Source organism: Pinus tabuliformis, chromosome 2_2 (assembly GCF_031772625.1).
Source record: "Pinus tabuliformis cultivar Carrire ecotype Pingquan chromosome 2_2, CPIR1, whole genome shotgun sequence".
NCBI lineage: Eukaryota > Viridiplantae > Streptophyta > Pinopsida > Pinales > Pinaceae > Pinus > Pinus tabuliformis.
The window spans coordinates 79,598,678-79,670,766 of NC_142300.1; positions in this window are offsets into that span (position 1 = coordinate 79,598,678).

Here is a 72,089-nt window from a genome sequence, read left to right on the forward strand (position 1 = left end):
ACCTTGAAAATGGCATTGGGGGTACTCATGAAGGTGTAGGGTCTCCAAAGAGACAACGGTTACCTCAAACCCAAATGCACGCACCGAGACAGGGTACCAATGATGAGCCTAGTGGAACATGAAATGTAGTGATCCTTACCATAATGCCACATAATGTCGATGAGGATGCACCCCTTTAGCCATATGTGTCCGGTTAAAGCATGAGGGGAAACTCTTATTTTGACAATCTATGGTTTCTCCCAAACCCTAATATGGTCAACATCAGGGGGAACCAAATGAAATCTTGCTCGCCCACACAAAATGCCTCTACTTATTACGATGCATATAATGCAATGATAAGTTTCAAAGTCACGGGAGACTCTTAACACATCAATGAAATAAAAAACATTTGAAACCCTAATGCAATCATAAGGTCAGTGTCTGAGACAACACATGATATGTGGGTGCAACATGTAACACGTGAATGAGTACAACATCAAGATTTTATAATAAGGGTCACGGGTAGAGTAACTAGTTGAAGACCTTATCAAAACCCTAATAGCCTAGGGTTAGGAGAGGGGGGACCCAAAATTTTGAATATGCTCGAAATTTTGGGTGTTGTTGTAGTGGCTACAACATTTCCCATAAGACAAACTTGATTTTTGTGTGCCAATCCTTTTTGTTATCTTCTAACAACTTTTTAATAATTCAGACCAAAATTTTATTGGAGGACTCTGCTAGTCCATTACCTTGAGGGTAATAGGCTATGGAATGGATAAGCTTGATATGGTAGTCTTCACAGAATTTTACTAATCTCTTAGACTTAAAACATTATGAATTATCAGTCATAATTCTCTTTAGACAACCAAATCTAGAAATAATATTTTCTAAGAATTGAATAACCACAAGATCAATAACTTGCTTGCTCAAAAGTACCTCAATCCCCTTTTTGAAATAATATGTCCCTGTCAAAATCCATCTATGTTGTGTTGACGATGCCGGATGAATTTCACCTATAAAGTCAAGGCCCCACTATTGGAAAGGTGCCTCCACAGAGATATGTTTCAAAGGAAAAGACATTATTTTTGAATTACCCTCAAACAAGTGACATTTGTGACAAGCTACTACTTCCTTTCTAATATCAGAAAATAGAGTAGGCCAGTAAAATCTAGCTCTCAAGATTTTATCTGTTGTGGCCTTCCACTAATGATGTCCCCCACATGCTCCTTCATGAAAGTATTTACTCATTTTCTTGGCTTCGTCTTCTAGTAGGAAGTTCAATAAAATACCTTGAGGATCCTTCCAATACAAATAACCATTTAAAAGACAATACTTAACAGATTTCAATCTCAAAAATCTAGCCCGTGTCTTATCTATTCCTAGTGGTGCTTGTAAATTCTTCATAATGTAAACAACATCAGCATACCACGAACATTGTTTAAAGCAATCTCCAGCTTTAACAATCGATTCTTCACCTCACATATCTGATAATTCAAAAATAGAATTTATACCAACAACATCAAGATTTGTTTCAGTCATTAGTATAGCCAGAACCTATCCTTTAATTAACTTGTTAGGCTTGATTTCCATGTCAAACTCCAACATTTAGCAATCCACGTCCCTCTTCTTGCATCATTTTCTGGTTGTACTAGAATACTCTTTATTGTAGCATCTGACACATACATAGTCACATAAGAATCTAGAATAAAAACTCTAAAATATTTTAGTGCTTTGATTAACACATATGCCTATTTGTCTAGGATGTTGTACTTCAGTTCAACATCCCTCAATTCCCTACTAAAAAATGATATGGATTGTTCTTGACCTACCCCATTCTTTTGAAGCAACACGATGAAGATAGTGTGTTCAGAGGTTAAAGAGAAAATCATGAAATACTTTGAAAAATATGGACTAATGAGTAAAGGTGCTTGGCCTAAAGCTCTTGATATCATTAAAAGAATTCCTTTCTTTCTCATTCCACTTAATTTCGCTCCCTTTCTTAAGAATACCTATTATTACTTTTAAAATTTATGCAAAACTTGTAATAAAACGTCGTAGACAATTTACTTTACCTAGGAAAGATTACAAATCCTTCTTTCTTCTTGGCTGCTCAATATTTTGGATTGTTGTCACTCTACTGGGGTCTATCTTGATGCCAACCTTCGATACTATGTGTCCCAACAACTAGTTTCCTTCCTTCATGGCGAAATGGGTCTTTTTTGGATTAAGGGAAACTCCAAATTTCTTACACTTGCTAAAGACTGTCCTCAAATGTTTCAGATGGGCAGCTTCATATCTTGGGAAAGCAATAATTTCATCTAGATATATTACCACAAACTTATCTCTTTCATCAGAAAAATTGATGTCCATTGTGTTATCACAAAATCAAGCACTGAAAGGCTGCTGATCAGGTAGACTCTGTGTAACTGTTTCAGACCAATCTTTTGACTAAGGCTTAGCCTCCTTAGCCTGAGAGGGCTCTCTCAAAAAGTTATTGATTTTGACTATTGATAAGATGGCTAACTCTTGTAAAGTGAATTTAACAAACAAGTTGGCTGGACAGACATTACAAAGACTTCCATTGGGCTTATGGAGTTAATCATACTTCAGTAAACTATAACACTACTCATACATAGAAGTCAGGGCATGTGATGTTTAAATACTCAAAACACATCTCATAGAAAACCTCAGCTTACAAATACACACAGGAAATCAGAGCAGCATAAGTGAATTCTGAGTGATTGTGTATTTATACAACTGTAAAAACATTAAGAATAAAGCAAAACCACATATCTTGAGCATTGAAACACTGTATGAATCCTGAGAAGAAAAGCAGCAAATTGTATTACTGAAACTGAGTTTTTACACAAGCCAAAATAATACTCTGTTTTCTCAAATATCCAACCCTCATTACATAGATGATTCAGCTATATATAGAAACATAATTCTAACTACTTGGAGCTTCCTCCTCTAGCATGAGGGGAGCTCGATGACTGCCACTAATGACCCCTATCTGCTTTGTAACAAACTATTAAATACAATAACTGATAATTGAAATTCTAAAGAGTTCTAATCTGATTATGACTCTAACTCTATCTCCTTCGTAGAATGATTCCTCCTTGCAGCTTTGACACCTGGTTTCCTTTTCGTTTGGCTGAGGTGGCTGAGATGAGCAGTTAATGCTCCATGTTGGCTTTGGATACTGAAGGCTTTAACTGCTCAGCGATGTTAGGGAATATCCCTTGCTTTCCGGTTCTGGTCCCCCATCACTTCGAATATGCAGCAGCATGTCTTTTTAGTCCCTTTAATAACCCAAAAATATAGAACACCGCCATGTTTCCAGATGAGTCGGATGCTCCATCAATAGCCAAGTGTGCAAGCCAAAATTCCATGTATGCAATTCATTCAATACCCTATGACCGGTAATAAAGTGGCTTTATAACCGAAAATTTTTAAACCTGAGTTAAACATTTCACCTTTTTGAAGGCACACCTGTCTTGATCAGAATGGCTGGGATGTCTTCATTTGATCTTTACATATCCTTTAGGTGTTCCCTTTTGGAAAAAATCCCGCACATATTACCAAACTGTTTGTTTGCTTTAAAAACACCACCTACAGCAGTTTCGTAGCGCGCTACGAAACTGCTGAATTTGTTAAAACAGCTTGTATTTGCCCTGAGGTATTTACTACTTAGATCTTTGGTTTCCAAAACTCCTTTTGATCTTTGATACATATAGCAGGGATATACATGTCCTCAAAACAACAAAACTAAGCAAAATTTGCCAAAATTTGGAACAAAACCTTTCTTTGAACAACAACTTCATTTATTAGCTAATTGGTCTAGCTGGGCCTTTAAGTCTTCAACCTTCTTCCACTGACCTAGCTGTGATTCCAAGTCTTCAATCCTCTTCTTCATAGCTTTGTTTTCGGCTCTTAAATGCATATTTATCTTTCTGATGAATTTAGCCTCCTTAATTGCGGGAACTGTCCATGTATAAACATCAGCTACTGAATCCACCTGGTTTACTAGGTTTTCACTTCCTTTCAATACAGCTTTACGATAATTTGCATACCTGACTGCAGACTCCCTAGTGGTATTCTTCAGCTTAGTAATCTCATGTTTGGTTGTTTCTAACAGGTTCCTTACAGCTATAGTATTACCTCCTTGGGATATGATGACTGTTCTATTGGTGTCTTTTTGCTTGATTTTCTCTGCCTCCTCTGTTCTGGACAATTCCTCAGCTACCTCTGTTCTAGGCAGGTTCTCAGCTTCCCTTACTTGCCTTCTTGTAATAGATCTTCTTGGTTTGAAGATGAATTCATCACCTGGTTCATCAAACCTCAGTCTTTTTGAAGCTCTAGACTTCTTGGTGCTTTCTGGTGATGACTGTGTCAAATCAACGTGCATTGGTTCAATGTGCACCGGTTCAATTTGCTCAAACTCAATGGCCTCCAACAAATCACTCAGGCTTGCCTTAGATACCGGGCTTTCTTCAACAGCTAATGCTTTGCCCTTTTCTTTACTTATTTGGCTCCTTGTCCTAACTCTTGACACTGTTTCGGATCCACTTGGTCCGGGTACAGTCTTCTTATGTTGAGCTTCTTCTTTTGCTGATGGCTGAGGTTGTTCTTTAATGATCAGTGGCTTCACTGACTTTCTCAATTGTGACTTGGCTTGCTTTTTATCCTTTGCCTCCTTTTGAAGCTCAGCTATCGTGAGTTCTTTGACTGATTGTTCTTTTTCTTTAACTGGTTGTGGAGTAAGACCTATTTTACTTTGGAAACCCGCCATGAAAATGAACGAGTTCCAGTCTTTACCTATTTTCTGGAGACCATCCAAAACTAACAATTTAACGAAACCATGGTGAAACAAAGATGTTTCACAATCTTCCTTTCTTAATTGCACTTTGTCACACATTTTGCTCAGACTGCGAAACAAGTAAAAGGGAATGTCTATGGATGCTTTACCAGTAAAATGTAACAGCAACTTGAAGTGATAAGAGTAGACCTTATTGTATCTTCCCTCACAGGTCAAGTACTTCTGAATACAGGTGAGAAGAAGGGCATAATGCTCCTTGACGTAGTTTCTAGGCACTGCTTTTGTTAAGTCTTCATTCACATATGCCTCTTTTAAAAACTCTTTGCATGGATTCATATCAAACTTAAAATTCTTAAACCATTCTTGCCCCCCTCTTGGGATCCCAGTTACAGCAGCTATTGCCTCCGGAGACACTTGAACTTCCAACATAGCTATTTTAGAATTTAAACCGATGAAGTTTAAAGCAAAATCTTTTGTTACCTGAGCATGGCCACCTTGCAGCTTCTTACAGAAATTCCAACACCCAGCATCTTTGAATGCTTTCTTCACGCCTTCGTCTCTTAATGCGAGGTCTAAACCTTCAGGTTCTGTTCTCTGACATCTTCCAGATCTATGTTCTTTCCTCTCCATTTTGCTTTTGAAATCTTCGCACAGACAATGACCAACAACTTCAGTTAAAATGGTGATTCAATTCTCTCTGACTCGGCCTCGCTTGTAATCAGGCTCGCTTGGAAACAGGCTCGGTTGAAAACTCAAATATATCATCACACAAGCTGGTCACTTATGCATCGTTTACGATCATCATAAAGATCCATGCACGGTAAAATCCATTTGAATGATATTTTTGTGCATGTCTACAAATCTATTGGTGGAATTATGGTTAATGACTGACATGAGAGGACGGAATTGATGACTCATCAACAGACTTGACACTTTGGGAAAAATTTGCTGCCAAACGCACGAATCTGCGATTTCGCAGCGCGGTTAGTTTTGAATTCTCATAACGCGCTGTGAAACGGCTTAATGATGACGCTGCGGAATGGCTGAACAATGATTACGCTGCGAAACTGACCAATAAGAGACTGCGCTGCGAAATCACAGAACGAGCCGGTGACTAGGATATGACAAGACATAGCTTATGAAACCATGATGGTGGAGGACGACCAATAGGATTAGAGTATAATTCAAATCAAACACCTTTAAAGCTCCAACCCTAAGTAAGAAACATAAAACAAAAACAATTTGACACCAACTTTTGACATTGAACTTAGAACAAAGGATTACATGCAAATTTTTATAGTTCTAAGTGATAACACATTGCACGTTGAAAAGTAGCTCTGATGTTCATGAGTCTGAATGGCATCTTAGAATACATGAACGTACCCCACAACATGGTGAAGGGTCAACCAGGATCTGATTGTATCCTGAAAACCCATCCAGCATGGAAATCCTTTCTACACCAACCACCTTCTGCAAAATGTGATCCATTTTTGGTAAAGGATAATTATCCTTCAGTGAGACTTTTTTTAAATTTCTGAAATCCACACACAAGTGAATTTCCCAACTTTTCTTCCTCACTGACACCAATTTTTCTACCCAATTGGAAAATTTGAGTGGAATGATGAGTTTTGCAGCTAGCAGTCTCTTTACTTCTTTCTTAATCAGTGGTAGTAGCTTCATTTTAATCCTTCTTAAATTTTGTTTAAATGGTTTTCATATTCCTTAAGTGGTATAGTATGTTGGATGATGGACTGATCATAAATATTCAAATCTTCATACCTCCAAGCGAATATATAAGAAAAATCTTTCAATAATTCTACATATTTTGGTTTCTACTCCTTTTTCAAAGTTTTAGAAACTTTAACTATCTTTGGGTCATTTTTAGTCCCCAAATTTCAATCCTCCATCTCACCATCGCTTGGAAAAAATATTGGATTAAATTCTACATCATTAGAATCAAACAATCTTTCTAAAGGAACCAAGCCTCTAGGAATTAGATTGTTACTTAACTGAATAATTTCTTGTCTAGCCACAACATTCAAAAACACTGTTGTCTCATAATTCTTATCTGTAGTTTCATCTTCATGATTTTCTATTGAAGTGTTGAGAAATTCATCAGTTCTTTCCATAAATATTTTGATTTGTTGACCGTCTTCAAACACCTTCCAGTGCTTTGTATCATCTAGAATTGAAGGCATATGTCTAAAATTTATCTCATACTTTTCATTTGGATAAATCAAAACTCTAAATGCATTAGTAGTTGTTGCTAAGGAATTTGCAATTCCATTGTCCTCTCTTGATACCGGTGAGATCTCATGTTCAGAAAAGAAGTTAGAAAATAAGTCCCAAACTTCATTCATGTAGGCTCTCATTCTCGGATAATTAGTCTGATATGTATCTTTGACGTGGTTCACAATCATCTTCGAGTCTCCAAAAATATGAATCTTCTACACCTTTTGCTCTCTTAACAAATTTAAGCCAATAATGAGAGCTTCATATTCTGTCACTTTATTTGTACAATCAAAATGCAGTTTAAATGAATATGATTGACTTGTGCAATCTGGTGGAACAATCCATACTCTTTCTCCAGAACCTTTCTCACAAGTGGATCCATCAAAATGTAATTTCCAGACTTCATTTGAAGTTTTTTGAACATGTTCTTGCTGAATATTAATTTCATTTTATGCTAATGTTTCTCCCTCAAAACAACAATCATTGAAGAAAATTTGTGATCCTAGCTCTGTGTCTACTGCATAGGTTGGATGATTACCCGGATGGATTTTGATTCTCACCATATAGGCCATTTGAACCTCCCGATTTAACACAGGACATGTCCATCTGTAAAGTTCCTCCCAATATTTCTCGCCAAGATCAGGATAAAAACATGCCAAATCTGGCTGGAATGGCTGCTACTACTATATCCATCAATACACTCTTAGCAGCAATATTAGCTAAGGTGACAACTAAATCCTTTATCAACCCTAGGCATTTTACCTTTCTGGAATCAAAAGAGAACAAATCTTTGTAGGACCTAGTAATTTGGAGTCCTAGATGGTCCATCACTGACTTAGGCATGAGGTTATGTGAAGCTCTAGTGTCTAACATGGCATTTTGAAGAATCATATCATGTACATTTATACTTACATAAAATGGGGTTACATCATAATTTGAACTAGTGACGTGTGGCCCAAATATTTTTTAGGAGCACTGTCATCTAGGTTTAAAGAATCTTGTGAATTTATGTTGACTTAATCAATTTCTAAATTTTTAATCATAGTATAAATTCTTTTCCTATATTGCTCATTTCTCAAAATTTCAGCAAAAGGAATGGATACTTTCAACTTACTAATTTCATACTCCAGATTAAACACTGACTGTGATTTTTCTGCATCTTTGGTTTCCTTTCTTGCTTCTTCTATCTTTTTCGGATTGTCCTTCTTTGGCTCCTCTGGTTTCTTCAAAATCTCTTTTCTAGGATCAACTTGTTGCTCAACCATTTTCTTTTGAGGTGGAGTTTCAATAGGGAAATTCCAATTTATAAGGTTGTACTACCTTTGAAAATATTCCACCACATTATTATACCCTTACTGATAAACAACTGAATCAAAGTGATGAACACTATCTTTTTCTCTTGAGCATCCAACAACAATGCCATGTTATTATTTTTTGGAAAACACTTGGGTCTCTTTTTCACCGAAACACCCAATATGACGATATTCATAGTATCCTCATCAACAAAATATTGTGGAAAAGGAGATTGAACAATAGGTTGTTGTTCTTCAGGACCTTTCTGATCTCTAGGATGATTTTGAGCAGCCTAGGATCCCTTAAAATTCAGATTTCTGACTTGAGGTTTATTTTCACTTCAGGGAGGCATCAATTTATCTACCAACTTCTCCATAGTGTTCAGCATCACATCAAATTTAAATTCAGGAGATGAAGATGAATCATATTTGAAACCTACTGTCCTTTCAACCTTATTTTTTGCTCTCTTTGCCAATAAATTGGCCTCCTCTCTAATTGAATTAATCTGCATTTTCTCTAAAGTAGCAAGATTCCTTTCACAGAGCTGATAATCCAACTCAGCATAAATATATATATATTCAGGATAGTGTAATAAAGCTAAATTGGAAGGAGGTTTGATCTCATATGGAATAGAATTATAAATATTATTGAACCTAACCATGAATTCTTCAACAGATTCTCCTATCTTCCTTTTAAGGGCATCATACTCAACTAAAATATGCAATGGGTTCTTATTCACTTCCCATCTAGCGAGAAAAAACTGTTCAAATTGTTGGAAGGTATTTATACTAGTTTTAGGTAAAGAAATGAACCATTTATTTATCTCACTCGACAAACTTTGTGCAAAAATTCTCAGTTTGACATCCTCATGGTCAAATTCTTATAGATCTATAAAATTTTTAAGTTTGTCTAGATGTTGTTGAGTTGTATAATATCCAGTACCATTAAAATGAATCAGATGTTTTCAATAATTATGTGGGGTTTCATGGATTTGACCCCCAATATCCAAAGGTTTATATCGGGAAGCCATAGGGTTGATATGTGAAATTATGTTAGCAGTAGGAGTAAGGACAATGGAAGTCACAGGTACTAATATTGTTGGAATGGAAGTTGATACAATAGGCTCTTAAAAGCCTCCAAAGGAACACTTTGTATTTGCGGTAAAAAAGGATGGGATGAAATAAGGAAAAAATTGGACATTTAACAGCAACTTCTTGAAGTTCTTGGACTTTTTGTTCCAATTTCGGAAAATGAGACCAAATCTCATAATCTTGGGGTAAAATCTCTACTTTCAGGATAGAGGACCCAAGACTGAAAGTCTTAAGATTTGTTGGATCAAGAAAATATCTGATAGGCTCATCTTGGACTTAGATCTGAGAATGTTACTTTAAAATTTAATATCTAGCACCAAGTCTTCAAAAACTTCAAGATTTTCAGGTAGAGAAAAGGATCTTTCTAAATCAATCATCCCTGTTTCCTTAGGAGTCTTTTTCCTGAACTTCTTTTCTAGGCTTGAAAAAATGTAAGGTGGATTTGGATCAGGGTTCCTTCGAGTATAAATGCTTGTATGAGCAAGAACTACGTTAATAATAACCCTTCAAATCATAATATGGAGTCGCCAGTGCAAACATCTTGCAGCCAAATTGATATACAAATATTTGTTTGCCCTTAGAGATATCTTCAACAATCAAATCATTTGGGGAAAAAATATGCTTCTCTTTCCCCGACAATGATTCCAAAATGTTATCTCTTAGGGAAAACTGTGGTTGCGGGAAAAATGCTAAGCCAACCTTAAACCTCTTTTAGGTTGAAAGTTGGCCCTTCAATCCAGAGAGGGATCTCTCCGTAAAAATCAACTACTCTATGGTCACTATAGTAGTAGGTTTTCACAATTGAGTTTGGTGTCTATATTTAGTTCATACGATGAAATTGGTTGGGTTGTTTAAAAAACAAACCATTGGGCATGGAGTCTATTTCTAACAAGTAATGCTACAGATCTAATGAGAAAGATATAAAAACATGATAGCAAAAAATCCTTTGACTGTTTGAGAAATTGGAAGAAAAGAACTAAAATGAAACAAATTTTATAACTGACTGAGGCAACCAATACTAACGGCTAATAAATATAAGAAAGTCAATGAATCCCTATCTTAGATACTAACATTTTCAGACATGAAGGAAAGATTTTATAATAAAGAGGAAACTGATAGGGAACTACAACACATGATTTTCCTATAAAATGCTCATTAAAAGATGTAATATATTCAATACTGCTCAAATATACCAGAATGCAAATGTTTTCCAATAAAATCCAACCCTTCTTCATTCTTCATAAACTGTTTTAAAGAAATTACATCAATTGTTCACAAAATAATAGTCTCCATATTAATTACACTAATCTGATATATCTAAATATCTTCAAGTTCATCCATGTAAATATAAAACTTAGACACAATAAGTTTTTCCTAAAATAACTATAGGAAAATGTGTTGATATATAGATCAATTAAAATATCTTGTCAAACTATCTCCCTTGGAAATAGAAACAAGTCCCTAACTTATAACACAACATCCTAGTTGGAAAAATAGGTCCCTCTGCAAAACAAGTCCAAGTTTCCTCTAAAACTACTTTTTTTTTTTCATCTTTTATTTCATTCAGACCTCTTAGCAAAAAAACGTTGATGTTGTTGTTGTCAGCTTCACTAGTTTTCTATTTTGTAGCTTTCACTGACAGGCTGATTGTCAACATTTTCTTTTTCTGCCTGTTTCAAAATCACTAAAAATAGGGAGGTCAACAATTTCACCTGTCTGAATATCACTAACAATGGAGATGTCATCACTCCCTGTTTGCTCCAAAATTGTTGACAGGTTGACTGTCGGCTTTCATCCCTATATCATTTTTTATCAATAAGCACACAGTTTCATCCTAAAATAGCTGACAATGGATCGGTCAACAATGATGACAATGGGAATGTCAACTTTCCCGACTATTTCACTACATGTAAAAACTATAAGGCTAACTGTCAGCGATAAAAATGAAAACCCTATTTCATGAAATAGATAGGTAAAATTCCAAGTTTAATCCCCCAAGCATCTTAACTGAAGATACTAGTTTCCCTGAGAAGTACATCCATCTTCTCCAGTATTTGTCTTTTGCTTTTCCTTGTCTTTATAGGACCCCCCTTCATAGTTCCTTTGTCTTTGGTCTTCTTAGAACCTGTAGCCTTCTTCCTTCTAACGATGAGGTCATTCAGTGGCATATTGTCAACATCAATTACTTCTTTTGCCAACTTTGGGTTATTTCTTAGTTTGATTTTGTATCTTAACTTGTTATTTGGACTTCTATGGGGTCTCTTTCCACCCTTGAAAACTTCAAACAATGTCTCCTCCTCTTTGCTTTCAACCTCTATTTCTTTGCCTTTAGGAACCTCTTCTTTAGCAATGTTTGCAAGGGAGGATTCGAAAGGTGGAGTCACAACTTTAGAAGAGCCGATATCAACAAGTAGGTTTATAGGGGATCCAATGTCTGGTTTATGGATATTGGCACTTTTTCTCTGGTAGAATTTGGGAATATTAGGGCCAGAGGATGTAGATGGAATTTCTAGGATGTCTTGGCTGGGAGGTGGCTCAATAGGAGCTTGAAATTTAGTTTTATTCTCTTTTTTGGCATTCTTTGGTCTACCTCTTTATCTTTTAATGGGTTGAGGTTAAAAACCTCCCCAAAAAAGGAAATGGCTCCAAGTAATTTCTGCCCTATCTAGCTAGTTTTTGATCAACAATTTTATCAAGGCTTTGTGGTATACAAAATGGGAGAGGGATCTGTGCAAGCCCTGAACCTAGCTGCCATATGTTTAAGGATTTATAGAAAATAAAAACATGGATTAATTCAAATTTGACCAACAAGATGTACGAGGAAATAAAAGTGGAAGAGGTTTACCCAATTAAATTATCCTTCGCAAGTAAAATATTGCTGACAGAGGCATAAAGGGACATGCCATTTGTCCTTCAACCACTCCTTTCAAACTTTAGTCCTCCAATTTTTCCCCTTGAATTCTTCTTTGAAAAATAAAGGGACATCAATCCTTGCCAATACATGACTGTGGAAAATATTCTCTCCATCTGCTGGTAAGGCCATGGCCTCAGTGATTGACTGTTTTGTAATTGAAAATGACAGGCCTCCAACCTCCACGTGATTTCCATCAAACTCCTGAGAAAAATATTGAGCCACTGCATCGTGGTAGTCGGTACAACGATGGAAGAATTCACTCCAACCAGCTTGCTGAAACAATTGATGAATTTTGGGGTATATGTTCGGAAAATCTGACACTTTAGGATCAAACCGATTTGCTTTGCCCCATTTCCCCATCGCACTGTGTGGTCTTCCTGGGATTCGATCCTGGATCCCTATGATAAAAATGGTTTTCAATGCCAAGTGTGACTAACTCCAAACTTAAAAAAACCAAACTACTGATGGGACATGGTAAAACAACTTGACATGCAAATGGATATTACAGTTGGCGAGTGAACAATCACAGAGTTTTATGTTATGATTACGAATGGAATTCATATCATACAGTAACATGATTTAAATGAAATTCACTCATAGCAACAGAGAAAAATCATTAATCGGTACTTTTTACCCCTTCAAAATAGATAGAGGCACATTTCATTAAATTCACTGATGCTGACGTGGTCAGTATAGTCATGATTTTTTAAATTTAAAATCTAGTTTTGGCACTGACAGTGGACCTATAATATAATATTGAATTTTTTAATAAGTATTTTGTCAATGAATTTCTTCACAAGACCATATTGGATCACTAAAACACTGATAGCCTCGCTACTAATAATTTCACTGTTTTATTACAACTAAAATGCAGACACTGAAACTGTCAGCATTTTTTTACTTTTTTAAAACAAAGTTTATTGTGATAAGATATTCTTAGAGGGGTTCATCCGAAGGATTAAATTACAGATCAAGCATATGTTATCCTCCTTAATCTTGTTAAAAAATAAAGAGGTACTAACTAATATGGTTGGGGAAATTGGGAAAAAAGGGTACTCCATTTTTCTAATGGCAGCAAGTCACTCTTGAACATGACACTCTTCCACTTCATCTCTGTGGCTATCAGGTTGGGAAATATGATTGTCTTTTGGTTTATCCTACCATTTCAAAGCCTCCGCTTTTGGTTTTCGGTCAATGTTGCCCACTCCATTCAGTGTCGCCACTGTGTTCAAGAGAATTCATTCAGCTAATACCTGCTACAATACTCTTAATCCTTCATTCCATTTTTTCCTTTCCTGATCCAATTCCGTATAAGCATCATTCTAACCATTATTTCTCAAATCATCATACCCATTTCATGTCATTGATGTGGGATACATCAAGGCCCTCCGGTGATGGGTCGCTTCTTGTCGATATTAACTCGTTATCCAGAAAATTGAATTAGAAACACCCCTTGGTACCTTGGTGCTTGCATACATTAATGGCAAGTTTCCTCGCTCTCGGCTACAATTTTACATCATTGGACTTTGACCGAAATATTATGTGTGGTGTTCGACATCAACTCATTTATTCAAACCATACAAATTATACTAGAGTACCTTACGATCCATTAACATCATCGGTGGTTTCTTCGACGTATGTTAACAACTTACATCATTAGCCGATAATTAGATGGTGTCTACCATGTTCGACTTGAGCTCATTTATTCACATGGTTAGAATCGTATGTTGGTTGGTCTTGTGAACGAGATAAAAGAACCCAAATCTAGTTTCATCCATCCGGCCTGCGATTTCAGGAGTAATACAATATTACAATATATGATGGCTATGATCATACATGCATTCATCTAGTCATGGGTCCACCATCAGTCGTCCATGGGCGTGTCTTTTTATCATTGTACATGTAATGTTAGCCTATGTGCTCAGCATGGCTATGCCTCCCTGAGCAAATATATCATGATGTAAATGTATTGTAACAGATGATGATCTTGTTGGTTGTTCTTGATCCCGACTTGTCACAAGGTAAATCACTTCAGTGATTAGCTATCATTTATGACTTTTTGCTTTAGGGGGGAATCTATTATAGGTCATTTTGTCACATCTGGTCAGTAGGCCTTCAATTGGATCAATCAACATCCTTTGACCTCCTTTTCATCATCCTTTCATAAATCCCTAAGCAATAATCATTCTAATCCCTGAGTTTTTGCCTGAAAGAACCTTGTTTCAGTCATTTTAAGGACCAATGCTCCTTGGCCTCCTACTAGACAATGTTGACAACCAGGCTGATCTAGTGTGGACTGCGTTGATCACTTATAGGTTTCTCCAATATGCGCCTCGATTGGTTCTATAAATTCAGGAAAAAAAAGAGAACCATGAAGCCTCTTCTTCCAAAAGCTTCCAAGATATTTTTTAACCATTTACCTCAAAATCATATCCTCCCATCAAGAGTGGATCTCAAGCCCTAATTGGTAAAAGGATAAAAATTCATGAACTACCTCCTTCACCTATATATTTATTATCATTCATAGGCAAGGGGTTGGATTTTGGAGAGTGATTCTACCCTTATGCTACAAATGTGACATATATATTTCCATGCATTAGGGTGATTAGAGGTGCACTTTGTGACAAGGAAAGGACAAATCAAATTGGAGGAGCTCTTTTATAGGATCAACACCTATTTTTGGTTGTAAATTACTCCATTTCTATTAATGCAAAGAGTTCTTTGTTTTCATATATATGATGTTATGGTTTCATATATTTCAATACCATGTTGATCTATTGAATAAATTGATTACATGATGCTACATAGCTTTTATGGATCATTGGCTTATGTTTTCTAACTATGTAGGTTCTAATAATAGTGATTGGAGATAGGATTGGAGCATTCAAGCCAAGGAAAGAGTGAAGCATATGACTAATTCTAGGTAGGATTTATCCCATTATCTATTTACTTTAAGGAAATCAATATTTCCTTTGTCTTTCTATTATTCTAGGTTAGTCCACCAGGCCTAGGGAAGATACTTTTATCCACAATCCTAGATTTTGCATAATAGGTTTCATGCTCAAGTCAATTTGTTAAAGAGGTCAAGCATGTTCTTCATTCTTCTAGATTTTTTTGAGTCAAAATAATATTTGTCATGAATCAAATTATTGTACTAGAGTCAAGTCCCAATTTTTCTTTGAAAATAAAGTGGAAAAATATCTTTATTTGAGTCAAAAATGTCAATTTTGTCACCACGAGACCAAGTTATCCCTTCCTGAACAAGTTGGCCTTGAAAGGGACCCATTCGACCTCCTCGATGTGTATAAAGAGAAAATTTCCTCATTTGAAGACATACAATCAAGTTTGATTTTTGTGCCAAGAAGAGAGAAATACCAATGAAGAAACCTAGAAGGAAAAGCAAGGGTTTAGGGAAGAGAAGAGAGAGAAAGAGCGAAGGTCTAAAGATTAGTTTTCTGCCTGAAATTTATCACATGTATGAATTTGCAGTGTAATTGTAGGGGTCGAAGTTCGAGACCTAATAGCAAGGGTTGAAAATATGTTGCAGGGGCCAAAAATCTGAAGTTTGAGCAACTTTGGAGAGATTTGACTATTCTCGACTTGTGTTGACTTTGACTTGTTGGAAGAGCTTGAAAGGAGGGAAAACTTGGGCCTTGTGAGAGGTCTTGGTCTTGGTTTTTAGGTTTCGTATTTCTCACTTTGAATTGATTCTATAAGAAGAGAATATTTGATTGGGTTTTCCCCTTGGAGGGGTTTTTACCTCGCTTGGAGCCTACATCTTGTGTTCATTGTCTCTTGTGATCTTCATGGTTTATGGTTTTGGTAATTGTTTGATGAAAAAAACATCATAAAAGTAATAATAGGCTAACATAACTTCACGAGAAATTATCAAGTAAACAAAAAACACCCTAATTGCTACCCTATTGATTTCTCAACATGGTATCATAGCTAAGCTGAGGAGAAGGCAACTCAAAGATCACTCTTGTTTTCACAAGAGGATGACATTCATCCAATCTACTTTGAAAAGACATCTTTTGTAGAGAAAAGGAACGACACAAGGAAGAAGACTCAATTTTCATCGTTCATCTTGAAGGAAGGCTGCTACATCAAGCTATCATCTCTCTCTCTCTCTCTCTCTCTCTCTCTCTCTCTCTCTCTCTCTCTCACACACACACACACACATTGAAGGCTATTTGTTACTCATCACCATTTTGAAGAAGAATATCTCTTGGAAGCTATTTTATAATCACTCATTTTAGAAGACAATTATATATAAGTCATCATCTAATAAACATAAAGAACCCTTGGAACATCATCTACACTTTTGAAGACATCATCATCAAGCAAGACACTCTCTTGACAAGTAAGTACTACATTATTCCTTATGTCTTAGTCTTCAAATAAAATGACTTCATGTAAGGAATGAAATAAACTCAATGGGTCTTCAAATTTTCAAGCACGGAAGAATAGAATTGATTTGGTGCTTATAGAAAATTAAGTTATGGACTACGTTCTAGGAAATTTTACAGAACATAAGGATAAGACTCAATAATGGGCCAAGTACACTAAAAGAGAAGTTAAGGCTCAAAGGATTCTCATTGAATCTGTTAGCGCTTGAAATTTCACCTCAGCTGAGAAAGGTAAACCTCAAGGCAACATCAAACCACTTAGCCTCGTAGCTAGCCCTACGGGGCTGGAGAGGGCTCTCTCCGGTCTATCTCGGTGAAATCTTCAATGGATGAGATGACCAATAGGGTAACACTGATTTTAGACTAGTAAACTGATAAAAAAGGTTGATTTGGGGTTTTTAAGGTTTTTGGTGGCAAATTGAGGGGATGACAATTTTGGGTGCAGGGATTGGACACAGTTTCTGCAGGGGGTTCTTTGGGGCGAGGTAGGAGACAGTATTGATGCCTTTGATTGAGGTGAATGGTCAGGAATGACAGGTGAGGAGCTAAGGAGAGCAAACAATAACTTTGAATTCTCCTTAAACAATAGAAAACATTGAAATTAAACAAACTTAAAAGCAGAGCATGACAGTCATGAATTCTTACTTTAACACTTCGTTTGCTTAATGTGCAAAAGGAAAAGAAAGGAAATGATTCACATAACACACTTACAGGTACATAAGAAAACACACCATCAATACATGTAACCACAAGAATCCCAAAGAGGACTGCAAAACCCTGGTCTTCCTTAGCCAAAAATTGCAGAGATACAGTGAATAATACAATGATAGCTTCTCCCTCAAGAGTCCAACCTTCCAACCCCTGAAAATGACTAAGAAAAATCATAATATAGGCAAGCTAACACCTTTCCTTGCCTCTAGGGGTCGAGCTCATCCTTCTAGGAGCTGTTTCAACCAATTCTAAACTGAGCACTAAAATCTAGGCAGTCAAAACAACTTGCCTCTATAAGCTAGGAAACTAATTCATTCATTTAATTTTCACCTATTTCATGAATGAATCTTCTAGAAGAGGTACATAAGTGTAAAAGTGTCATAAAATTACATTAATTACATCAAAGAGGATAATAATCCACCCCAAAAAGTCAAACAGGGTCAAACTGCGTTTTTCTGAGCTGTACACTGAAATTTGGAGAAATTTGCCTGACGGATCGCGCGCCTCTGCCTGACGGGTCGCGCGCCTTTGGGACCACATTTGGGGCACTTCCAGGTGTCCAAATTGAGCAAGAGTAGGCTTTTTGGAAATTTCTATGAGTCTAATTTCCAACCCAACTGGAATTTCTGAATTTGGTGGTCATTTGCCCCTCCAAAATTGCAATCTCCCAAGACTGCTTTCTGCAACTCAAAAATGTGGCAGAAAGTCAATTTTTGCTTGTTTTTTGACTTTCTGCAGGCCCAAAACTTCATAAAATCTCAAGTCCATTGATGATCATATGTAAATTCTCATGAAAAGTCTGGAAATGCTGAGTTTTTGCAAAATGGAGTTGCCATGATGTAGGGTCGCGCGGGGGGTGAGACCCGTTAATGGAGAAAACCTGTAAATTGCCTTAAAAAACCAAAATTGACCCAAAATGCTCAAAATTTCTTGGGATTTCTGCTGGGAGTCCCCAATAAAGTACCATGCTCAGTCAAAGAGGCTTTGGCCAAAATTTGGAGTGGATCGGGCATTTTCCGTCGTTTTAGTGCCTTGGCCAACCTCCTTGGATCCGGTGAGTGTAATTTTGACATTTATCTAAAACCATGACACCTGTGCAAAAAGTGAAGGAGGTTTTTCTTCTTTGGCATTTTATGGACAAAAACCTCTCTCCGTTTTCGAAAATTCATCTTTTATTGCTCTGGAACATCATTTGAGTGCGACTTGTCCTGATGTGTGAAACAAGGAATTTTGTCGAAATGGAGCGAAATGAAGGGGATAGGGGGCTTCTAAATTCTTGAGAAAATTTAGGGGAGTAGGGAGGGATGTTAGGAAGCAGGAGAAAGTGGAATCTCAGAGATTGAGTGAGGGGAAGGGGTCCAAAAGGGCAAAACAAAGGCCAAACCTAGAAAATTGCCAGGTTGTAGCTAGAAACTAGGGTTGGTGCAAAAATGAGGAATTTGGGGGATCTCAGTGATGGAAAGTGTTTGATAAGGTACATGAAGGATAGGGGAAGGTGTATGAACATCTGGATACAAGTTTTGCTAATGATTTGACTATTCAAGAGAAATTAGCTTTCAAAACCCTAGGAGAGGGAAATGACCTTGCCTGGGTGCAACTGAAGCATGAACAAGATGTAAAATGACTCATTAGACACTGAGATGATAATGAAAACCCTATAAATGATGATAGAATCAGCTGAATAGTGACATAGATTGGCATTTGGGCAACTTTGGAAAGAGTGAGAGCAAACCCTAGACCTAATGCCTAGTGACCAAATTTTGCTTGAAGATTCACTGAAATGACAAAATTTGACCTTGACACTCTAAGACCACTTTGTAAGAGCATATTTGATCACTGGAGGAAGGCTGGAAAGACTGCCACTAACAGAATCCATCAAATATCATCTTGCTACATTCGTTGTAGATTTGAGTACATCTAAAGCAATTCATGGCAAGTTAGTGAAACTGTATTCAGTTAGTATGTCAGGTCAGAAAATATCTTTTAGGAATCAACTTTACAAGACAAGGTTATGAAGGTATGAATACTTGGCATCATACCTTATAAAGGTCTCATAATTGAAGGATAAATTACAAGGGCTTGGAGAAGTTATTTCTGATTCTAAATTACCAACTTGTATACTCAATGTATTACCTTATGAATGGAGTAATTTTGTGATAAGAATCTATTCAAAAAAGGACACTTTGAACCTTGATGAGTTGTGGTCTTTATGTATTCTATAATATAGAATATTAAAGGAAATGTATGACACCAAAGCCAATTAAAAGTATCAATATTTTGATCCTAGATTGAAGAATAAGGAGGGAAATTTTGGAAAGTTTGATCCTCATCAAAGGAACAAAAATCAACCATGAGTAAGACAAGATATGTCCAAAGTAGAATTCTTTGGATTCAATGAATATGGAAATTTTAAAAGAGATTGTCCCAAGGATCCTCAAAATAGGAAAAATAATAAGAGGAAGGAAAGGAGTGGAGCTCACATACTAGAAGAAAATGAAGAACCTGAAAAGAAGCCAAAGAATGAAGATTCTAAAGATCTCTATTATTGAAAACTCCACTACCAGTTTTACTTACAGTATGTTTTATAGGTTTTTAGAAGATAACAGTTAGAGTAGAATATGCAGTTACATTCATTGAAGAGTCTTGGATTTTGAAAATTATGGCATCAAGAAAAGAAGCATGCAACATGGAAGGATTAGATTCTACAAATTCAGTTTCATCTCATTGGTAGTAGTAATAAATTAGTGCAAGAACAAAAGAAATTGAATCATCTAGCACTCGAAAATTCATGAAATCTATTTGAAATCATGTTAGAATAAAAATATTTTAGCTGAAAACGTTCACAAGGATCCTCGACAATTATATAACCATTAGTGTGAGAAGTTTTTTCAGTATATGGAAGTATATTTGTGACATGACAAGACTATATTTCTACTGAAATGTTATGGAAGCAAGCATCAAAGAAGCTTGTAGGTATGAAGATAGTTGATGTGCAACATGAAGGTACAATTGCAACATTTCTCATCTTAGACATCAAATTCAAGGAAATATGCAGGTCATTCAAAAGGAGGTCAACTAGATGGTTGTATAACGGAAGAGGTATGCATATCTTTTCCTCATCTTAGACATCATATTCAAGGAAATATGTAGGTCATTCAAAAGGAGGTCAACTAGATGGTTGTATAATGGAAGAGGTATGCATATCTTTAGTAAAAGAGCTCTTTATTAGGAAATAGACTCATTGTATGAAGAGTTGGATGTTGTAATATACTTGGTAGCATGAGCATGATATGTCTTGATTGGATAAGGAAAAACCATTCCATGTGGTTATTTGATAGATAGAGGCATGATACTATGGGCAAGACACATGATGATATTGATAAACATATGATATTGTATCTTAAAGAAAGAAAGATAGCATTGATAACTTCAAAAGGAGTTTTAAAGACTCTAATGGATATGATATTGAAGCTTGTTGATTGGTTTACGAACACATTAGTTGTTGATTAAAATATAAAGAGATTGAAGAAGAACTCTTGAATAGTATGAAGATATACCATGCAAAGGGATGTTGACCTTAGAGGGAGAAAACAACAAAAGAGGCTATCATGATATAATAAGATTTGATTTGGCTACCTGGAAGAACATATTGTAGAAATATAGAATGGAAATATAGAAATTAAATATACAAATATTTGGTTTAAACTAAATTCGCACATGGATTGGGAAGATAATGCTGGTATTGGTTTTGAAGAATATATGGTAGAAATAGGTGTTAGCGCTTGAAATTTCACCTCAGGCTGAGAAAGGTAAACTTCAAGGCAACATCAAACCACTTAGCCTCGTAGCTAGCCCTACGGGGCAGGAGAGGGCTCTCTCCGGTCTATCTCAGTAAAGATCTTCAATGGGCGAGATGACCAATAGGAAAACACTGAATTTAGGCTAGTAAACTGATCAAGAGGTTTAAATTTGGGATTTTTAAAGTTTTGGTGGAAAATTGGGGAATGGCAATTTCAGGTGCGGGGATTTGACACAGTTTTCGCAGGGAGTTCTTTAGGGCGAGGTAGGAAACAATATTGATGCCTTTGATAGAGATGGATGGATGAGAATGACTGGTGAGGAGTTAAGGAGAGCAAGCAATAACCTTGAATTCCCCATAAACAGTTGAAAACATTGATATTAAGCAAACTTAAAAGCAGAGCATGACAGCCATGAATTCTACTTTAACACTTCATTTGCCTAATTTGCAGAAGGAAAAGTAAGGAAATGATTCACATAACACACTTACAAGTACAAGAGAAACACACCATCAATACATGTGACCACAAGAATCCCAAAAAGGACTGCAAAACCCTGGTCTTCCTTTGCCAAAAATTGCAGAGATACAGTGAGTAATACAATAAGAGCTTCTCCCTCAAGAGTCCAACCATGAAAATGAGCAAGAGAGTACATAATATAGACCATCTAACATCTTTCCCTGCATCTAGGGGTCGAGCTCACTATCCTAGGAGCTGTTTCAACCATTTCTAAACTAAGCACTGAAAACTAGGCAATCAAAACAACTTGCCTCTATAAGCTAGGAAACCAATTCATTCATTAAATACAAGCTATTTCATGAATGAATCTTCTAGAATAGGTAAATAAGTGTCACATCAACATGAAAATACATAAATTACATCAAAGAGGGTGAAAAACCCCATCAAAAGTCAAAACTAGTAATAGCTGGGCGAATCCATGAGCTGTAAGTGAAAAATTATGAAATTTGCCTGATGGGTCGCGCGCCAAATCCTGACGTGTCGCGCGCCTTTGAGAGCACTTTTGGGGCACTTCCAGGTGTCCAAATGAGGCAAGAGTAGGCGTGTTGGAAAGCTATGTGAGTCTACTTTCCAACCCAACTAGAATTTCTGAATTTGGTTATCATTTGCCCCTCCAAAATTGCAATCTCCCAAGACTGCTTTCTGTGTGTCAAAAATGTGGCAGAAAGTCATTTTTTGCTTGTTTTTTGACTTTCTGGAGGCCTAAAACTTCATAAAATCTCTTGGAAATGGATGATCATGTGTAACTTTTCATGAAAAATCTGGAAATGCTGAGTTTTTGCAAAATAGAGTTGCCAAGTGAAAGGGTCGCACGGGGGGTGAGACCCGTCAAGCGGAAAAACCTGTAAATTGCCTGAAAAAGCCAAAATTGACCCAAAACGCTCAAAATTTCTTGGGATTTGTGTTGTGACTGAACTATTTAATTCCTTGCTCCTTCAAGGAAGCCTCGGCCAAGATGTGGAGGGGATCGAGCCTTTTTCTCCTTTTTTGTGCTTTGGCCAACCGCCTTTGAAACACCTTCATCTTCGCCTTGTACACGTGCATCCGTGCCCAATAATGCTTCTTCATGTTTCTAAGCAATTCCTTATCTTGGTTGGCCTTGGCCAACAGTCTCTCCAAATGAGCATTGAGCTGGATAAGCATAGACTCTCGCTCAGCGGGCAATAGATCACCGGGTCTTCTTCGATTCAAGTTGCGGTCACTACGAATCCTCCACAACTCATCAAGAGTTTGCTCATCCTCCAACTGTTTGTTGCGCTGCTCTAGATATGAGATTGTCCATTGTGCCCCCTCTAATCTCCTCTGCAATGCATCATTTTCAGCTCTAAGGTGCTGAATGATTTCCTTCGACTCTAGGCTAGGAGAACTGACATCAAGATCAATAAGCTCTATATCTGGAACACCTAATGGCCCCTCATCAATCTTGGGCTGCTTGCCCCTATGTGCTGCCTGTGCTGCTGAAGAAAGCAAGGCCCCTTCCACCTGCTGTGGAGATAACACTCGCTGAGCTGATGAAGAAGGCGAGACCCCTTCCACCTGATGTGGAGAAAATACTTGCCGAGCTGCTGCAAATAAGGCCCTTTGGCCTCTCTGATAAGTGACAAGCGGAGGAGAGCTGACATGGCTAGTCCCGGGGATATCATGCTGCTGTGATGGTCCTCCCTCCTCATGAACAATCTCCGGGTGTGGTGGTGCTGTAAAGAAATCACGAGAGATGAATTCCTCTCATGTGATGCCTTGCTGAGCCAACTGATGTCTGACCACAAGCTGAATCAAACCATAATGATAAAGGCTCCTATACTGCTGAGCTGGGCTCTTCCTCTGCATCAAAGGCACCATCCTCTCAATGTTCTGGCACATGAAAACAGGGATGTTCATCATCCATACCCGTGTGAAATGCATCAATAGGCGAATATGGTACGAATATATCTGTGAAAATCTACCCTCACAGGTGAAAAAGAGCATGATAAGCCTCATCATGGGAGCAAACTCACTCCTCAAAAATCTGAAGGGAAATACACCCGTCAAATGTCTCATGAATGCAAGTATAATGAAAGGCTCAAATTGAACACTGTCCAACATCCTGCGCTCGTTCCACACCTCTCCGACATTCGGTATCCCTGTGGCTTGAGCAATCATCTCGGGTGTCAATGTAAAGTCCACCCCGGCAAGGTTGACATGTCCATCATGCAAATGTAAAACAAATAGGCGAGCCAACTCTCTGTGATGTTGAATCCGAGAGATCCTCTCGCAAAACTCATAACAAGACATATACCAGAAGCATGAGACTGCCATAGGACAAGCCTGTAAATCTGTCAAAGAAGTGGGCTCCTCTCTCCTATGATGACCACCCTTTCCACCCTTGTGAGGCCTCCTCTGTTCCTCAAACTCTGAAGCTGATGCATGGTCATCACTTTGCTCATAACTGGTTTCGGTTTCTGACATTGTTTTAGGAGAAAAATGGCTGAAATGTACTGTTGTTTCTGCTTTATAAACTGCTGATTGAAATGTTGTTTTCAAGGGGACAAGGAGCACGAGGGGAATGTTAGGGGAGGGACACTTTAAAGGGAAAATGGGAATAAATATATAAAACAGGGATTTTGGGAAAAATCATTGCAAAATCATTGCATATACACCATTATACAAACTTATTAACATGGATATTATTAGAGGTAGGGTTAGGGTTTGATTTTTACTTGTTAGGGAAGAGGGGTAGGGTTTAGGGCTTTTCACTAATTTTGCAAGGGAAATTTACATGAAATGTCAAGGAAAAAGAAATGGGAATGGGGAAATAATGATTACAAGGGAATACCTTAAAACAGCATAAAACCCTAGCCACTTTTACAATTTCAAACTACAGCAACATGGAGCTTTTCTCTTGCACATGGAGATCTTTGAAAATGTACTCATGATTTCTTTTAACCATAACAGGCAACAAATTTTTTAAGCTTGAGGGCCTACCTCACACAATCCGGCGATTTTGTTGCTCCTTGGTGAAATTTGCAGGCGGTTGTATAAGGAGGGCACTGACGGGTCGCGCGCCTCACCCAACGGGTCGCGCGCCACTGACGGGTCGTGCCCATTATAAATCTGCACTGTCGGAGGGCACTGACGGGTCGCGCGCCTCACCCAACGGGTCGCGCGCCACTGACGGGTCGCGCCCGTTATAAATCTGCACTGTCGGAGGGCGCTGACGGGTCGCGCGCCTGGTCTGACGGGTCGCGCGCCTGTCCAGCTCAAAAACTTCGTCCAATCTCTCGCCCAATCTCTCTTGCAAGTGACTTGGATGCACAATGAGGCTCGATGGAGGGAGATTGGGCTTTTATAACCTTGATTTGAATTAATTTCATGCCCAAACCCACTTTATAATGTTTTTCTTTGACACTTTATAAACTTGATGTTTTTGGTTTCCTTTTATCCTGAAATTGACTAATTTGATGCTTTTGCTCGATACTTTTTGTAGGGATAACATCTGAGGGATCTTGGAAAGGGAGCCAGGGTTACATGTTGTCCTTTGAAGCCTTTTGAAATTTTACCATTTTTTACAAAATTTTGGAAAAATGACCTTGGCTTTAAAAACAGGGTTTTTAAATCCAAGGTGAAATTTAACTGTACAAGATATAATCTTTCGAAGAAATACTTTGAAAATCATCCCTCTGGCTTGTTGGGCACTTATTGACCTTCAGAGACATGACCTTGAAGACAATCTTGACCAAAACCCTAGACCTAGAATTTGACTTCAAGACAAGACAAGTAAGCTTGACAAAGTTTAATGACTGAAACAAGCTGATCCAGTAGTGCCAAGAGGGGGACAAAGACACCAGCTCCTCCATCAGGGTTATGGCATGCCTAACGGGATGCAGAGAATGACATTGATGAGACACCTACCTATGCAAATGCAAAGAGCTTTGATCGCTGATGGAGGGCTACTAGACCGACTCTAACAATAGGTAAAGGTAGAAAAAGGTAGCAAGTCACATGATAGCTTATTGGTCATGTTGAATTTGATGATGAAGAAATTCGCTTTCCCATATCAATAGAGGGAGCTATGATTAGCCCTACATTGATTGGTTTGATAGTATTATGTTGATAATTAATATACTATAAATAATGATTAAGGGAAAGCAATGTAAGAAGTTGATGGCAAGACCCCTATCACAAAGATAGATTGTGAAAGAGTTTGGTTCCATAACATCTAGGAAGGTTGAAGGCCAGTATGATATAATGGTGCAAGATAGGAGCCCTTGCTGCTACTACTATGATCTCCATGGAGGAACAAGGAGTTGATGAATATGACAAGATGAAGTTTATGATTATGTCTCCCAGGTTGAGAGGGAGCTAGGATCTACTCCTTATTTGAGAGGGAATGAGGATTACATTCCTGGTTGAGAGGGAGTGATATGGAACACCATATTATCCATGTGTCATGGACTAGAATAAAACTAATAATCATACATCTAGTGAATGAACTGGTAGGGATAATGGAGGATTGGATAAGAATATGGGACCAATACTTCTTGAGGATTGGAAATCCATGAAAGAAGTAGTTACAAGTGTAACAACCCCAGGTTAAAGTTAATGTAATAAAGGTTAATAAATGAAAGAATAAGACCAAGGTCATGAGACACGTATCCCAAGCTAAATGTTGGGCAAAAAATCCTAGTGTGTGTCACTTTCGGTTTATTATGGCTAAGGAAATTAGAAAAGGCATTGGAAAAGGAAAAAAGGCATTAATTGGAATTTATTTACGAAAAATAAAGGAAAATTGGAGAAAATGGAGATGAAAGGTCACATATTTGCATGAGAGGGAAACTGAAGGAAAATAGAGGCCTTAATGATCAAAAGGTTTCTGAGGATCAATTCACAAATTTTGGCTAGTTTAGACTTTTTCAGTTCAGTTTTGGAGCTCTCTTTATTCTCTCATACTTTTGCATACTTAGATCATTCTTAGGGAAAGCTAGGAAATAAAGGAAGGTTGGATCAAGAAGATTCAAGAAGAGGATTTTGTAGGTAACAGGTTTCATGTGTGATTTCCTAGATGAGGTGTGAATGCATGGTACATGTATTTGTTTATTTGGTTAATTTATTATTATTGGCAAGGGTTTTGTCTGGTTTGACAGTGGTTTCAGCCTTGCCTTTCCATTTCTTCGATAGTCATGGTGTGGTGGGATTCTTTTCTAATTGAGATTTGGATTTTTGGGAGGTTTTGGAACCGGCTGAGGTGGTCTCAGGAAAATTCCCATGGGTTGGGGGTTGGAGATGGTTTAATCTCTAGGAAGCCCTTGATAGATAGGTGGAGATAGGAAAATTTCTCAAGGTAATGCTGAAGAAATTCTGAGGCATCCAATCTTGTTTGGGCTTCGTGATCTCTTGACCAGTTTTGACGAGATCGTGGTAGCCTAAGGGTGGAGGTGGTTTAGTCTCTGGGAAGCCCTAGTTTTTTATGTATTGAGATCACACATTCATTCTTGGAATATAGTGTGAGTGTTATTGGCTAAAATAAATACGTGGTTCAGCCCAATCTATGGTTGGGTGGTACTTGGAAGTCCCTAATTTGGTTGGATTTTTCATCAGTTAATAAGAGTTATTCTTCCTATTATAATCTATGAGCAATTGTACTTGTTATTATAATGATTTGATGCATGTTCTATCATGGTTAATAATCCGGTTACACGCTGGTTATAAGCACGGTTTATGATGTGCTCCAACTATGGATCTTGTTATGATTTGATTAGTTGATGAATGGTTGATGAATGCATGGGTAACAAGTGTTGTTGCAGCTGCTTGAGAGGGAATTAGACCTTCTCAGTGATTTTCATATGAAGTTTAGATCTTTAAGATCATATATGCATTCATGACTCATAGCTTCTATGTTTGATGGAATTCCTATCATGGGTAGGCCTAGTTAGGTTAGGTTCTTGTTCAAGTTTTGTATGAATAACATTTTCATTATGTCATTTAACATTATGAGAAGTTACAAGAAGTTCTAAGAAATGGTCTCGAGGTTCGCCTAGAAAGGTGGCTCAGATCTCGAGACCGCAAGCTTTAAATTAAATATTTTGGGCTATAATCGCAAGGAATGAGGCTTGCGCATGCAGTTGGATGCCTACAACCACACTATTTCCCTATCATGCATGTGGTTGTGGGCCCGGGTAAGTGAAAAAGAAATCTAGTTCAAGGTTTGGTCACTTGGGGTGGTTCTTTGGCCCCTAAGTTTCCTGTAAGCCTTAAGGGATGTCTGTGAGTTTTCAGTTGTAAAACCCACTTCCATAACTAAATAATGGAGTTTGAGACATGTCATAGTAACTCTTCGTCTCATGTTTACCCCAGTAGGCTAGTGAAATTGGGTAAAAGTGTGAGGGGGGTTATTATAGGGCGGTATCAGATCTTCTAGGTTCAAAGACTTGGAATCGATGGGCCAAATGTATATGGTTATGCATGCATAGTAGGTCGAACATACATAGTGGTGGTCATTATGTAGTTTGTGTCATCATGATTGTAGAAATTTATTATAGATTCAAACTGCTTATGTAATTTTCTAAAACAAAAGACTTGAATCTACTCTACTTATCAACAAAAACAATTAATCGATCAAGAAATCACAAAACATGAGACAAGATTCAATCACATATGCTTAGATATTTATCTAAGGGGAAATCTTGCTACTCAAAACCCCTTCCTATCTATATATTGCATTAGATCAGAAAAATAGAGAAGAAAATACAATGCTTGTTCAACCTAAACAATCTCTGCACAAGTACAATCTATCTCACTACCTCACAAGCTGACTCTGGCCAATACTTAGCCAATTTAGTTTCCTTCCAAGCTCCTATTTCCTTGTGTTGTTTCTAAAGGAAATATCCTCCTATTTATTAGGGAAATCCCCATCCTGAATTGCACAATCCCTATAGGCCCTTCTCTGACTATATGCACCACCTATACAACTTAGAAATTATACAATCGATAGTACACTGCCCTTGAACTCCAATATCAACTGGGTAACTCGAATTTCATGCATTCATGAGTTAATTATGGTTGATTTATCAGTTAAATGGTTGAACACATGAAGTTTCACCCCACTGCTAGACCTCCTACTAGTTCCTCCAACAATTGGAACTAGTTTAACTGACATTAACTCAGTTTAACTGAATTAAACTATTACAACTCAAATTAAATACAACCTAGGCTCCTAAAATTTAGGAACCACTCTACATGACTAAATTTAGGCCCTCGACTCGAATTTAATGAGCAAAATAAGTTAAATTAACTTATTTAAATCATTCTTGTTGTCTTGTGATGTGGAATTACAATTTTCTGCTAATTTAATTCAAGGGAAAATTAAATCAGGATTTTCTTGTTTCCATTTTCAACGCTCCCTCTCAACAAGAAATGGATTATTTTCTATCCCAATCCTGCCTCTATGGAACTCAAATTTTAATTTTGATAATGCCTTTATCAAAATATTGGCATCATTTTCCTCTGTAGGAATGTACTCCAACAACATGATTCTACTCTACACACAATCTCGTAGATGGTGATACTAGATGTCGATATGCTTGGATCGATCATGAAAAACTGGATTCTCAGAGAATTTGATACAACTCTGGTTGTCATAGTAAATCATTGTAGGATCCATCATCTGACCAAATAACCCAACAAGAATCTTCCTCATCCAGATAGCTTCACAAGCTGCTTGACTAGTAGCCATGTACTAAGCTTTTGTTGAACTGAGTGCAATTGATCTTTGCTTCCTGTTGTACCAAGAAAATGGTGTTGACCCAATATTGAAGAATCCTCTTGATGCACTCTTCCTGACTGATGAAATACCTTCCCAATATTCATCTATGAAGCATTACAACTTCACTCCAGTTGTCCGCCTGTACCAAAGACCAAACTGAGTGGTGCCTCTGAGGTATCTCAACACATGTTTGGTTGCCTTCCAATATAGTTTGGTTAGTTTAACCATTTCTTGACTAAGATGGTTAACTGCATAACACATGTGTGGTCATCTATTCACCAAATACATAAGTGAACCCACAAGCTTCCTACAAATAATATCCTCCACTACTTCACCTAAAGTAGCATCTTCCTTCCTCTAATTCCCCACTAGAGGAGTCTCCATGGGTTTGTTTCTCTCCATGTGGAATTTCTTCAGTATCTCGTTGGAATAGTTTCCCTGAGATACAAAAAGTTACCCACCTCCTTGTCATAATTCCATACTGAGGAAATAATGCATGAGCCCCAAGTCCTTCATCTCGAATTCTCTTGCAATATCCTCTTTGCAAGATTTGACCAGCTTCTCATCACCTGTTAGAATTAAATCATCGACATATTGTACTATAATCAATAATTTACCTTCAACCACAATATGTTAAAGGTTTGCATCTTCTTCACTTTTGGTGAAGCCCATCCCAGTGCAATAGTTGTCGATCATGGTGTACCAAGCATGGGGTTCTTGTTTCAATCCATACAAGGTGCACTTGATTCTACACACATATGAATCAATGTCAAAGGTCCCAAATCCTTCTGGGTGCTCAATGTACACCTCTTCCTCAATCACTCCAATGAGGAATTTTGTCTTCACATCCATCTGATGTATCTTCCATCCCAACTCCACTGCAAGTGTTATAATCGATCTGATAGAAGAGTACCTTTCTATTGGAGCAAAGGTATCCTCATAATAAATTCCCTCCACCTGAGAAAACCCCTTGGCCACAAATATGGCCTTGTGTTTCTCGATGCTTCCATATACTACTTGCTTCATCTTGTATATCCACCTAGAACCTACCATTGACTTGTTCTTTGGTCTTGGGATAACTTCCCAAACACTGTTTCCGACTATGGAATCATATTCCACTACCATGGCATGAATCCACACAATTTTCTACAGTGCTTCCTTGAATGAGGATGGTTTTGTCTCAACTAGATCACTCAGCAAAGACATGTACCCAGTGTACTAATATGGTGACTTCCTCTGCCTGTGTTGTGATGTAGGTGCTCCCACATTCTCTCTAGCATCATGCAATAATCTTCCAACTTCCCTAGTGCGCTTCCTTCCATCACTGGATGCCTCTACATGAGTGGGTGCTTCCACTCTTTGCTACTCTACTAGTGGTTTATCCACATCATCTTGAGTTTCTTCCTTTGGAGCCAAAAGTTTCTCATCTACATGTAATTGAATCTCCATCTCATGGCCTTCTCTTAATCGAACTTCACATCTCTACGAACAATTATCATCCTGTGAGATGATAGATACACCCGATAGTTGTGAGGTTTATAAGTGTACCGCAAAAATATTCCCTACTCAACTATCAGCTCTAGATTTTTCCTTGCATCCTTGGTATCATGACAGTAAACTGATGAACCAAAGATCCTGAAGTGTGAACATTTGGTTTCTTCCCTGAAAAATCTTCTTCTGGTGTAGTCATCCTGAGAATTCGATGAGGACTCCTGTTATGCACATATACCATTGTGTTTCATGCTTTAACCCACAATTGCAATGGTAGGCCCTAATAATTCAACATTTCCCATGCATCTCCCATAATACTTATGTTCTTCCTCTCAACCACCCCATTCTGTTGTGGGTTGTGGGGTGCTATTAAATCCCATCAATTTCCTTCTGATGCACAAAATTTCTTGAACTCATTTGACACATATTCACCACCATTATTGCTCCTGAGAGTCTTCACTTTCCTACTAGTGTCCTTCTCAACAAGTGTTTTAAATACACAAAATTTGGAGAACATTTGGTCTTCCTTCAGCATGAACAAAATTCAGCACTTACTTGAGAAATCATCTACAAATATCACATAATACATGTTATTGTCCATGGAAGTTGTCGACAAAGATCCACACACATCTGAGTGAACTTTTTTAAGGACTTCTTGCGCTCTACTATCCTTATCATGAAAGGGGGATTTGGTGTACTTTTCCAGTGTACACCCTTTGCATGTATCTTGTTGCTCTGGTGCACCCTTAGGAAGTCCTGTAGAAATCTACTTCATGATCTTCAAAAATCCATGGTGAAAATGGCTAAGTCCCCTATACCATAACTCATTGATGTCTCGGCTCTACACCTTCTCTGCTTTCATGCTTAAGGTAGCACAATCTTCTACATCCAATTTGTAGAGGTTCGTCACTTGAACCCTGATCCGCTTCACTTGTCCCATGGAAATATGTCTAAGGGAAGCTTTTCCTTTGCTAAATATCACATCGTAGCCATGGTCTTCCAACATAACAACTGAAACTAAATTATTCTTCAGGCTCAGAGCATATATGAAATCTTTTAATGTTGGAGGAGAACCAAACTCCCTCAAAAAAGTAACTATATTGATATTGATCACGCTATACCTTCCATCATCTCCCATCTAGATGTGCATCTAAAGGTCCTTCTCCTCCAAGTCACATAAACATTCTTTATTTACCATCATGTTGAATGAGGCTCCACTATCCAAACACCACACACTACCCATCACCGATGTCACCATGCATGCAATGAGTGTGAAATCCAACTTGAATTGTGAAGCTAAATATTCACCTACCACTCCTCCCAAGGGCTTCTTATTGACATTATTGTGCGGACACTTCGTGGCATAGTGTCCCAACTCATGACAATGAAAATAATTTAATCTGCGACAAGTCATTCTTCTTTCCTGCCTGACTAGAATCTCCTTTGGATTGGGATTTCTTCCCTTTCCCTTTATTTTCCTTTCTAGCCAAGGCACAATTCTCCTCATCATCATGCTTGGATGATGTTCCATCTCTGATGTTCCGCCTTATCTCTTCTTGCACCAAATCGGACCATAATCGCTCCCAATTTGGTAGCTTATCCCTTCCATTTACTGAATCCTAGTAGTTGTGACAACTCTTGGGAATGCCTAGAAGTGTTAGGATTGCCAAATCATCTTCAACAACTATAATACCAAGACTCCCAAGTTCATCCCAACATTGGCCCAACCTACTCAAGTATTGTGGTATTGTGTTTCCCTTCTCCATCTTGATCTTCAGAAGCTTGTCCTTTAGTGCTAGATTCCTGTGGTCACTATTGTTCTAAAACAAGTCTATCAAGGCTTTCCACATTGCATATGGGGTATCCTTCTCATGGAGATTCGAGAAAATATGATCTCAGAGTCCTTGTAGTATGATCCTCCTCGCCTTTGCCACAAATTTCTTCCACTCTATCAGATCTTGAGCATCAGTCATTGGAGGTTTAGGAATATCATTGTCTATGAATTCCTTTAGCTCGTTATCTTCCAACACTTTCCCCATCATGTCCTTCCAAGAAATATAATTTGAGCTACCCTCAAGGGCATACTCGAGTCTCAATCCATAGAATGACATCCTATTGGCTCTGAAGAATGATCCTGCAAATTCGATTTACCTGCAAAGACAAACTCGAATTATTCTCTTCTATTGTGATTCCTTCTATGATACCATGTAGAAATTCCTTGTACATTCAAATTGCTTATGTAATTAGCTAAAACAAAAGACTTGAATATACTCTACTCATAAGCGGAAGAAATTAATCGATCGAGAAATCACAAAACAAGAGATAAGATTCAATCACATATTCTCAAAGATTTATATGAGGGGAAATCTTTTTTCTCAAAACCCCTTCCTAACTATATATTGCATTAGATCATAAAAATATAGAAGAAAATACAGTGCTTGTTCAACCTGAACAATCTCTACACAAGTACAATCTCTCTCACTGCCTCACACGCTGACTCTGGCCAATACTTAGCCAATTATGTTTCTTTCCAAGCTCCTATTTCCTTGTACTATTTCTCAAGGAATTATCCCCCTATTAATTAGGGAAATCCCCATCTTGAATTATACAATCCATATAGGCCATTCTCTGACTTGATGCACCACTTGTACAACTCATAAAAGTATACAACTGATAGTACACTTCCCTTGAACTCCAATCTCAACTAGGTAACTTGAATTTCATTCATGCATGAGTTAATTATGGTTGATTTATCAGTTAACTGGTTGAACACATGAAGTTGCACCCCACTACTAGACCTCCTACTAGTTCCTCCAACAATTGGAACTAGTTTAACTAACATTAACTCAGTTTAACTAAATTAAATTATTACAACTCAAATTAAACTCAACCTAGGCTCCTAAAATTTAGAAATCACTCTACATGACTCAAGTTAGGCCCTCAACTTGAATTAACTGAGCCAACTAAGTGAGCTTAACTTAGTTAACTCATTTTCATTGTCTTGTGATGTGGAATTACAATTTTCTTCTAATTTAATTCAAAAAAAAAACAAAATCAGGATTTTCTTGTTGCCATTTTCAACAATGATGTTATTGGCATGTTATGAGGCTGATATGTTGGATGAGATGGAAAAGGAGATGTAAATCATCAAAGTGAGGTTGAAACATTGGACCTTAGGGTAAGAGAATATTGTCAAACAGGTTTGTATGTTGGGCATGTAGGTATGTTGGTTAATGGTTGTTATAAGCATTATGGTTATGTACATGTATATCATTCTATTATTGTTGTGGTTACATGCATGATAGATGTTAGTTAATCAGTGTGATCATATGCATTACAATCACATGCATGATGATTATGGTATTTGCATTTAAGATCTTGATGTTATATGTATTGTGCTAATCTGGATTGGCCTATGCAGGTGGTTATGGTTTTGATATTTAGGTATGAGTTGATATACTTGTGATATTGTGTCGTACTAATCTGGACTAACTTGTGCAGATGTGATAGCCTCCCCTGAGATACATCAAGGTATGAGTTTGATTATGTCTGTTTGGTTTTTAAAACATGGTATGTTTATAGGTTGTTTGAATGTTTGATTAGTTACATGATATGATTATGTGCCTATAAGATTGCATGAAGGAATGATCTTGTTTTAAGACAATTGTACTAACAAAATATGCACTGATACAACTGATATGAACTTGATTGAAAGTGGGTGCTAGTTGTAGTATTATGACTAATGACTATGAGTTTATTATGACATGGTTGTTAGTCTTGGTAAATGATGACTTCAAATTAATAGATATGATATCTTGATATTTGGAACATGTGACTAACATGTGTGAACAATTGTAGGGAAACATGCCTGGTATTAGCATGACAAGGTAACAATTATTTATTTTATACAACTAACAACTGGGTGATGTGATAACACCTAATAAGACTCAACAACAGTAAGAAAAAAGTTAAAATAAAGGAATTGGGGGAGAATTCCTTTGGCTATGTTTGGAAACCACAATTCTAAACAAATGAGTAAATTGCATGAATACAGGAAGTCTTCTTAACTTTAATTTCATCTGACATTATGTGGATATGTGATAAATTCATGAACATGTATTTGATCAGTATAATATTTGATTTCTAGTTATATATGGATTCGTCAAGAGAATTGGAGTCCCTTGAGAGTTGATATATGAACATGTTCAGTTACAAGGTCATGTGTTGGGTATAACAAGGTAAGGTAACCGATATATTGTTATATTTATTATGCACTGACAATTATGTGTCTATAGCAGTATGATGTCAAGAATTGAATGGAAAAAGAGACTGGCATTAAATATTGAAGAAGGCTCAAGTTAAGATTTCCCTTGGAGGCATTGGGAACCATGGGGGTTGATTCATGGTGTCTGTTGAAATTTTTATGCTTTCAGTGTTTTGTGATTTTTTTTGCTTGATTTGCAGTTTTGATTGTGCCTAGTGCATGGTGATGCCACTTTGTTTGTGGTGTCATATTTCTAATTGGCTTTTCATGGTTTTCTTCTTGTTTGTTTCTTGTTCTTTCCTTTTATATTTTGAGGGTCTTTGGAATTGGTTGGGGAAAGGGGAAAGTTAATGAAGCTCGGGGGGAGCTAAATAAAACCCAACAGTTAATGTAAGATCCAAATGAATCTCGATGCATGAATAGGGGAAGCTAAAGGTAAGAATATGAAAACCAATTGGATTGGTTGGGTCCATTGGGATAAATGGGAAATGGTAGGACATACATGAAAAAGGTAACAAGAGAGGTAAAGTAAATGGATCTGAGGTATCATGCTTATGGAGGAATGATTTCTTATGCAAGTGAACGGCAAGAAGAGGTTCCTGGTTGGTGAGGAATTGAGTGGGCAGAGTAGCCCTAACAGATATATGAGGTTAGTATCATGTGGATATGATTTGATATTATTTTCTTATACTATGGTTATGTTTATGTTATGGCAGGTAATCTTGAGGGATACATCAACGTAATGAAAGAAGAGTGATTTATGGCATGCTTGGAGAAGCATGGATAGTGGAAAGACACTGGAAGCAAGGTTGCTTGGTAGAGACAATGTGGTCACCATATGTGCAGTAGTATTGTTGTGTACATGTTGTGCAGGTGGTGTTGTGCACATGTGGTGTCATGTGTATTTTGTACATGTGGTGTTGTGTACACGTTGTGAAGGTGGTGTTGTGTGCATGTGTTGTTGTGTACGCGTTGTGTAGGTGGTGCTATGTACATGTGGTGTTGTGTGCATGTTGTATATGTGGTGTTGTGTGCATGTGGTGTTGTGTACATGTTGTACATGTGGTGCTATGTGAATGTGGTGCTTTGTACATGCTGTGCAAGTGGTATTGTGTACATGTGGTGTTGTGTACATGTTGTGTAGGTGGTGATGTGTGCATGCGGTGTTGTGTACACATTGTGCAAGTCGTGTTGTGTACACATTATGCAGGTGGTGTTATGTAAATTTGGTGTTGTGTACACATTGTGCAGGTGGTGTTGTGTAAATGTGGTGTTGTGTACACATTGTGCAGGTGGTGCTCTATACATGTGGTTTTGTGTACATGTCGTACATCTTGTGTTATGTATATGTGGTACTTTGTTATGGGTATTGTGTAGTCATTATGTCACGACAAGTGTATTCATTGTATTGTATGGTGTGTACGTATATGTATTGTGTTGTACACTAGGTGTATATGTATGTGTTGTATTGTACATCAAGTGTAGATATATGTGTTGTTTTGTACACCATGTGTAGATGTGTGTGTGTTGTGTTGTACATCGGGTGTAGGTGTATGTGTTGTGTTTTGCATAGTGTATGTGTATGTGCTGTAAAATGTGATGGGACAGGTGGGTATGGGAATGTCTGAGCCTTTTTGTTGATATTGAGAGTTGAGGCAGTTTAGTCTCTCGATGACTTTATTGCTGATATTGAGGGTTGAGACAGTTTATTCTCTGGATTCCCTTGTTGTTGATATTGAGTGTTGAGGCAGTTTAGTCTTTGGATCCCCTTGTTGATATTGAGGGTTGAGGCGGGTTAGTCTTTGGATGCCCTTGTTGCTAATATTGAGCGTTGATGTAGTTTAGTCTTTAGATTCCCTTGTTGATGATATTGAGGGTTGAGGTGATTTAGTCTCTGGATGCCCTTGTTAAGGGAGGAGGTGGTATAGTCTTCAGATTCCCTTGTTTCCTTGAAGAGAATGCACTAGGTGCTTGTCAGGTATGGAAATCGATCCAGTGTGTGTACAAGACAGAAGAGAAGAGAAGGTACTAGGTGCTTGTTGGATTTGGAAACTTATTCAGTGTGTGTACAAAAAGGACAAAGAACAAAGGAAAAAGTAAAAGAACCATTCGAAAGATAAGTATCAATATTTTATTTTAGTTTTTAATTATGCATGTGATCTATAATTCTAATTTATGATGGTTGCATATGATTTATGATGGTTGTGTTTGAGCTAACTAGATGTGATATATTTATACACGATGATTTGATTAAAGAGCTAGTTTAATTTATTGTGATAGGAGGTAAATACGATTACAAGTGTACCTTATTGAAAGGCCACTAATGAGGTATGATTTGAATTAATTTATATTCCTTTTTAGTCTAATGGAAATTATGTGCATGGTGCAGAAAAGCAGGGAAATTTCTGGTTTGGGTGGTTGAAACTGGCTGCAAGAATTAGTAGCAATAGCAAGAAGGAATTGGAACATGCAACAATATGTTGGTAAAGAATTGAGGAGTAGGGCCATTATGGGACACTGGTACGCAATAGTTCCCATTTATTTCCATGAGCATGCTATGACTAGTATTATGGTTTTGAGGCAAGGATATGCCTTGGTTTTTGGACCTTCTGATGCGAGGAAACCTTGCTAATGGATGGATCGCCCGAGGGATTGTGTAGTATAGAAGAGGACGTTGGGGAACTTGGAAGGTGAGTGACTACACATAAGGGGGTGACCAAATTTCTCCAAGGACTATGTAGTAGAGAAGGGAAGGTCAGGGAATACATGTGTTTTTGTCATTAGCATTTCTAGATAAATTAGAAGCACATTGTGAGTGTTCCCTAAAACGACGAGTTAGTAACTTTTCGCTGAGGGAATAGGTAGCGCAAGGATCATATTGCTAGACATTAGATGTAGGTTTGACTTTGAAAATGAATTCTCAACTTCCTAGAAAGCAGGTGAATCTTGGTATTACTTTGAGGTTGGATGCATGAACCTTTGGATTCCCTTCCTGTGGATGAAAGCATAGTATCCATTTTTTGTTGGTTGAATAAAATGTACATATGTATGTATGTGTATATTGTTGTGAATGTTGTATCGAGATGGATTTATAAAGCTCCATAAATAATATGTTTGTTTGCTAGTTGAAGCAAATGTGCATGAGTATATGAGGTTGTTATTGTAAATATTGTAATGAGTTGTGTTATAAAGCTCCAATAAACAGTATGTTTTCCATGTTTTCAACTTTGATCATTATAAATAGTGCATCAAGCTATGTTATAAAGCTCCATAGGTAGTATGTTTTGTTTTTAGTGGTTTGCTGGTTATAGGTGTCATATAACACCAAGGACGATGTCCCCCCAAGAAGGAGGGGTTTGTAACAACCACGGGTTAAATTTCATGTGATAAAGGTTAATAAAGGAAAAAATAATAAGACCAAGGTCATGGGACACGTATTCCAAGCTAAAGGTCGAGGAAAACATCCTAATGGGTGTCACTTTAAGTTTATTATGGCTAAGGAAATTGGAAAAAGAAAAGAAGCATTAATTGGCATTTATTTATGAAAAATAAAGGAAAATAGGAGAAAAGGGAGATTAAATTGAAGAAAAATATAGGAAAATGAAGAAAATAGAGGCCTCAATGATAAAAATCCTTTTGGGGATCAATTCACAACTTTTGGATGGTTTATATTTTGTTAGTTCAATTTTGGAGCTCTCTCTATTTCTATCATACTTTTACACACTTAGATAAGTCTTGGAGCACTTTAGAATTGAAGAAAGGAAAGAAAAGAAAGAAAAAGGACAAGGAAGGAAAAAAGGGAAAAGAAAGGAAGGTTGGATCAAGAAACTTCAACATAATGATTTTGCAGGTAACATGTTGCATGTGTGTTTTCCTAGCTGAGGTGTGAATGCTTGGTACATGCATTTGTTTATTTGGTTCATTTTCTATCATTGGCATGCATTTTTCCTGGTTTGAAAGTGGTTTTAGCCTTTCCTTACCATTTCCTGGATAGCCATGGTGTGATGGGATTTTTGTTTGTTTGTTGAGCTTTGGATTGCCAAAAGGTTTTGGAACCAAGAGAGGTGGTCTCGGGATAATTCCCAAGGGTTGGGGCTGGAGGCAGTTTAATCTCTAGGAAGCCCTCAACAAGTGGGTGGAGACATGAAAATTTCTCAAGGTGATGGTGAAGAAACTCTGAGGCATCCAAACTTGTTTGGGCTTCATGATCCTTTGACCAGTTTAGGCTAGATCACAGTAGCCCGAGGGTGAAAATGATTTGATATTAGGGAACCCCTCACCATTTATGCCTTGAAATCCCACATTCATGTGTGGAATATAGCACGAGGTAATTGTATGAAAGAAATATTTGGTTCAACCCAATCTATGGTTGTGTGGTACATGGAAGTCCCTGACTTGGTTGGATTTTACATCAATTAATAAGAGCTATTTTTCCTATTATAATCTATGAGCACTTATACTTGTTATGATGATGATTTGATGATTGTTCTGTCATGGTTATTAATTTGGTTATATGTTGGCTATAATCATGGTTTATGATGTGCTACAATTATGGCTCTTGTTATCCTTTGATTTGTTGATGAATGTTTGATGAATGCATGGGATAAAAAGTATTGTTGGAGCTACTTGAGAGGGCATTAGACATTCTCAATGATTTCAAGATGAATTTTAGAGATTTAAGATCAAATATGCATTTATGACTTGTAGTTTCTATGCTTGTGATATGTTTGACAGAATGCTTGTCATGGTTAGGCCTAACATGGTTAGGCTTGGTTAGGTCAAATTCATTTTCAAGTTTTGTATGAATATCATTTTCGTTATGTCATTTATCATTCTAAGAGGTTACAGGAAGTTGTCGTCAGTGGCCTAGAGGTTGGCCTGGAAAGTTGGCTCAGATCTCGAGACCACATGCTTTGAACTGAATATTTTGGGCTATAACTGCAAGGAAGGAGGCTTGTGCATGCGGTTGGAGGCCTATAACCACACCCTTTCCTTGTCATGCATGCAGTTGTCGGCCCAGGGAAAAAGCAATTCAACTCAGGATTTGGTCACCTAGGGTGGTTATTTGGCCTTTGAGTGTCCTGTAAGTCTTGAGGGATGTCTATGAGTTGTCAGTTGTCATCCACACTTCCATAACTGAAGCTTGGAGGTTAGGTCATGTCATATTAAATCTTCATCTCATGTTTACCCTGGAATGCGAGTGAAATTGGGTAAAGTGAGAGGGCATTGTTACACCATGGACCAACACTCTTTGAGGATTGGACAAGGTATCCAAGATAAGAGTGGTAAAAAAGGACCAATATTATCTGAGGATTGGGAATCCAATATAAGAATAGTCCTAAAAGGACATACCTAGTGAGCATCTAGATGGGGTATGTGCCTTAAAGATGTTGTGGTTTTGTTGTCCATGTGTATGCCCCTCAACATTGTGTTCTAATATTATGGAGAGTTAGAGCTTGTTAGTCAAGGCCTTGCTATATTGAAATTTGACAAGGTTGCTCATGATGTTGATGTTTCAAAATGGTTTATCAATATGACTGTTCTTATGAGAATATTTTAATTCGAGATTATCCTTATACCGATTGTGGAATTATGAATACCTCCTTAGTTAAAAGGGAGTATTGGAAAATGTAACTAGGCTCAATCTTCATAATTTTTATTGTTATGTATTTCATGTAAAAAGCAAAAGAAGAAAAATAAATATTATTTTTAAAGCACGAGTTTCATGCTCAAGTCAATTTGTTAATTAGGTCAATCATTTTCTTCATGCTTCTATGGTTTTCCGAGTCAAAAAAATATTTTTCATGAGCCAAATTATTATACTAGAGTCAAGTCCCATTTGGAATTTTAAAAGAAAGTGGAAAAATATTTTTATTTGAGTAAAAAAGGTCAATTTTGTCCCCACAAGACCAAATTGGCCCTACATAGACAAGTCAACCATAGGAGGGATCCATTCAACCTCCTAGATGTGAATAAATAGACAAAAAAATGACCTCATTTGGAGACAGACAAGCAAGTTTGACTTGTATGACAAGAAGAGAGAGAAATATCAACGAAAATGCCTAGAAGGAAGAACTAAGGTCTAAGGAAGACAATATAGAGAGAGAGTGAAGGAATAAAGATTATATTTCTACCCTAAATCTCTCACACATGCAAATTTGTAGGGTAATTTCAAGGGCCAAAGTTTCAAGCCTAATTGTAGGGACTGAAAATCTAAATTTTAAGCAAGTTTGGAGAGCTTTGATTATTGTTCACTTGTGTTGACTTTGACTTGTTGGAAGAGCTTGAAAGGAGGAATGACTTGGGTCTTGTGGGAGGTCCTGTTCTTGGTGTTTGGGTCTTGGATTTATCACTTTGAATTGGTTCTATAAGAAGAGAATATTTGACTAGGTTTTCCCATTGGAAGGGTTTTTCCCTAGCTTGGAGCCTACATCTTGTGTGAATTGTATTTTGTTATCTTCATGGTTTATTTTTTAGGTAATTATTTGATGAAAATAACATAATAAAAGTAATAAGAAGCCAACATAACTTCACAAGCAATTATCAAGTAAAGAGAAATCATCCTAATTTCTACCTTATTGATTTCTCAACAGTGGGGACGTGAAATAATAACAAAACTTTTAACATAAAAAATGTTAAACACTATGTCATCTCTTGGGTTAGGAAATAATTGTTGTTACCTGATATCAAATAGGTATGTCACGGATTAGAGTTTTCGCAGGCATGCACTTGGTGCAGGAGGATTTACAATAATGTTAGGAAAATTTTTGTCTCACCCTGGTAGAAAAACGAATTTTAAACAATGATGAAGTCTTATCTCAAGAGTTGACAATGAATTGACAAAAGTCACATCCGTGCTTCCACAATTTAGCCATTTTTATGATGTATTTATTTATTTATGCCAAAATCATCAAGAGTAAACTCCATAAAGAGATGCCATTGTAGATTCAATCAAATTACTACTTGTTGAACACAAAATTATAATGAGGACCAAAATACTTCCCATTACATGTTTGATAAATGAAATAATCTTTTGGTATGTTCTAAACCATTCTTTTCCAAGAAAAATAAAAGGCTAATCACTTGCTTATTTCAAAACTACATTATCTAGTAAGAAAAAGAAAAGCAAACCAACTAAAGTAAACTATTCTTGTTTGTATCCTACTCTACAGAGTAGATTGAAATGAAGTGAAATCATATTTCCATTGAGCCAGTCAAATTATTTTATTCCTACAATCATATCTACATCCAATATTAGTAGCAAAAATAAATTTTTACTAGATTAAAAAAAATAAAAAAATAAAAAATCTAACATATTATGTACATTTATTTTAAATAAATATTGAACTAGAAATTTATTTACAAGAAATTTTGGTTCAAACGAATTCTCCAATCATATTTCAATTGGATCATAAAAATTACGATGGACAATTGTTGAAGATTGGAGAATATTTGAAAAGGGAGAGGATAGCAGGCTAGACTCGAATGATGTATTTTTAAATGTTGTATCCTATAGAAAAACATTAGTTCTATGTACAAGATATTCTCATAAATCTTCTTTGAAATTGAAATTTTCAAACAATTTTCAAATGGATCATCAAAGTAAGGATGAAAATCTAATGATGAATTCAAAAGATTTTCAGATAAATAATAATATTGGAAAAATTAAAATGTTGCACTTTTAAGTGTTGGAGTTTGTAAAATATTTATTTGAGAAGAAAGCTTATATGACATGAACATCAATTGAAATTGGAATATTTTAAATTCTTGATGCCCATAATCTAGAGTTTGGGAATTATTTTAATTTTTCTCCAATAATGCAATTGACGAATGTTCAATACTTGAGTGCTCAAAATACCATCATACAATATCAAAAAACTGAAATTAGAAGTGGTATATAAATCATAAAAAACCTACAATAAATTATGTACAATAAAATTACATCATCATTAAAATTATTGTTACAAGTAATATTACAAGGCCATTGAGATTTTTTAATAGGAAATTCCTTATCACAAGTATCAACCAAGATAATGTAATTGAGATTAATACTGAAATTTACTTGTGGTTTTGAAAGAGGTTTAGGATTATGACAAAAAATGAGAACTTGAATAACATCAGAATCATAAATTGGAATGGATTCCCCTCCTAAAGAAATGGAATCATTATTTTTATTGGTGAATTTAGAACGAGGAATTATTATAGTGGTATTGGCATAAGAAATTTAATTATGAAATATAAATTGACTTTAAAGATCAAGAACATTGAGAATTTGATGAAGGGTGAAATAATTTAATATTCTCAATCTCAAAATAATCATCATAAATGACTCCATAATTGTTATTAACACTCTCTTCCTTTCTAAGAAGTAAATCATAACTAAAAGAATGATAAGATTCAGAAGCATGTGAATTCTCAGAGTTGTTGAGGATGTGATTAATTAATAACTCACTATCTTGATATGGATTGACCGTAATTTGTCATTTATTAAATTTATGGCAGCTCTTGGTCTATTTCTAAAAAACATTTGTGCAAGAAGTATTTGTTGTATTATTGTGAAATGAACTAAAATCAAGGAAAAGATTGGGATAAAGATCAAAATGGTTATTTAAGCATATAAATATGAAAATGTTATTTTCTTACACAATGACTATTAGAATTATAAATTGATTCCTAAGTTTCCATCTCTATTTCTTCTTGATTTTCTTCAGCACAGAAATCATCTTCACCATTATTTGAAATAATTTTCTATTAACTTTGTGGTTGAGCATTATTAACAACATCAAAAAACTCAAAATAATTTGCTGAAGGAAGAATTTTGCTAAAAGAAACATTGTTTATTTTTTGAATTTGAATTGTTGATTTTTTTATTTTCTTCTTCATTATGAGTGTTGGGATGGGGTCCCCTAGGTCATTTTTGGGGTTAAGATAACCCAAGTTTTTGTACACTTTTTGTAAATAATGTAAAGTCTCCATGATTTGTGGATGCGGAGCGCGTAGATGAATAGGAGTCAAAGGGGTTTAGCCCCTTGTTTTATGTAAAGTTTGAATCAGTTTTGATATTCACCCATGGTCCACGAACCATGGCATTGTATGAAAAAGACTATAAATAGGTGTGTATTAGAGAGTCTAAGGCATTAATAAGTAGTATGAAGAAATGATATAGAGAAGAAGTGGGTAAGATAGAAGAAGAAAGGCCCTGCAGCTGAGTGCACAGAGGCTTAGGTAGAGTTTGCAGCTAAGTGTGTGGACCCTTGCAACTGAGTGCATAGGGAAGTTTTGAGTACGTAACCTTGAATTGAATATCAATAAAGAAAGTTTCCGAATAATTCTTGCATATTTATGTTTATTTTTGTTAATGTTATACGCTAGCGATGAATGATGTGTTTTATGGAATATTGATTGAATGTTACATGATTCTCTTGAATAAGTGTTAATGATGTATGTAATGCATGTCTAAGTACTTTCACAAAGACTCTGATGAATTCTCTTATGTTTACTAATAACTTAAGTAAATCTACGCAAACCCTAAGTTAGGACTTCTCTCCGATGTGCGTAAGTAAGCAAATTGACTATTAAAGGTCCGCAAGGACTGATAGTAGACCTTCGCGAAGATCTGAAGGCTGATGTAATAGAGTTGCAGCAATGTGCCTTAAGAGTGTATCGATCTCTGTGAAGGCAGATCTGAGGCGCTGGAAGACATCACACTAGCCTCTTGATGAAGAAACTTGGTTCTTGTTGTTGGGCGATTTAATTGTCTATTAAATCCCTGTCATTTACTTTGTTAACCCAGGGGTTTCATAAACTTAGAAGCAAACCAAAATATATGGGACCTCAGATAAAACTGGTGTAGGAAATTTTTTTAGAATGGAAAGGCATATTACAAATGTTTGATCAATGGAATTAGTTTACTTTAGAAGATAGAGAAGAGTCTCTTGTTTAAGAGTCCTGATTGTCCTTCTACAATCTTCCTATAATAAAATTTCCAAACACCTAAGAAAGCAGGAAAGAAAGTATATAAATGAAAGCAAGTAAATATTGTTTTCAATTCAGTTCTTAGCTCATGGAGAAGAGTCCCCTAACTAAGGAGATCTTGGTTGTCCTTCTCACATAAAAACTAGCTACTGAAAGGAAATCAACCTTCACATAAATGTAATCTAGGAAAACATATAAGAAAGTAAATCTTGTTTCAGTTTAGTCTAGCTCACAGAGAAGAGGCTCCTAACTAAGGAGACCCCAGTTGTCCTTCTCACATAAAAACTAGCTACTGAAAGGAGATCAACCTTCACACAACAAAATATGTTCATAACATGAATTCATACTGAAATTATCTACAAGTATTTACAACAAAGAAATAAGATAAACATCAAAATTAAAATTAGTATATTCACAATATTACTCTACAACAAAGTGTACTTATCTCAGTATGGGGATCCTTCCATTCCTCAATGAGCACACATGAACAACTATCACACCTTAAGAATCAAACTACACTCATAACTCATGATTTGGAGAAAATGATATTATTCATGTTGAATGAACAATCATAAATCTGATGCTAATTAATAACTGATAACTATTCTCTCCTTTTTTTTCCTTTGAAGGATGCTCCTCTTATTTATACATGAATTAGGGATATCTACTCAATAAATATAGATCCCTTAAATATCTACTAGATCCATACTTGTCTCAACTTATCCCTAAATACTAAATACAAATCCCATGACACATGAAAATCTCCATGATCTTTCTCCTTGGAAGATGGTCCATCTCTTGAGTTGAAATTCGAATTTGATCATGGGAGGCCACATAAGGGTGCCTTGGAAGCTTCCAAATGATCTACACATGTCATAAAACTCAAGCCACTTTAGGTATAAGCAAATACATGCTATTTCTATAACTTTTAATCATAAATTCACTCTAAATACATAAAATTAATAACTTTGGAAAATGAAAATATAAACTCATATGGTAATGGAAATATAGGGTTAGGTAATGATAATATGATGAAATGAGGTGACAAAATGAGGATAAAGGTAAAATGGAGTGAAAATTTATGTTAATTTGGCGGCCCAACATACCCCCCAACTTAAGTTATTGCATGTCCTCATGCAATTTATTGCATTGATTCACTTAATCATGATTTAATCTTTCTTTAATATCGACTTTTGTTGATGTCGATTTTTTTAACTTCGCATAATTTTCTTTTTGATAACTTTGTTCCTTTTTGTGAAGTCTTCTTTCTTAAAAACATTTGATTGCAACATATTATTTTGGTTGGTTCTTGTGTGACAACCAAAATTTGATTAGTATTGGTTCTTGTATAACAATACTTTTGTTGTTTTTATGTTGCATCAAAAGACTTTGAAGACATTTAATCAACCATTCATTCTTTTATCATTATTTGCAAAACATGTAACATTTGAATCATAATGCAATAGTAGTTGTTTGGAAAAAGTATGTTGGTTAGGATGGCATGTGCATGAAGGACATATATGACATATGAAAGGTTATAATGGAGTATGTATGTGAATATGAGGTATGAAAATGTACATGGTGTAACATTTTCCAAAAATTATAATTTTAGTATTAAAGGAATTGTATGATAAAAAGCTAGAAAAGAACATACCTTTACTTACTTGAGTGGACAAACTGTGTATATGTAGAAAAGTGTAGCTTCTACTACTAAATCATGGAATGAAGAATACAAGAATGTGATCTGTGTCTTGGTTGCATATATGATGGATGAAGTCACGAATGTGGATCCTTTATTACTGCTACTGAATCTATTCCAAAGTATAAAATACTGTTGAATCTGCTCCTAAATCATATAGTCTTCATGTCGTTCCATATCGTGGCACAATTCTTTCCAAGCAAACAAATATGTCGATTTCGAACATGGAAAGAAGTCATTTGATTACCGACCATTGATGAATGTCGTTAACCAATGTGAGGCAAACTCACCATTAATGTTAATGAGTGCCAAGGTACCTAAGTACATCTTGCGAAGTGCGAATAAATGAGCTGATGTCGAGCCACTTGCAAGATCCAACAAACAAGGGACATTAATGTATTCCCATTGTTCGTTGGCGAGAAGACTTGCCATTAGGGCATGCAAGCCTCAAGGTACTAATAATGACTCTAGTCTTTGTCCCATATAAGGCGCTGAGGTCAATGGGTCAAGACTTGTTGAAAGGTGGGCCTTAAGGGATCCCACATTAGTCAACGCGAGTTCGTACAAAATGATTGGTAGGACTATAGATACAAGATGTTATGGTCAAACAGTTTTTATGGCAAGGAAAACAAGGCAATGTAGAGAGATGGTTGGTTTATTTGTGAGGCAAAAAAATGAACTGAAAAGAAGGAAAAAATGTATGCGACTCAGAAAAGTAAACATGTATGAAGTCATGATGGATAAGGCAATGATTTAGTGGACTTTGACATGGATGATATGTAGAGGCAGGGTTTTATTGGTGGAAAATGAAAAATAGTAGGAAAAAGGAAATGGAAATGGAAAATGGCGTAAACTTCTTTGCTTTTATTGGTGGGTTAGGAATGGATGAAAGGAAATGCATGGTGAATGAATAAGAACTCTTGCTGTGAAAAATGGATATGGAAATGGCATGCTTTATGGCTTTACAATTTGTGGAATTCAAAATCTTTTTCAAAAAGGGAGGTGCAAGGTAGTGGTTGTGGACATGGATTTGTCTTTAGAATTTTTCATGAATTTAGTCTTTGGAAGACCAATTGTCGTCACAATGTAATCTCCTTAATGATCACTTGATTATCCTGTAACCTGTAAAAAAAACTTGGCAGAAAGAAAACATAAGTGTGTTCAAGAAGAAATGGCCATTTCCTTCATGATTCTTACGCAAAAAATTCGTACCAAATAAAATAGATTAAGGACAATCAAAGTGTTGAAATTGACTCAATCATGATATTAATATCAATCCATTCGTAAAGAAATAATCATGAAAAGTAAATTTACTCCTTGTTTTTGTCAGCTAACTTTTGTGCATGGTGAAAAGCTTAGCATTATAGATTTGTTGTGTCTTGCATATTAGTATGTTATAAAAACATACAACAATATGAAATTTCCAACTCTAAGCAAGTTAATCAGCATTTAAATAATCCACCAAATGTTCTTTAAATTAATCTTCCAAATGTTCCATTATATGTTTGCAAATGAATGAAATATCAAATCTGTGTAAGATTTCCTAGGAAGACTTCGAAGTATCTTTCAAATGAAGGAGTAAAAAGATCTGCAATGAAAGTGCATTTTGAGAATGACAATAGTGAATGATTTTCAAAAAAATGATGTAGTGTCTGTTTTTAAAATTTTCTTGTATGTTATTTTCTAAATAACAAAAATAAAAATAAAAATAAAAACAAATTTTTTTAAATTTATTTTTTATTTTTAATTTTTAATAAAATCAACAAAAATATATATTTACTTATTTTCTAAAAAAAACTAATAAAATAAAAAACTAACACTAAAATGAAAAAAAAATATTTTCTAAAGCCCAAAATAAATACCCAAATCATTGAGAGCAGTAATCCACACATCTGAATGATCCGTGTTCTGTTTGTTTGACGTTTTCTACGATATGAGCCCGTCTGTTTGCCCATTGTTGGACGGCATGCATTCGAGACAACCTCTGGATTGCTCGAGGAAATCATAATCAAATAAATGACGGCAATCAAACAAACAAATATCTTATTGCCAATGAATTACAAAATCGTAAAGCGAACAATTTCTCTCATATCAGGAAATTCTAGAGACCAAGCGGGCGAAGAACAAACCCCCGACTATTATTTTAAAGCATGGATATGCTCCAAAATTTAATGTGCTGCTACGGGCCTCGCGATAGGGTTGTTGTAGAAAGAAAGAGCTCCAGATGGCAAATCTTCTCCTTCAAGGAAATGATTGAAGCAACATACAATTTCAATTATCATAAAAAAACTTGGGGAAGGTGGCTTTAGCACCATTTACCATGGCCAACTGTTACATGGATCACAGGTTGCTGTCAAAAAAATTAAAAAATTGGAGTATTAAAGCTGAAATGGATTATTAAAGTTGAAACGATTCTCGGTCAACTTAGACACAAAAATCTGTTGAGCTTGCGTGGATATTGTGCTAAAGGCAAGGAACGTCTCATTGTTTATGATTACATGCAAAACTCAAGTCTGCATGCACATTTACATGGCCGACATCCTCGACCATGCCTCCTGGATTGGCCCAAAAGAATGAACATAGCAATTGGATCTACAGAAGGTTTAGAGTACCTTCATCATGCAAACCCACATATAATTCACAGAGATGTCAAGTCAAGCAATGTACTGTTAGATTCAAACTTGCAAGCACGGGTTGCTAACTTTGGTTTCGCTAAACTTATCCCAAATGGTGCAACCCTAGAGAGAAAAATTATTCAAAAGCATTAGTGCAAATCACTCAAATTGAGCCAATAAATATGCATGCAAAATCACTTAAATCACTCAAAACCTACTTCACTGCCAGCAAAACTTGTAATTCTCTGCACATTAATTGTAAAACCCATTTTTTTCACGCAATTACCAAAATAGGGTCCCGAAGAACCACGATTTCCTTTTAGACCGTTAGGAGTTTAAGCAAACGCTTTCTGGGTTATATAATTCATTCTATTGTGGAAAAAACACATGTCTTTGTTTTTCCAAATTTGTTCTGGTTCGATCACAAACAACTTTTGAAAACTGAAGTTTTTAAGGGGTTGCGTTCTGAGGATGTTGGCATCCAGTATGAGGTGGTGGGAATCCACTAAAAGGATTCTTAACAAAGACTTGTGCAAAAGAATGATAGCTGCATAGGCCCTTACACATCCATGGCTTCAAGGTCAGCATGCAATCTTGTTGGATATTTTGATTTTTAGATTAGTCAAAGCATATATGCGGGCTTCTCATTTGAAACAGGTAGCTTTGAAGGCGCTGTCAAAATCATTGACAGAAAATGAATTATTTTACCTTAGATCACAGTTTAAACTTCTTGAACCCAACAAAGATGGAAAGATTTCCCTGGAAAACTTTAGATTGGCTTTAATGAGGAATGCGACTGATGTGATGAAGGAATCTAAGGTTCCTAATATTCTCAATTCGATGGAACATCTTGCTTCAAGAAGAATGGACTTTGAAGATTTTTTTGCTTCTGCAATAAGTATATATCAGCTGGAAGCCCTAGACCGATGGGAGTAATTGGGAATTTGGTTCATTCATAGTCATCCAAACTTAATTTTCCCAATCTTCATGTTGGTGAGATGAATTTAGCAGGCTTTTTGTGATAGGCATCGTGGCAAAGATCCAACAAATTGGTGACAAATCCATATTGCGCATGGCCAAAAACTACAAGCATTTCCTATACATTTACTATCACAAGTATCCAATTGCTCGCCCTGTGACAGAAGATGGTATTGGGTTATTCAATTAATGAAGACAAACTGATCAAGATCTCAGAAGGCAAAGAATTTAGTTTGAATTGTTATATATATATATATATATATATATATATATATATATATATATATATATATATATATATATATATATATATATATATATAGATTAATTGTTTTTTTTAATTTTGAAAATAAAAATGAAATTGAACCTATCTCTAAAAAATGGTTAGTTTTCAAAAAGAATTTTTCTTTTATATATAATAATATATATATATATATATATGATATATACTATTATTATGTGGGAATTTTTTTATTTTCATTATTTATTTTTATTATTTTTTTAAACTAAAATTCAAAGAAAAAAACTAGATTTTATCTAAATTATTTTAAGATGATCTTTTGCTCATTCAAAAAATTCTTTATTGTCATATCGCAAATCAATTCTCCAACGAGAGCATTTTTATTTGAAATAAATTGATAGATTTTATGATCTTCTTGATCACACGAAGACGCAAGAGGAGAGCATACTTATTCGAACTGAAAACATCATCCTACCTATTCTATGCTAATTGAAAATTACAAATTGTTACGTGTAATTAAATTTGCAATGTAACCATTCACGCAATAGTAGTAAAAATATGTCCATTTTCAATTTCGCAATTTTAAAATGAAAATATACAAGGATGATCAAGTGTGATTTAATGAAATAAAAATGAAATCGATCTAACCTCGTACTTGTTTGAAACCATCGAAACCACCTTTCAATAAGACTTTCATAGGTATGATTTCCACTCTGATTCAGATCATGCTACAACTTCTCTTCGTCCTCCTCAATCTCATGTTCAAACAATTGTTCATCGTCAGATATACAGGATTCTTTGAATGTTAATTTATTGTTTTCTTCTGGAGGAGTAGTTAAACTTTTGGTTGTTGTCAAGATCTTTTCTTCGCAAGAAGAGGAGATCCTGACACCTGCTAGGATCTAAGCGAGTTGCTCCAAACTTATACTCATTGTTCTTCCATATATACATATGGATTTTTATTGTGTTTTTGTTTTTTTTAGCGAATGGGGGCTTTTGATTTGTGTTCTATTTCTTTGTTTTTTATATGAGAATAGACTTAAATGAAAATTCCTAAATGCAATTGATCCTAAATAAAAATGCTTCCTAAACAATCTTCCTAACTAGCTTACATCTAAGTTTGCTTCCCCAGCAACAGCACCAAAATGTTGGGCGATTTAATTGTCTGTTAAATCCTTGTCATTTAATTTGTCAACCCAAGGGTTTCGTAAACTTAGAAGCAAACCAAAATATATGGGACCTCAGATAAAACTGGTGTAGGAAATTTGTTTAGAATGGAAAGACATATTACAAATGTTTGATCAATGGAATTAGTTTACTTTAGAAGATAGAGAAGAGTCTCTTGTTCAAGAGTCCCGATTGTCCTTCTACAATCTTCCTATAATAACATTGCCAAACACCTAAGAAAGCGGGAAAGAAAGCATATAAATGAAAGCAAGTAAATATTGTTTTCAGTTCAATTCTTAGCTCATGGAGAAGAGTCCCCTAACTAAGGATATCTTGGTTGTCCTTCTCACATAAAAACTAGCTACTGAAAGGAAATCAATCTTCACATAAATGTAATCTAGGAAAGCATATAAGAAAGTAAATCTTGTTTCAGTTTAGTCTAGCTCACGGAGAAGAGGCTCCTAACTGAGGAGACCCCGGTTGTCCTTCTCACATAAAAACTAGCTACTGAAAGGAGATCAACCTTCACAAAACAAACCATGGTCATAACATGAATTCATATTGAAATTATCTACAAGTATTTACAACAAAGAAATAAGATAAACATCAAAATTAAAATTAGTATATTCACAATATTACTCTATAACAAAGTGTACTTATCTCAGTATGGGGATCCTTCTATTCCTCAATGAACACACATGAACAACTATCACACCTTACGAATCAAACAACACTCATAACTCATGATTTGGAGAAAATGATATTATTCATGTTGAATGAACAATCATAAATTTGATGCTAATGAATAACTGATAAATGTTCTCTCCCTTTTTTTCCTTTGAAGGATGCTCCTCTTATTTATACATGAATTAGGGATATCTACTCAATAAATGTAGATCCCTTAAATATCTACTAGATCCATACTTGTCTCAACTTATCCCTAAATACTAAAGACAAATCCCATGACACATGAAAATCTCCATGATCTTTCTCCTTGGAAGATGGTCCACCTCTTGAGTTGAAATTCGAATTTGATCTTGGGAGGCCACATAAGGGTGCCTTGGAAGTTTCCAAATGATATACACATGTCATCAAACTCAAGCCACTTTTAGGTATAAGCAAATACATGCTATTTCTCTAACTTTTAATCATAAATTCACTCTAAATACATAAAATTAATAACTTTGGAAAATGAAAATATAAACTCATATGGTAATAGAAATATAGGGTTATCTAATGATAATATGATGAAATGAGGTGACAAAATGAGGATAAAGGTAAAAATGGACTGAAAATTTATGTTAATTTGGCAGCCCAACACTTGCATCCCCCCATACTTCTTCGGGTGAGATTGTAGCCTGCGCTACACAGGTTGTTGCTGAAAGGGCCAATAGTGTAGGGTTTTGTTGATTGGCGCAGCGAGCTTTGAAACTAGGTTAGGACCCCCTAAGTCAACAAATGGTTTCATTGTTGGGACCGGGATCTACTTGAAGGATATGTTTAAAGTCGAATCATTGGAATCCGACCAAGAAGGAAATTGAAAAGTGGTTGGATCGGAAGATTCACAATTTCACGACACAAGAAAATAGGAATTCGCACCTGTCGAAGGAAGAGGAGTTGAACATGTATCTGTATACAAAGATACACGAGATCTTCTTCTGGACTTTTCCCATTGAATTGTATGAGTGGTTAGCTAAATTGACAAACAGTCAAGGAAGGTGGAAGCTCGATAGTCCTATAGTGTGGAATCCAGAATTAGCGTGATGGCTAGAAACCTCTAAAAACAAGATCGCATGGGCTGTCGATCACTGGCTCGATCGAATACTAGGAGGATTTGTTATAGAATTTGCAATTGATACCTTAATCAGCTATAGCAAAGCAGAGTGATGATTTTTCAAAGGACCGCAAGGTAAGTATCTAATATCATTGAATACTTGGATTAAAATGTTGTTATGCAAAAAATGGGTAATTCCATTACCTTGATGTTCGGAACTATGCGAAGTGAAGATTCTTTAAAAATCGCGAAGGATCGGGATCAAAGTATAGACCATTGATTGGATCTTCTTTAAGTGACGACGAAGGGGCGAAACAGACTCCACCACGAAGCGTTTTTCAGCTAATCACTAAGGGGATTCCTCGAGCAAATCATCCTTCCACTCCACCTCCACCGCATACACCTTCGCTCACACCTCCACCTCCACCACCGCCATTGAACATGGTGAACACAATGAAGGTGTCATTCTTCAAGGGAATATGGAGTGAAGATACAAAGAAATTTTGGTTTGTTGCGAATTCTATTTTGACAGTGCAACAAATTACTGATGATAATATAAAGAAGGCACAATTGGTTACCGCTCTATAGGATTACGTGCTAACCTAGTATATTAAGTATTGTTCTGATAATCCTCTTGCGACACTAGAAGAGAGTCGGGAGACTAAGGCAGCTTTAAACAAGGAGTTTAGTAAGCCTAAGTCTGACTCACAGTCAATAATTGGATTCAAAGAAATCATGATGAGGGTCGATGAGATGCCTTGGGAATTAGATCAAAGGTTGAAGTGTTAGATTCAAGAAGCTAACATGCAGCTCACAGATAGTCAGGATCATGAATGGTTTACAGCTTTGCTTCTGTCCCACCTGAGAATTTCCCTATCACAACAGAAGATAGGAACATAGGAATAAGCCTTGGAAATCACGATGAGGTTACATGCATCACCTATTCAGGATGTGACCTTGGGGGTACAGTAGATCCACTCTCAGTTATAGAGCCTACACCTAGAATTACAGAGTTTGAAGAAAGACAAGGAGACTAAACTAGAAGTGCGCACGGAAGTCTGGTGTTTAAAGTGCAAGAATCAGGGGCACGATAAAGACCACTGTCCCATGTACATGAATTATATTACAGGAGGGGGACTAATTCCCCTAGAACCATAAGCCGCAGCAGGGCCGAGAGTGGGGGTTGCACTATGGTGTGCTATTTGTCAGGTTATTGGACAACATGCGACATATAATTGTCATTTACTTAAAAATTTTGTCTAGACACCCCAACAGTTGTTCTGTAACTTCTACAAATCGGTGGGCAATGATGAGTGCCATTGTCGAAGTTATGAGCTGATGATGGAAAGAACACCTACATATCGGATGTAAGCAAAAAATTAGCCTCCTGAGCAGGGCGCCAGAGGAGCGCACAGAGGTAATTAGGGATGAGGATGGGGCCGAGGAGGAGGAGGGCCTAGTAGAGGCTGTCGTCAGATCATCTACTACAACTGCGAATAGCCAAGGCACTACGGGTGAGAGTGTCAAAGTCATACACACTCGTCATGTCAATACTACAGACAGTTTGACCATACTATAGAAGAATGCCTGGTGCTGATAGCTAAAATGTAAGAGAAAAAAATGTAGCCTACGCAGAATATACATATGATGAGGGTTGAGCCCCGTGAAGAATATTAGAGCATCAACATTGTGTTAAGAAGTGGAATGACAACTGGCACTGATAAGGGTAAACAACCTGAAGAATAAGGATGGGTCCACAAAGCACGAGAGAAAGAATCCAGCTTTGATCTAGAGTATGCTAAGGAAACATTTATCGAAGCCAAGAAGAGCTTCGCTGAGGCCTCCACCTCAGGAAACCAAGACAAGGTGCGAGAAACCAGTGCGCCTGCAGAGGTTGATACCTTTGTACTCACTACGTTTTTGGAGACCTGCATAAAACTGTTGCGCGATAGAAAAGTTGTGGAATGCCTACATGAATTAATAGATAAATGCGTCAGCAAAGAGAAAGTCTCTAATGGATACCGGGTGGTCCGAAAAATTGGAAAACATAAGGCACAAACAGGGCATGAGACGAGGCTCACTGCGCAGATAGGTGATTATGAGATGGACTAGGTCAGCTTGGATCTGGGGTCTAATGCGAACGTATTACCAAAACAAACATGGGAAAGAATGGGGAGACTGTACTACAGTGGTATCCGATTCAGCTCCGAATGGCAAACCAACAGAAAATCATCCCCATGGGATGATTATATGGAGTAACAATTGATATAGAAGGTGCAAACACGATGTTCAACTTTGAGGTTATAGAAATCGTGGATGAATGTGAATTGACTGGGCCATTGATATGAATGGGGTCATCAATTTGAGGAAGAGGACAATGTCAGGTGAAAGAAAATCACTTCAGGTTGTAGTACCATTGGACCCTGCAGAAGGGGCGGGATATACTGAACCAGTCCGCGATTATGATGAAAGTGATGATGAACTAGATCAAATTTACAAGATAATAACGCGGGACCAGGACTGGATTAATCTGACAGTAGATGGATGGATTGCATGGGACTGGGAGAGTTCCTGCACCTCTGATTCAGACGAAGAGTTGGAGCATTGGCATAATCGCTTGCATGAAGTATCTACATTGCGATGCAATATGATGATGAAGTCACTATGTTGTGTTTCATCGGAGGTAAGGAAATTACCCTATTATGATGGTTTAACTGACGTAGATATGTTTTTGGATGAATTTGAGCGCGAAGTCCCTAAGGATCACCACTTCCAAGCATTAGAGTTGGCACTGTGCGCTATGCCTGCACGATGGTGGGGAATGCATAAGGATAGTTTTGTTGGATGGCGAGATTACAAAAGAATGATGAAATTTTGGTTTGGGTGCGTTAACACCAGAATGACTAAGAAATATAATGGAAGCGACGATCCGCCCAATGACCTAGAAAAATGGACTAAAGCATGGGGAACAGAACCACAGCCGAGTGGGTACAGATATTTTGCCATACTTTGGATACCATTCCCATGAACTGGTATCTCGAAACGAAGCTCCACCATGGAACTACGGAATGGGATATATTGAAGGAAGGATTCTTACTCACCTTCAGCTTTGAAGATGGATTCACAAGCATCGATGAAGCTCTACAAGAGATTAAGGTGATCATCTTCAGAATGACGACGAAACCTATGGAATGGACCCAACTAGATTGGAGCACCCAGTTGCGCCATGTGCTGGAATGCTATAATGTGATCGTTGAAGAGGAAGATGAAGATCCAAGAAACATTAATATTCCAGAGGTAGAAGGGCGTCACAAAGTCGACTGCCTACAAATAGAAAACCTGGACACCTCCGCACTGTTGAAGAAAAAGCAAGTAAACATTGGCACTGAAGCAGAACTGAAGTTTTCAAAGATTGGAGATTATTGGGATGACGCTACCGTGGATAAAGTTGTTGAGTTACTCCATGAATACCAGGATATCTTCCCTACTAAGTTTTCGGATTTGAAGGGCATAGTTAGCAATTTGGGCGTTATGAAGATCACTCTGAAGCCAGACACGAAGCCTATTAAACAGAGGTCATATCACCTTAATCCTAAATACAAGGAAAATGTTTGCCAAGAGATGGATAAGATGCTAGAGGTAGGGATCATAGAATCGGTTGAAGAATCTGATTGGGTGAGCCCAACGGTGGCTTAGGAGAAGAAATAAAAAGGTGAAATAAGGATTTGTGTAGATTTGTGGAAGCATAATGATGCGTGTGTCCACAACCCATTAACAACGTTGTTTATAGATGAAGTGTTAGACAATGTTGGAGGCCAAGAAGCCTATTCCTTTACTGATGGATTTCCTGGGTATCAACAGATCAGGATTGTGCCTAAGGATAGGAGAAAAATGACCTTCGCAATAGAGTGGGGTTATTTTCAATACACTGTGATGTTGTTTGGGCTTAAGAATGTGCCTAGGATATTTTCGCGTGTAGTCATAGCAACATTCAAAGAATCTATTCATAAGTTTCTAGAAGTATACTTTGATGAATGGACAGTGTTTGGATTAGTGAAGAACCATGTAGCAAGTTTGCGCTTGATGTTGGATACGTGTCGCAGATACCAAATCATGCTGAATTTGAAGAAATGCATATTCTGTGTTCCCTTTGGGATCTTGTTGGGTCATGTGGTGTGTAAGCAAGGATTGATTGTGGACCTTGCAAAGATTGCATTAATTGTGAATTTGGAGGACCCTAGGAACATCAAGTAGCTGCGCGCAATAGTGGGACATACAGGATATTATAGAAAATTTATCAAATATTATGCTCAAATTAATACACCCATTGAAAAACTACTGAACAAGGACACAACATTATGTTGGGATGAAGAATGTCAGCGCAACCTAAATGTGTTGTAAGAAAAGATGGTCATTGTGCCAATTTTGGTATTCCCTAATTGGAAAAAGGAGTTTCACGTACATGTGGATGCCTCTTGTATTGTGTTGGGCGCAGTGCTAACACACGCCAGTGAAGGAGAAATGGACCATCCTATAGCCTTCACCAGTAGGAAATTATCAAAATCCAAGAAGAATTATTCAACGACTGAGCACAAAGGATTGGCCATGATGTACGCACTGCAAAAATTCAGGCATTATCTGTTAGGAGGGCATTTGAAGATGTATACAGATCATTCTACCTTGAAATACTTGGTCAATAAGCTTGTGTTGGGGGGGAAGATCTATAGATGGTTGCTATTATTCTAGGAGTATGACTTTGAAGTCATTGTGAAGCCAAGAAGGTTAAATATGAGACCTGACCATCTGTCACGGATAGAAACATGAGAGGAGCCTAATAATCTGGAAGAAGGGTTGCCAGATGCATAGCTCTTTGCTATGCACATAGAAGATGATCATTTTGCAAACATTATTCACTTCTTGACTACAGGGATGGCACTAGAAGGATATACAAGTCAGCAAAAGAAGGAATTATTAGTGCGCGTGACCGATTTTTTTGTTATTGCAGGACACTTGTACAAGATGGGTGCAGATGAAATATTGCGAAGATATGTGTCTGACTTTGAGTGGGATAACATTCTCACCGAAGCTCATGGGGGAGTCGCAGGAGGTCATTATGCAGGCAAGGAAACTATGCAGAATATTTTGCATGTAGGTCTATGGTGGCCAACTTTGCACAAGGATTCCCAGGCATATTGTAAGGCATGTGATGCATGTCAAAGAACTGGAATACCATTGCAAAGAGATGAGTTGCCACTACATCCTAAAGTATCTTTGAAACCCTTTGAGAAATGGGTGATTGATTTTATTGGGCCAATTCACCCCCCTAGAAAGAAAACAGGTGCGCAGTATATCATCACCGCGACAAAATATCTAACCAGATGGGCGGAAGCACAACCGTTAAGGATTGTATTGTTGGGTTGTTTTATATTCTTTCCACGTAGTTAACAGGGGGTATGAGGGGCACCCGTAACCCCACTTTATGGGGTCCGGGGTAGTGCCCCAGATAATTTTGGTTTTGGACCCTATGTTAGGTTGGGCATACCCACCTATGGTTTTGTGCATGATTTTTGCACATGTTTTTTGGACTCGATGGTTTTTCGGTCCATGGTATTGGACACAATGGTTTTCTTTCCATGGTATTAGACGCGATGGTTTTCGGTCCATGGTATTGGATGCTTCAGCATGTATAAATATGTATTATAACGTTGAAAGGAAAATAATGAAAAATCAAGCTGGTAGTCCCGGTTTTGGGATCCAGGGGAAAATCTCTGTGTATATGTGTCTTATGTGTTCTGCTCTCGCATTATTTATTTTCTGTGTTTTAGAATTAATATGCAAGTAATTTCTGTACGAGGTTAAAACCTACATTTGGTATCAGAGCAGATTTGGCTTCAAGGGGATGCCTTTGTTGTTGATGGGTTTCGCTCGGGCCTGTGGTAGACCCTGTTCAGTGGGAGATATACAAGATCGATTCTAGTGGTGAAAGAAGATGGCGAGCAGTGGAAAGATAGAGATCAAGAAATTTAATGGTCAAAGTTTTGAGTTGTGGAAACTCAAGATGGAGGATCTGTTGGTGGATAAAGATCAGTGGATCACGGTATATCCAGGTACTAAACCAACGGGGGTGTCTGATGAAGAATGGAAGAAGTTGGATCGAAAGGAAAAGAGCACAATACAATTGTGTGTCTCAGATTCAGTATTGCTGAATATATCAGGGGAAGCTACAACAAAGGCTTTGTGGGACAAGTTAGGGACTTTGTACCAATCTAAGTCTTTGGTGAATAAATTGTTCCTACGGAAAAAGCTGTATAACCTGAGGATGAAAGATGGAGACTCGGTGACAGAGCATCTAAATGCATTTAATACTGTGGTAAGTCAGTTAGCATCTGTTGATATTAAAATTTTAGATGAAGATAAGTGCATTAGTTTGTTGTGTTCTCTACCAGATTCGTGGGATAGTCTGGTTATTGCAATAGGTAGCAATGCAACTACCTTGCAGTTTGATGAAATAGTCTCAGCCTTGCTGACGAAGCAGATGAGATGGAAAAATATGGAGAGCCAAAATGGTGATGCCTTGTTTGTACGAGGATGATCCCAGAACAGAAACAAAAATAAGTCATCGAGTGGGAGATCTAAATCTAGAGGGATATCTAAATCTCCAGGAAAACCTATAAAGGTGGTGTGCTGGAAATGCGGAAAGGAAGGCCACTTCAAAAGGGACTGTAAATCTAAAGCTCCTGACAAAGGAAATGGATCTGATGAGGCTCCTTTTGCAGAGGTGAAAACCACCTCAGATGAAGGTGGGGATGTGTACGTGGCTTCTTCAAGTACACATGTAGATCATGAGGCATGGTTGATTGACTCAGGTGCATCTTTTCACTTCACTCCCCATAGAAAGTGGTCCTGTGAGTATGAGAAATATGATGGTGGTGATGTCTTCTTGGGGGGTGACAGGAAGACTAGAGTAATTGGTCGTGGAAAAGTAAAGTTGAAGCTGCAAGGTGGAAGGGTTAGAACACTTCCGAGTGTTCTACATATTCCTGCATTAGCCAGAAATCTGATTTCTGTTAGTAAGCTAGATGATGCAGGTGTAAAAACAATGTTCGAGAAGGATACCTGCAAGATGGTTCAGGGAGCACTGGTATTGATGCGGGGAGTTTGGATTGGAAATCTGTATAAGCTGCAAGGTAGCACTGTTGTTGATGGGTGCAATAGTTCCATGGTTCCTGAAATTGGAGCAGAAAATCTAGTGGTCTCTGGAGAAAAGACCATGCTGTGGCATCAAAGGCTTAGACATATTGGAGAGAAAGGCCTTCCAATACTTCATGGTAAAGGTATGGTAGAAGGTGTGAGTAATAGCTCTCTGGATTTTGATTTCTATGAAAATTGTGTATAGGGGAAGAAGAATCGGGTGAGTTTCCTCTCTGGTGGTAAGAGGGTGACACATATATTAGAGCTTGTGCACAGTGATGTGTTTGGACCTGTGAAGGTTCCATCACTGGGTAAGTCTGTGTACTATGTATCATTTATAGATGACTTCTCAAGGAATACATGGATATATTTCCTTAAGAAGAAATATGAAGTCTTTGATAGGTTTAAAGAATTTAAGGCTCTAGAGGAAAACTAAACAGAGAAGAAGATAAAGGTTCTGAGGATAGATAATGGTGGAGAGTTTTACAGTAAGGAATTTGAAGAATTCTGCAAGAAGTGTGGTATAGCACAGCAGAAGACTACTCCATATACACCTCAGCAGAATGGAGTTGCAAAAAGGGCAAGAAGCATGCTCAGTGGTGCCGGGTTAGGACAGGAATTTTGGGCAGAGGCAGTGGATACTGCATGTTACCTGGTCAACAGGTCACCTTCGTCAGTGTTGGAGGATAAGACTCCACAAGAGGTATGGACTGGTAAGAAACCCTCTCTTTCACATCTAAGGGTATTTGGATGTGATGCATATGTACATGTTCCAAAGGAGAAAAGAACAAAGTTGGATAGTAAATCTAAAAAGTGCATCTTTATTGGGTATAAGGATGGTTTAAAGGGTTATAAGCTTTGTACAGCCGAGATGTGGTGTTCAAAGAGGTGAAAGATGTTATTAAACATGAAGTCCAACCAAAGGAACCTGAGAAGATAGAGTTTGAGCTAAAGGAGGAAGAATCAGACTCTATAGCAGAGGAGGAATCAGAAGATGGAGAGCCACAAACTCCAGCTGTGAGAAGATCAGTTCAAGAAAGAAGGCAACCAGAAAGATATAGTCCATCTGCTTTCTGTTCAAATTTTTCTTTGTCTGTTACTGATGATGATCCAAGAACTGTGAAGGAAGCAGTGGATTTAGAGGATGGAAAACTCTGGAAAGAGTCCATGGTTGATGAAATGGCATCTTTGCACAAAAATGAGGCTTGGGATCTGGTGGAGTTGCCGGCTAGAAGGAAACCCATTGGTAGCAAATGGCTATTCAAAAAGAAGACAAATGCAGTAGGAAAAGTGGAGAAATACAAAGCTCGGTTGGTAGCAAAAGGTTATTCCTAGGTGCCGGGAATTGATTTTGGTGATATTTTTTCTCCTATTGCCAAGGTAACTTCTATTAGATTACTTTTATCTGTTGTTGTTGCTTTTGATTTTGAGGTAGAACAAATGGATGTGAAGAAAGCATTTCTTCACGGGGATCTAGAAGAGGAGATCTACATGAAGCAACCTAAAGGATTTGCAGTGAAGGGTAAAAAAGAACTGGTATGTATGTTAAGAAGTCTCTATATGGGTTAAAACAATCACCAAGGATGTGGTATCAGAAATTTGATACATTTATACGAGGACTTGGCTTCACCAGGAGCAAAGTAGATCACTGTGTGTATTTTAAATTAATTGATGACCGTATTATTTATCTGGTCTTGTATGTGGATGATATGTTGTTGGTTGGAAATGAAAAAGAAGTTATCTAGGATTTGAAGACCCAATTGTCCTCCAAATTCGACATGAAAGATCTTGGTGCTGCAAACTATATTTTGGGCATGGAAATTAAAAGAGATTGAGCAAAGAGGAAGCTCTGGTTAAACCAGAGGAAGTATGTCGAGACAATATTGCAAAGGTTTAATATGCAAGATAGTAAACCTGTGAAGGTTCCTATTCCTGTAGGTGTTAGGTTATCTATTGAACAATGTCCCAAGACACAAGAAGAGGAAGAGGACCCCATGTTCCATATGAAAGTGCAGTCGGTAGCTTGATGTATGCAATGGTCTGTACTAGACTAGACATTGCACATGCAGTGGGAGTATTGAGCAGGTTTATGTCAAAACTAGGGAAGGAGCATTGGACAGCAGTAAAGCGGGTTTTTAGGTATTTGCGTGGCAATAGTGATTATGGTTTGTGCTACCAAGGAAGACCAGGATTGGACAGAGTGTTGGATATTCATGGCTTTGTTGATGCAGACTGGCCTAGAGATCTGGATTAGAGAAGATCTACAAGTGGGTATGTGTTTAACCTATTTGGAGGTGCAGTTAGTTGGATGAGTAAGAAACAATCTGTAGTGGCACTATCAACTACAGAGGCAGAATACATGGCAGCCACTCATGCAAGCAAGGAAGAAATTTGGCTACAGATATTGTGTTCAAGTATGGGGTTAGTTCAGGAAGCTATAAGGATAGACTGTGACAGCCAAAGTGCAATTTTATTGGAAAAGAACCCCGCATATCATTCAAAGACAAAGCACATTGATGTTCAGTATCACTTTGTGATGGATAAGATAGAAGACAAAAAGGTGTTTCTGGTAAAGGTGGACACTTTGAAGAATACTTTAGATGCATTGACAAAATCTATAAGCTTTGAGAATTTCTCTTGGTGTAGAGAGACAATGGGTATTTCAGGGCTGGAAAAATGACTAAGCTCTCTTGTGGCCCCTTGTGGAAAGAAAACAACAAGTGGGAGAATGTTGGGTTGTGTTATATTCTTTCCACGTAGTTAACAGGGGGTTTGAGGGGCACCCATAACCCCACTTTATGGGGTCCGAGGCAGCGCCCCAGAAAATTTTGGTTTTAGACCCTATATTAGGTTGGGCAGACCCACCTATGGTTTTGTGCATGATTTTCGCACATGTTTTTTGGAGGCGATGGTTTTTCGGTCCATGGTATTGGACACGATTGTTTTCTATCCATTTTATTGGACGCGATGGTTTTCGGTCCATGGTATTGGATGCTTCGACATGTATAAATATGTATAACATTGAAAAGAAAATAATGAAAAATCAAGCTGGTAGTCCCAGTTTTGGGATCCAGGGGAAATCTCTGTGTATATGTGTTTTATGTGTTCTGCTCTTGCATTATTTATTTTTTGTGTTTTAGAATTCGTATGTAGGTAATTTCTGTACAGGGTTAAAACCTACATGTACAAGGGCTACGATAACAAATTTCTTGTTTGAGTATGTCTTAACTAGATTTGGTTACCTGAAAGTGTTGATGAGTGACAAAGATATGCACTTTCTGAATGAAACGATCAGCGCATTGACTGAATAATTCCAGGTCTACCATCATAAGAGTACATCGTATCACCCGCAAGCCAATGGAACTGTTGAAGCCTTCAATAAGATTTTGGAGAACGCACTGACGAAGATCTTCAATGCGCTGCAGAATGACTGGGATCTATGAGTACCTGTAGTACTATGGGCTTACAAGACTACTTGTAAGAAGCTAACAGGGAAAATAATTTTCAGGTTAGTATACGAGGTCAAAGCTATGATGTTGATGGAGTACATTGTGCCTAGTTTTCACATAGAAGCCCTAACGGATATGGTAGACCGCGAGGCCTTGGAGGAATAGCTTGCGCAGCAGATGCAACTCGAAGAAGATCAATTTTTGGCAGGATTCCATCAACAAGTACTGAAGGAATGTGAAAAATCATGGCATTATCGCCATATCAAGTTTTGCACATTTAAGGTAAACAATTTTGTCTTATTATATGATAGTAAATTTAATAAATTTCTGGTTAAATTCTATATGCATTGGTTAGGGCCATATATTGTCAAAGAAATTACAGATGGAGGTGCAATTCAACTCGTGAAGCTGAATGGGGAACCCTTCCTAAGAAGAGTGAATGGGAGCAAGTTGAAGTTGTATATAGGGGATCCTACACAATGACTATATGGAAGCAGGATAGTCTTAGTGCTCTAGGCAGTGTAAGGGAATGCAGGACTATAAACTACACTACCCAGCTGGGAGGACAATGCATCCAGCAGGTTGCATGAAGACTAATAGAGATGCAACGCATGAAGTTGCGCCCAAGAAGCTGTGCCATGGAGGAAGACATCACACAACGCAACCAAAAAGTGACCTTTGGAGTTATTGTTCATGACTCAACGGCGAGAAGATGGTTAAGTAGAGCGGGGTGGTGACATTTAAGAAAAAAATATTTGAAGTTCTATTTCCAAAAAAATATTTATTGTCAGAAATTGGGGGGAATGGTCAGATTTGAATTCAAAACCCCTATAAATTATGCATGCCAATCCAACAGAGAACACTTTTTGCTCTAAGAGTTGTTAGTGAATTTTGTTGTCTATTGACTATGAGCCGAGAATTTTTGGAATAATTCTTGTCATGAGCAAACATTTCTTCCGAAGCCCGCGAGTAGTTTATGGAGAGAATGACTGCCACCAACCCTACCGAAGCCCTGATTTTGGAAGCAGATGTGTCTAACGCACCAGGCCCAGAAGTGTCAAGTGTAGAGGCTATGCCTGCATTTCCCACGACGTTGAGGTCCCCTAGGCCAAAGCAGACCATGACCAAAGACAAACAACCTGCAACGAAGGAGCAACAACCCACAGTAAAGGAAAATTAAAAGTCGGTGTCGGTGTGCGCATCCCCTAGGAAGCATATCGAAACTTAGAAGCAAAAGAAAGATAAGAAACCAGAGAAAGTAATGGACCTGGAGGCAGAAGAAGCCCAAGGAACAAAGGATATTGATGTTCAAGGAGAGGAATACATAACAAGGCTACCCAAGTATATCCCTCCGTAGAAGGGAAAAGAAAATGTCATGAAGGACTCGGATGCCGAGAATTTCACAATATCCACGTCCTTGCTACCTGAGCAAGTCTCTTTTGAAGGCTCACGGCTTGCAAGGATCCCACTGTTGAAAATGGAGGATTGGGACCTTAGAGACCACGCTAAGTTTCCACACTTGGCGATGGACAAGTATATGCGAAGGGTCTATTATGCATAAACAGGTGTTATACCATTGGAAACAGAGGAATGGGTCCGCAGTGTCGAGTACTCAGGGTTACTCAATGTGTTGTGGGTGCCACATTATCACCATACCCCCATTAATACGATATGTGTGTGTCGACTGCTCACATTAGTGCACGATGGATGTTTATGGCTAGGAGGGCCTATCCCCATTTCAGACTTGCTCATTCACAAAATCACGCACCTGCCTTATAAAGGTATGAACCCGGTTAAGGATTTTGGCGGAAAGACTAGGGAGAAAGACCTTACAGAAAGGATGAAGAAGGATTATGACCTATTCAAGAAGTAGTGAGGGTATTCCATTATTTCCATAACAGAACCGGAAGTTCAATTGGCTGCCCAGATTTTAACAGGAAATGTGATGAGAAAATGCTGCACGGGCAAAGTTCCGATGCTTGTAGTTTCTCTTACTGCGCAGTGCGTAAAAGGAATCCAATTTAATTGGGAAAGATACCACTATCAGGAGTTCCTAGCAAACTTCCGAGAGGCCCAGGATGAAACCAAGCCATTTCACTACGCTTGGTTATTGCTGTCAATTGTGCTCGCTGCATGGAATTTGCCGGAGGATAGCCAATTTCCTCCACTCAAGGAAGGATTGTCGGAGGCAGTACAATTCGCTTCCTTATGGTCCATAATGGATGTTGCACGAATTATAGAGACGAAGATGTTTTGGGTCCTTATGGAAATGGATATTTGTATGGCCATCAATCAGTGTTCGAGGTTTGCCCCAACCTTGTTCACGTAGTTTTCAGCCTACAGGACATTCAAGACTGACTTCCATAGAGTCTATATCAAAGCGCGGAAGGATCCAGAGTAGAAATGGCACCAGTTGCCCTATTTGGTGTCAGAACCAAATGTGCAGGAGAGTGTATCGAAATGGCTTGTAGAGTGGCACGCCTTGTCAGAATTAGTTGTTGGACCAAGCATGGGTGCAGAAATTTCTATTGTGCAGAAATGAAAGGAGGCTGCTAAGAAGGCTGTGCGTACCTTGATAGAATAGAAAAATAAGGAATCCACATAAAAGGCTCGTGTGGAGTAAGAACGCACTGCTAAGGAGTAGGTAGAAGAAGAACAATGCAAGTCATAGAAAGGTGACAAGTCACCTTCGCTAGAGACAGAGGAAGAGGATATTTCAGGACAAGGTGACAAAGGAGATGAGGGGCAAAGCACCCCATTTATTTTGAAAAATTGTGTAAGGAGCAGAAGGGTGGAACATGGAAGAAACATAAATATGATAGAACCTGGGTTGATCCTATGGTACTAACAGAGGGCGATCTCGATGAGATCAGTGATAAAATTCGGGACACCACCACAGAAGTCCTAGAGCAGTTTGAGCAGCAATATATGCAAACATTGGGGGGTGTTCAGAAGGATCTGAGAGAGTTACAGCTCCAAGCTACTAAAATCCAAGAAGATTTTTGCAAGACGAGCGGCACACAAGCCAGTCTGGAACGAGGAAAGAATACAGTCACGGAGATGGGTTGACCACGGGATGTGAGAGTCTTCCCTTTACCCGAAGGGTTTGTCCACACCAAAACCGATGAACACCATGCACTGCTTCACAAAGTCATGAACATGGGACTGAACCTTGATGCGCTATCCCTTGAATCTCTACGTGCATTACTACTGGGAGTCGCAGAAGAGATCAGGATCAGAGAGAAACATGCACTCTCTGCTGTTAGTGAAATTAAAGTCAATAATCAACAACTATTCGCAAAAAAGACACAGGCTCTGAAGGAAAAGGAGGCGCTACAACCACATAGTTTGTGCCTAAAATCAGTAGTAGCAGAGGCATGTAAGACAGTGCCTCAGCTTCACATCTCGGAGGATGCACAGCTAGAAGCCAAAATTAGGAAACTTGTTGCAGGTGTGCTAGAGGCTAAAGAAGACCTTGAATGAGTCACTTTGTAGTTCAACATGAAGATTGCAAATGCTGCAGTTAAATTTGCATCCCACAACTTCGCCTGAGGTCTGGGAGTAGTGCGGAGTTGTGATAAAGGAATGCATGGCTACCTTGGATGCCACAGTCACTCACTGTGTGGCACTATTCGAGCAGGCTATGGAGCTAGTGACCAATCTGCAGGAGGATCTGAACCTACAAACATTGAACACAGAGGTAAGGGAGCTGCAGTGCTAATATGATGAGGGCAAGGTGACTGTGTGCTCCTTAGCACCAGCACAACTCCTTGCCAAGTTACAGGAAGGAAAATTGCTGCTAGAATAGGTAGAGGATGCGCGGAAGAAGGAAGACTTACTAAAGGCTAGGTTGCAGCCTTGGTTGGAGGAGGCTTATCAAGTCACGACTACCATTTAGGATAAGCTTAAAGGACTGCAGCAAAAACAACACACGATGAGGCTGGAAATAGAAGGACTAACCAACGAGAAATTAATCAAGGAAGTTAAACAGGCAGCAACACAGAGCGTCGTTTAAGTTGCATTAATCTAGGTGGAGTTGGGAGGTCTTCGTAGTAAGATCATAGTGCCAGCAAAGTGACTCAAGGGCGAGTCATGATCTTTGTGTTGGGGCCCTATTGGGATGGGGTCCCTTGGGTCAAATTTGGGGTTAAGATAACCAAATTTTTGGCACAATTTTTGTAAATAATGTAAAGTCTCTGCGGTTTGTGGATGCAGAGCATGTAGATGAATATGAGTCAAAGAGGTTTATCCCCTTATTTTATGTAAAGTTTGAGTCAGTTTTGAGATTCACCCATGGCCCGCGAACCATGGCATTGTATGAAAAAGGCTATAAATAGGTGTGTCTTAGAGAGTCTAAGGAATTAAGAAGTAGTATGAAGAAGTGATAGAGAGAATAAGTGGGTAAGATAGAAGAAGAAAGGCCCTGCACCTAAGTGCACAGAGACCTAGGTAGAGTCTGCAGCTGAGTGCGCAAACCTCTACAGCTGAGTGTGCAGGGAAGTTTTGAGTCTATAACCATGAATTTAAGATCAATAAAGACAGTTTTCGAAGAATTCTAGTGTATTTTTGTTTATTTCTGTTAATGTTATATTCTCGCGATGAATGATGTGTTTTATGGAATATTGATTGAATGTTATGCGATTCTCTTGAATAAGTGTAAATGATGTATGCAATGCATGTCTAATTACTTTTGCAAAGAATCTAATGAATTCTCTTATGTTTACTGATAACTTAAGTAAATCTGCACAAACCCTAATTTAGGACTACTCTCTGATGCGCGTAAGTAGGAAAATTGACTGTTAAAGGTTTGCAAGGACTGATTGTAGACCTTCGCGAAGGTCTGAAGGCTATTGTAACAGAGTTGTAGCAACGTTCCCTATGAGTGTATCAATCTGTGTGAAGGTAGATATGAGGTGCTGGAAGACATCACACTAGTCTCTGGATGCAGAAACTTGGTTCTTGCATCTCCCCGTACTGCTTCGGGTGAGATTACAGCCTGCGTTATGCAGGTTATTTCCAAAAGGGCTAGTAGTGTAGGTTTTTATTGGTTGGCACAGCTAACTCTGATCCTGGGTCAGGACCCCTAAGCTAACAATGAGCAACAAATTTATTTTGTTTAAGAGAAACTTTAGGAACAACATTATTCGAAGTATTTATTTCCTCCTAATTGTTCATTAGAAAAATTGTGTTTTCTGTTTGAAGATGATCATCCATGCCCCTAGAAACTATAGGCCCTTCAACAATGAAAAATACATTTAAAAAAATAACATCTTCTAGTTCAACATAATTATTTGCAACACAAGGAAGAGAAAGGATACATTGAAACCATTCCATTAATTCAATATCTAAGGGTTGATCTTGAGATTTAAATTTTAAACAAATCAGTTTGAATCTAATGATAAAATCCATTGTAGATTTGTCTTCAAATTTGTGTAAATTTGCAAGTTCAATACATACATTTTCGTAGTCATACTCTTCGAATGCATGAAATATTTTTGTTATAATTTCATCCCAACTGTGAATAGAGGAAGCTAGTAAATATTCACACCATTTTTTGGCTTTGCTTCTCATAGTAAGAGTAAAAATACTGCATAGAATACCTTCGTCAATATTAGAAAAAGTATGTAAAAATTTGAATAAATTATAAAACCTATTCATATGCAGAAACATTAATTTTACCATCAACATTTACCTTCAACACGAGTCTTACAATTTTCATTGCATTGGTTGAAGATGCATGACCAAAGATACAACTCCAAATGGGTATTTTTGAAGGAGCCATTGAAAGTAAATGAAACATTAAAATACAAAACTCCAAAGGGACAACTCGTTGGTGGCCCTCCTTGTAGTGCCAAAACTATTGACAGCCAAAATTGAGCATGATCAACATTAAGGACATCACCTGATCACGGCCCGAATTAGACCCTTCTCTATTTAGGATGCTGATTTCACCCAGTTATAGGCCCGAGTGCATAAAACTAATACTAACCTAAATTAAATTCCTAAGCTAATCAAAAACTTAACCTAAATGCATGATCTAACTCTAAATCTATCTTTAACCTACTAGTCTACGATATCACTTGCTGGTACTTAATAGGAAAAAGGAAAGAATTTCCCTTTGGGGCCACTTAAAAAGGAAATATTTCATGTTAGCTAGAATAAGGGCTTAACAAAGCCACTGGATGCTTTCTCCTAGGAAAGGATACTTTTAATAAAGTTCCCTAAATGAAATGAAAATGCTATCTAATCTAATATGCAATTTGCAACAATCCCTCCAGAGGTATCCGGCAAGGAGATCCCCTTTCTCCTTTTCTTTTTGTCTTGATGGCCGAAGGGCTTGGAAGGCACATCAAGCAAGCTCTTAGCCTGAGGAAAATTAAAGGTATCTCTGTGCACAACTCCCCCGCCCTCTCCCATCAGCAATTCGTTGACGACACAATGCTGTTTGGCTATCCCTCAGCTCAAGAAGCCCGTAGACTCAAAGGTCTCCTCCAGGACTTCTCTCTGGCGTCTGGCATGTCCATCAATTGCTCCAAATCGCAAATTTTCTTTTTCCACACCCCCCCGGCTGTCAAGTCTGCTGTCTCCCGCATTTTAGGCTTCTCCTCTGCCTCTCTACCCTCCAAGTACTTAGGAGCCCCCCTCACTGCTTCGGCTATCAAGCACTCTGCTTGGCGCTCCCTTCTGGAAAAAATTGAAAGTCGACTCAACCTCTGGACTCACAGGTCGCTTAATCTAGCCAGTCGAATGGTGCTCATCAAATCGATTTTGCAAGCTATGCCCCTTTACTTGTTTTCTTCCTTGGCTGCACCCAAATGGGTCTTGAAAAGTCTAAGGAACTTGCAGAGAAACTTCTTATGGAGCAGCTCAGCCACCAATCAAAAATGGGCCTTAGTCAGATGGACAAAAGTCTGCATGCCCAAGGACAAAGGAGGAATTGGGCTAAGAGACCCTGAACACAGTAACGCCATCATGAATGCCAAGATCTGGTGGCAGTGGCTCACCAACCCGGAAAAACCTTGGGGAACGATATGGACAGCGAAGTATGCAGACAACAGACCCCAAGAGGAACTCATAAGATTCACCCCAACTGAAAAAGGCTCTTTGATATGGAATGCTGCAAAGCAACACCATCATATTATACAACAGCATAGCTTTTGGGAGATCAGAAATGGTTGCAGTGCAAGGTTTTGGACGGACGCCTGGAATCAAATGCCAAAACTCACGAACATTCTCCACCCCACAATGACACCAACGAGGCAGGATCAACAACAGGAAAAGGTCCAATCTTACTGGCAACCAGAGCTCGACGAAGGATTCAGAATATGGAAAACCAGCAGCCAAATCCTTAACAGGGAGGAGGATAGGATGTATCAGGAACTGGATGAGGAATTAAGGAAAAGAAGAATAAGAACGAACAATGGAGAGGACATTCTCCGTTGGGGATACCTGCCCAAAGGAACTTACACCACTGCTGAAGCCTACAAAACGCTCTGTAACTTTGCAGATAACCCCGACCCTCTATGGAAAAAAATTTGGGAACTTGGACCATGGCCAAAAATCTCTTACTTCCTCTGGCTGATAGGGCACAAAAAGATTCTTACCTGGGAAAATCTCAGAAAGAGGAACTTCCATGGCCCCTCGATCTGCCACAATTGTCTAAAGGATGAGGAAACCCTCCAGCATCTACTGAATACCTGCCCGTTTGCCAAGCTTCTATGGAACAGGGTCAGCTTCAGATGT